We start from the raw sequence: 72,089 nt of genomic DNA, 5'->3' as shown, positions 1-72,089 counted from the left end.
ATGTGTAAAAGAAAACATCTCAGAAGAATAATGATAACAAAACATAAAGAAACCCAAAAATCCCGAAAGAAATTGAAGGGAAATCTTCAGTCTTGAAGGAGAATCCAGCTTCTGAGATGGATCAATCGGCTTTCTTCGAGTAATTCCTTGCCTCCTACTCCCTGTGTCCTCTCTAAGTACCTCCTAGGGTGTTTATATAGGCTTTAGAATGCTTTAAAACCCTCAAGCGCGGCATTTTTCGAATAGGACTAGACTTGGGCTCGACAGGGACACACCCGTGTGAGGTGGCTTAGGCCGTGTTGCAATCCATTAAATAGACACGGGAGTGTGAAGTACCCGTGTGAGGAAGTCCAGGCCATCTTGATTTCCCACGTCAACCCATTTTCTCCGTTTTTGGCCCGTTTCTCGCTCTTGTTACTCTCCTATTCTCAGCTAAGTATAAAACATGAAATTAAAGGGTTAGGAGCATCAAATTCCACAAATCTAATGATAATTAATCCAAAAATATGCTAAGCATGGGGTAAAAATATGTATAAATTACGACTTATCAAATACCCCCACACTTAAGCGTTTGCTTGTCCTCAAGCAAAATCCTCAACTCACAATCAAAATAAATTATTCTTAACTTATAATTCTCATCAATAGTATCTTAAAATAATCCATAAGTAATCATACATTGAAAATTTAACTCAAAGAACATCAAAGTTTCAAACATTCCAAGTTGAGCATTTTATCACGAAAACATAGGTGTCTTCTCTCATCTAAGTAATCACCTTTGATTCAAAATATCACATAGTTTCACATCCTCACTAAAGATTCACTCAAATCACTCGAGGTGTTTAAGGACAAGAAATTTAACAATCAACAGTCAATATGAAAAGTTATTACCATAGGCTTGCATCAAAATCAAATCTCCACCACTATATATTGAGATGATACATCAATTAAAAGGTCTTTAGAGGGTTGTAACGGGGCTTTGGTTAGAGGGTGTGGTCTCAAGCTGAAAAAGAAGGTTAGAATCGATATTGAATTGAAAAATTACCTAACTAGAAAAATACTAAAACTGACAAATTACATTCCTAATTGAGCTTTTCTTCATGGATAACATCGTTTTAATCCAAGCATTACATAATTTCATAATTTTATTTTTTTAATTTTTTTAAGAAAAAATTAAATATTTTAGAACTTTGCTAAAAATAAAACATAGCTAAGTAATTTATTCAAATCAAATCTTGACAAAAATAGGGATCAAATTAATTGAGGGGATTTCAACAATAATGGGTCATGGGTTAATATTGAGGGTAAATCAATGAACGGTTTGTTAGGCTCAAGGGGGTTCACTAAGGGTTAATTATGAAGGTAGGCTTTTATGGAGTAAGTGGGTTAAACCCTTAGTGCCTTTATCATCTCGACATATCAACTCAAATGGTGTGGTTTTGACATGCATAATCAAAGCAAATTCTAGAATAACAAATCAATATTGACGCACTCATAGCAACAATAAAAGTGATCATGAAAGAAATAATATATGCTCTAAAGGCTCAAGATCTCACAAACATTATGGCTTTTTGATGTTAAACCTGTGAATTTCAACTCAAGATAATACCTAAACTTGGGGAAACAACCTAAAAAAATTTTTAATTCTCAAAAATCAACTTATCATGCTTGATTCTCGAATTCCTTAAAGTTTAAACAATCAAGGCATAAATGTCTATGTTTTAAATCAAGATTTATCAATAAAAATCATAAAATAATCAAAATCCATTCTAAAAATGATATGATTGATTCACGTGAGAATAAGATAAAATTTAGGGATTTTTCTGATAATGATATAGATAACCCCCCACACTTAAGATGTACATTGCCCTCAATGTACAATGATGTATAATAGTAATATAAAGATAATATCAAAAGAGAGAGGGAGAGAAGTGAAACTTCCTGAATGTTAAATGGAATCCTTGAATTGGATTCATGGAGAGTTGTCGGCTAAGGCAAGTGTGAGATTGGAGGAGGATACTCTGATGGTGGTAGAGGTTCGTTAGTCCACAAGTCCTGTGCCAAAAGAATATTATATCTGGTGGTAGCTATGGTCGTGGTCGAGCAGGACATGGCAATCGTGGAGAACCTTTTCTAGTGGAGTTGCAAATTCCTAAGTAATAGTGAGCTTTGGATCTCTATATAACTACGATAGAATCATTAACTCTTTAGGAAATATAAAGTAACATGATTACTCGTAAAGAAATGGCCGAAAATATAAATTACTTGATATAAATTATAAAACCTAAAGATGAAGTAAAAATAGTTTTAAAAATAAAATAAAAAGTAATTTAAAAATGTAAATAAAGATAAAAGTAAACAAATAAAAATAAAGTAAAGTCTTTAAAAATCTTCATCGCCAAATGGTTCGCTAGGTAGGGGTGGCGATGAGATGTGAAAGTGCTGACAAATTTGATGTAGAGTTGCATCAATGTGATCAAAGTGCTAAAAATATTGTTGTTCGAATTGAGTGAGGCACTCAGAGATGTTAGAGAGTGAAGCCGCCGCATGAACTAGATGATGAATAGGTGGTGGATGAGAGGCTGGATCCTCATGAAGTGGAGGGACATCATCAGTAATGTCCTTTGGGTCCTCCTACTCGGCTGACTGGACTAGGTGGTACTGAGGAGGATCAAATCCACGTCGTCGCTCGATCATCCTTATATGCAGCATACTCAAGATGCCCTATGGGGACATCTGACCAATGAGAGTGAGGGAGAATGCTTGCCCCGTCGTGTTGTGGAGACTGAAGTATCGCGCCAGACGAGTCACATAAGGCATTTCCCTTTTTGTGCTGCTCCGTCTGATGGCGAGTGGTGAAGGTAATGAAATAGGTGAGGTGGAATACGTGCCCATGCGCCATGCCCCATAAAAAGTAGGTGTCATTGGTGTTGACGAAGTCGGTGCTCTCTCTTCGCCCTGTCAGGGTATGGGCTAGGATGGCGTGTAAATATCTCAGAGATGGGGCGAGAGCCGATGCCTTGGAGCGACTAGGGTCATAGGTGGCCGAAGTAGGGACAAGGGCCATCCAGCAGTTTGACGGAGAGTAGTGGATGTGGTGATGGAGGCTGAAAAAGTCGTCGTCGTCCATGAACTCCTCCTTGTATAGTCCTAACGTGACTCCAAACTCAGGCACACTCAACTGGCGAACTAAACCGCCGAGACGGAACTGGACCATTTCGGGATCATCAAACTCTGTCATAATGAATTGAAGATGGAAGGTTGAACAGAGTTCAAGTGTGAGCTCGAGGTATGTCGGCTTGACAATCTCGAAGAAAAGCCCCCACGGGTCAGTAGTCAGGAGGGCCCGAACAGCGTCAGCGAGTTGGATCTGCTCGAGTCCAGCCTAATCAATACAATGGCCCACACCTAGGGGTCAGGCCCGTAGTATCTGAAAGAGTTCCTCCTGAGGTCCCAGGGGAAACTGTAGGAATGGGTGTCAGATTTCAGTGGTAGGATATGAGGAGGATGCTTCTCCTTTGTGCTTCTTCAAGGCGGGGATGGCAGTTTTCTTGCCTCATGGATTTGACATGATATACCTGCAAGAAAAACTACTATTATATCTTAATGAATAGAAAAGATAACATATACTAACAAATTTGACAAGAAATTAACCATGAATTAAACTAACAAATTCAACCAAAGCCTACTAACACTAGCAAGACTCAACCAAAGGCAACCAAACTTGATGGCAGAGATGTTATGGCAAATGGCATAGTGATAGCATAACTAGATTCAACACAAAAGAGATTAAAGTAGCTAATAATGGTAAGAAAATGGTATAAAATACGTGAAATAAATCTTAAGAACGAGGATGATATGGTAAGCAATTAGTAGCAAAATATAAATAATAGGGTAAAACTCAAGATTATCATGATAGTAAGCATCAAAAGAAAGGAAAAGAGATGAGAAAACCGTTAGTGGAGGACCGGTGGCCGGAGGAGCGATAGTGTGATTATAGGGTGTGGTTGGGGTCAGCCATGGGCGTGGGTATTGAGGCCATGTGATTCTGGCAAGGGTAAGAAGAGCGGAAAGGAGAAAGAGAGAGGAGAAAATGGAAGAAGAATGGAGAGTTTAAGGGTGGCCAGTCAGTAGGAGAGGAGAGATTTCGGCAGCTAGGGTTAGGGTTTTGGGGAAGGGGATGATGAATAGTGGGGGGCTTATATAGATATTGGGCACACGGTCGTGGGGCAAGCCCGTGTGCCCTTATTTCAGCTCGTGTGTTTCGTGATTTTCAAAATTAAACGCGTCTGAAATTTGGCCCACGCCCATGTTCTTTAGGCATGTTGGTACACACGGCCGTTTTCGCTTCTCCCAAGCTTGTGTATATATGCACACGCCCATGTTATTTTGACAGTATCGACCACGGCTGGTGGACACGGGCGTATCGCACGCCAGTGTTGATTTGACAGAATTGCCCACGGCCACGTTGCACTGTCGTGGCAATGTATCGAATCCCGTGTTGAGGAAAAATTTTACTTTGTTCTCCCACGACCGTATCGCACGGTCGTGTTGCCTCCTATGGTATGCACATGGCCGAAGGCACGCCCATGTGCCTTGCCGTGTGGATTTGGAAAACCTACGTTTAAGGAATCAGTTAATGATTTAGATGTTAAAAACTAAAATGTAATGAAATCAACATTGTTAGTGCTCGGGTTGCCTCCCGAGAAGCACTTATTTAGAGTCTAAGCTCAACTTTCCTCTCTTAGTGCATAGTCATGGTGGTGTGAGGAGTTTACACTCCTCCTTCCTGCTATCAATTTCATCAAAATAAGGTTTTAGACGACTACTATTTACCTTAAAAGTGCTAAATTTGGGATGAATTACCTCGACTGTACCATATGGAAAAATGCTAAGTATCGTAAGAGGGATTGGTCCATTAGGTTCAGAAGTGGCAATAAGAGGGTCTGCTGCATCTAATAGTACTTTGTCTCCAACTTTAAGTTGATTTGGTGAAACATTGAGCCTGTCATGGTGTGGTTTTGGTTTATTGTGTGTTCTCAATTTTTGTGTCCGCCATTTATCTAGTTCCTTGATTTGTAGCCTTCAATCTTCATAGATGGGTCCTTTATTGTTACTTGAACAAGGTTCATGTGTACTCTATGAACGTGTTTCCTGCAAAGAAGGTTGCACTACATGATCAGTATTAGTAAAATTTCGAGCTTGAAGAGTGATTGTTTCATCCCCCACATGAAGTGTGAGTTCGCCTGTACCAACATCAATAATAGTTCTAGCAGTTGCTAAAAAGAGCTGTCCTAAAATCAAAGGTACGTCACTATCCTCTTCCATGTCTAGAACAATAAAATTAATTGGTAATATAAATTTATCGATTTTGACAAGTACATCTTCAATGATACCCCTAGGAAATCTAATGGTTTTATCGGCTAACTGAATGCTCATCCTAGTTTGTTTGGGTTTCCCAAGACCTAGTTGTTTAAACATTTTATAAGGCATGACATTAATACTAGCCCCTAAATTAGCCAATGCATTATTAACGTCCAAGCTACCAATTAAACAAGCAATCGTAAAACTCCCTGGATCTTTCAATTTGTTGGTTAGCTTATTCTGTAGAATGGCTGAGCAAACTGCATTCAACTCCACATGCGACGCCTCATCCAACTTCTGCTTATTTACTAAAAGCTCTTTTGAAAATTTAACTGCGTTTGGTATCTGCAAAAGAGCTTCAATAAACGGTAAGTTAATATGTAATTTCTTTAATAATTTAAGGAATTTACCAAATTGTTCGTCTGTGTGGTCTTTCCTTGTCGCATTGGGGTATGGCACACGAGGTTTATACTCTTTACTTACCGATTTCCACTCACTGTGGTCTACCTCACCTTTACCTTTACTTACTACAATTCTTTGCCTCGATTCTGGCTCAGGTTCAACTAACCCTTCCTCTTCTTGAACGGTAATCGCATTGAACTATTCCCTTGGGTTAGATTCAGTGTTACTCGGTAGGCTACCTTGTGGTCATTCAGAAATCAATTTGGCGAGCTGTCCTATCTGGGTTTCGAGTCCCTGAATTGAAGCTTGTTGATTCTTAAGTGCTGTCTCAGTATTCTAAAAATGAGTTTCTAACACCGAGATAAATTTCATTAGCATCTCCTCAAGGTTCGATTTCTTTTCCTGCTAGTAAGGTGGTTGTTGAAAGCCTGGGGGATGTTGTGGCCTTTGATTTCTTTGACCACCCCACGAGAAATTGGGATGGTTCCTCTAACCTGCATTATAAGTGTTACTATATGGGTTATTTTGAGGTCTGGAATTATTGTTACCCATATATTTAACTTGTTCCTCCTCGATACTAGGGTTGAAGGATTGATATTCTGTGTGGATTGATATTCTGTGTGTACTCCTCCTCCATTTGAATCGTACCTCATCACAGGATGTACCTCAGTAGAACCACACAAACTGTTAATCTTTTTATTTAAAAGTTCTACCTGGTTAGACAGCATAGTAACCGCATCGAGGTTAAAAACACCGACTGCTTTTGTCGGCTTTGTTCTAATGACTTGCCACTGATAGTTATTCAGTGACATCTCTTCAATAAATTCATAAGCCTCTTCAGCTGTTTTGTTATTCAAAGTTCCACCGGTGGCTGCGTTGATAAGTTGCATTGTTGAGGGGTTCACACCGTTGTAAAATGTCTGAACCTGTAGCCATAGAGGTAAACCATGGTGAGAGCACCTTCTCAATAGATCCTTGTATCTCTCCCATGCATCATAGAGTATTTCTAGATCCATCTGCACAAAAGAAGAGATATCATTCCTCAACTTAGCCGTTTTAGAAGGCGGAAAATATTTAAGTAAAACTTTTTTGGTCATTTGTTCCCAAATAGTGATTGACCCTAGTGGTAACGAGTTCAACCACTATTTAGCCTTGTTCCTCAATGAAAAGGGAAATAACCAAAGGCGAATGGCATCATCAGAAATGCCATTGATCTTAAATGTGTCGCAAAACTCCAGAAAATTTGCCAAATGAGTATTTGGATCCTCATCCTGCAAACCATCAAACAAAACAAACTGTTGTATCATTTGAATGGTGTTAGGTTTCAGTTCAAAATTATTTGCAGCAATAGCAAGTCTAACTATACTCGATTCGGCTCCTGTTAAAGTAGGTTTAGCATAATCATACATAGTACACGGAGCAGGATTCTAATTTATTGGATCAGCAACAATTGCAGGAGGTAGCGGGTTTTCCTGATTTTCAGTCATCTCCTCGGTTTTGGTGGAAATATCTTCCTCTTGCTCTTCTTCTGTGTATCTTAGGCTTCGCCTTATTTCTCTTCGGTTTCTGTGAGCTGTGCGATCGATCTCACTATCAAAAAGTAATGGTCCCGACGGGTTTCTTCTATTCATAAACTATAAAAACCTGCCAAAAGGAAAAAGAAAATTTAGTAACAAAAATCAAAATAAAATTTAGATTGCAATAAAATAAATGGCTAAAGTAATAAAAATTAAGTGTTCCTAATATCTTAGTTCCCCGGCAACGGCGCCAAAAACTTGATGTGAACAAATCGCGATAAGTTTTAAATTTATGAATGATCGTACTTGAAAACTAACTATTATCACGATGAAGGCAAGCGCACCTATCGAACAGTAGTATAGTTTATAGCAAGACCGGAATGTTGAACCCACAAGAACTAAAAGTACTAGTATTAACTCTCTTTTTATTATCTAGCCTAAAAATAAAAGTTTTTTTATCTAAATTAATTAACTAAACTAAGAATGCACAGGAGGAAAATTGGGAAAATACTTTTGGGAAAAACTGATTGATTTGGACAATACCCAAGGGAAAATCCACCTAGACTTCACTTGTTATTTGAATCTAAATCAGACGGTTTATTCACTTGACTTGATATGTAGAAATCCCTAAGTTATATTATTATCTCTCTCGAGACTAACAACGTCTAACTCTAGGTTGATTAATTGAAATCTCTTTCTATTTAAAACCCTAGTGTTGCATTAACTCGATCTATGGATTTCCTTATTAGGTTTCATCCTAATCCGGCAAAATTATGTCGCCCTATGTCTAGGAGTGCAATCAACTCTGCTCAATTATGCTAGATCTACTCTTAGACAGGGACTTTTGCTTCTTTGAATAAGCACATCAATACTTGAATCAATATCCTGGAATATTAAAGCAAGAATTAAGTACTCATAATTAAGAACAAGTAAAATATTTATCATATAATTCAGAAAATAATAACAAGATCCGTCTTAGGTTTCATTCCCTTTAGGTATTTAGGGGATTTAGTTCATATGTGTAAAAGAAAACATCTCAGAAGAACAATGATAACAAAACATAAAGAAACCCAAAATCCTTAAAGAAATAGAAGGGAAATCTTCAGTCTTAAAGAAGAATCCGGCTTCTGAGAAGGATCAATCGACTTTCTTCAAGTAATCCCTTGCCTCTTACTCCCTGTGTCCTCTCTAAATACCTCCTGGGGTGTTTATATAGGCTTTAGAATGCTTCAAAACCCTCAAGAGTAGCCTTTTCTGAATAGGACTAGACTTGGGCTCGACAGGGACACGCCTGTGTGACACACTCCTGTGAGGTGGCTTAGGCCTTGTTGCAATCTGTTAAATAGACACGGGCATGTGAACTACCCGTGTGAGGAAGTCCAGGCCATCTTGATTTCCCATGTCAACCCATTTTCTCCGTTTTTTGCCCGTTTCTCGCTCTTTTTACTCTCCTATTCTCACCTAAGTATAAAACATGAAATTAAAGGGTTAAGAGCATCGAATTCCACAAATCTGATGATAATTCATCCAAAAATATGCTAAGCATTGGATAAAAATATGTATAAATTATGACTTATCAATGGTATCCGAGTAGATCCAAGTAAGATATCTGCCATTATAGATTGGAAGCATCTGAGAAATGTTTCTGGGGTTCGCAGTTTTCTAGGACTAGTAGGATATTACAGACAGTTTGTAGAAGGCTTTTCGATGATTGCAACTCCGATGACAAGATTGCTTCAAAAAGATGTTAAGTTCGAGTGGTCAGATAAATGCTAGAAAAGTTTCGATCAATTGAAAGCTTTATTGATAGAGGCACCAGTGTTAGTTCAGCCTGAATCGGGTAAAGAGTTCGTAATTTTCAGTGATGCATCATTAAATGGCCTGGGTTGTGTTTTGATTCAGAAAGGAAAAGTTGTAGCTTATGCCTCGAGACAATTGAAGCTGCATGAAAGGAACTATCCAACGCACGATCTAGAATTAGCTGCGATTGTGTTCATGTTGAAAATTTGGCGTCACTATTTGTTTGGTGAGAAATGTTATATTTATACCGATTACAAAATCTTAAAATATCTGATGACTCAAAGAGATTTGAATTTGCAATAGCGGAGATGGTTAGTATTGTTAAAATACTATGACTTAGTAATTGACTATCATCCAGGGAAAGCGAACGTAGTTGCTGATGCTTTGAGCCTAAAGTCCTTGTTTGCTTTGCGCACTTTGAATACACATTTGGCTTTGTCTGACGATGGTTCGTTAGTTGTCGAGCTGAAAGCGAGACCTTTGTTTATACAGCATATTTGTGAGGCTCAAAAGTTTAACAATGAACTGCAAGTAAAACAGGTTCAGTGTGAGTCAATTTCTGATTAAGAGTTCCAAGTTGATTCTAATAATTGTTTGAGATTCAGAGATCAAATTTGTATTCCTAGAAATTCAGAGTTGATTCAGATGATTTTGAACGAAGCACATAGTAGTTGTTTATCAGTACACCTGGGAAGCACGAAAACGTATAATGATTTGAACCAGTTTTATTGGTGGCATGGTATCACTACATCAAAACAGGTTTTTAGCGAAGTTTTTAGCGGCGCTTGGACAAAAAATGCCACTATAGATCGAGCATTAGCGGCGTTTTTCTATAGATCGAGCATTAACGGTGCTTTCTGAAAAACGCCGCTATAGATTGAGCATTAGCGGCGCTTTTTTAAAAAAGCCGCTGTAGGTCGACCATTACCGTCGCTTTTTAAAAAACGTCACAAAAAAATTAAGCACAACGCTGTCGTTTTATGTTGAGCTTTAGTGTTATTATCGGCGCTTTTTGAAAAATTCCACTATAGATCGAGCATTAATGGCGCTTTCTGAAAAACGCCGCTATAAATCGAGCTTTAGTGGCACTTTGTCAAAAACGCCGCAAAAAACATTTTATCTGTCTATTTATTATTTAAATGGTTTATTTATATTAATTAAAATACAATTTATTTTAATTGAATATTTAAATTCTTCGAAAAAATAATGACACGTAGAAAAATTTTGAAAGTAAAAATATAGAAAAATATATCTTAAAAATGAAAAAATTAAAATACTATTTTTAAAATAATTTTAAAGTTTTTTGGGTATATAACTGATTGTTTTTCAATTTATATATTAAATAAATTCTTATATAATCGTAAAAGAGATAATATTAATTTTAAAATATTGAATTAATTATCATTATCGTTTTCTTTATGGTTTAGGTATATGGTTTAGGGTTTAAGGTTTAGGAGTTGCTATTTTAAGGTTTATGGATTATGAGTTTAGGGATTATGGTTTATGGTTTACGGTTTACGGTTTATGGTTTAAGGGTTGGGGTTTAAGGTTTAGGGGTTAGTGATTAGTAGTTAAAGGTTACGGGTTAAGAGTTTAGGGATTAAGGGGTTAAGTGTTATGTTTTATGGTTTAGGGGATAGGGGTTAAGGGTTAAGGGTTTAGGGTTTAGATTAATTAGTGTAAAAATATACGTTAAAAATTTGAAATGCTATTATTTAAAATAATTTTAAATTTTTGGGGGTATATGACTGATTGTTTTTAAGTTATTTATTAAATAATTTCATATTTTAAAGATTTCAAATTTTATCTAATTCTTTTAAATATTAGTTAAATTTTAAAATATTATTTATTTAAATGAAAAAAATTAAAATACTATTATTTAAAATAATTTTAAAATATTTTGAGTATATGACTGATTGTTTTTAATTTATATATTAAATAATTTTAAATTTTAAAGGCATTAGCGGCGTTTTTTCATAAACACCGCAAAAGGTAAGTAATAAACGCCGCAAAAAATTATTTTGTTCTAATCAAAACGGTGCCGTTTTATTGACTTTTTAGTGGCGTTTTTGGTAAAACGCGGCAATAGGTCGGGCTTTAGCGACATTAGGAAAAAGACACGGCAAAAGGTTATTTTATTTTAGACAAAACAACGTAATTTTGCTATCCTCAATTTTATCCCTAACCTATATACCCAAAAAAACCTTAATTTTTTCCCCTAAAAATTTTCCCACAAACCCTAAAATTTCGCCAAATCAAAATCCCAACCCATCTCTACATCATCGACCCGACCATCTACTACATGGCCGTCGACTCGAGCATCTACTGCGTCGCCGTCGTAGTCCTCTGCTGTAACCAATCGGTAAGCAAGACATAGTGAGATTAACCCAAAACCCTCACTCAGCTCTTTTTGCCATCTTCTTCTCGGTTCTCATTCGCCTCTTTTGGCGGAACATCTTATTGTTTCGAGGGGTTGTTGTTTAGTTTCAAGGTTTTTTTCCCGTTTTCCTAATCCTCTTTTTAAAATAAAAAAAAATATATATTTTCCTTCTCTTTAATTTACTTTGGTTGATATAATCATCTGGAAAAAGTGTTCATATACCCTCATGCTGGACCATACGCTTCCAATAATGGAAAATTGTGTTCCTAGAAATTCCTTAACTAGTGCTTTGCATTTGCAGAAATTATAGGCTCGACTTCCTGAAGCACGGGTTATTTATTACTCTGCAACTGGGGCATCTGAACCACACAATATGGGTTATATGATTAGGCTTGGTCTTTGGGGAGGAGCTGGGTTTCCCCGATTTCCAGAGTTTTTTAGGTTTAATCTTTATACCCTCTAATGACAGTTTTTTTCGTTCCATATTCCATTTTTTTATACCTTGTCATGTTCCAGTCAAATATTTTGTACAACCAATAAAATTAGTACAATTAATTAAGGTTATGGTTTGTCAGCAAGGGGAAAAAAAGAATAAAATTAAGGGTTATGGTGAGGAAGAAAGTACAGTGATAACTAGATTGTTTTTTGCTCACATTACATTTAGGTTATCTGCTGACTGGGAATTAATTTATCTCTTATTCTGTTTTCATGATATTTCATATGTAGTTTTCAAAATACTTATAACCCCCATCCCCCCCTCAAACAAAATCAGAAGTAGATATTCATAATTCTTTACATTTTAAGTGAATTTGTTGATTTTAAACCTCGAGGGCATGTCAAATATTAAACTACTGAACCTTAGCACATCAAATACTTTCGGTTGGAAACTCTACTCACCACCTACCAATGATATGATGCAATATCAAGTAGCATCATTTAGCAAGAGAAATTATGGATTTTAACTGAGCTATGCAAATGCCTGATGATTCTTGTGCTACTGTGTCTTTGGACTTGGTAAATTGATTCTTTATATTTGAATCAATTATCCCTGCGGTTTTTTATTATGTCTGAATTGATTTTAGTTTGTCTTTGGCATTATTTTCTGTGTGAGGAAGCATGATGATTCATCGACCATTTACAGGATTGTCCGGCGGTGAAAATTGTCTTATATTGGTTAGAAACTTTTAGATGTTGTATTATTGGCTCTTAGATTTTTGTATGAATGGTGGTCTTCAAATCCTTACTTTTATAGGTGGTTTTCTTATCTAAGATGTTATTTTTTTCTATTGTTGTTCTTTCATCTCGGTTTTGCATTTGTAGTCCATAGATAAAAATTGGTTATGAATGTATTTAGCAGATTCTTTCTTTGCTGCTGAAAACAAAGATGTGAAACAAGAAAAAGTACAGATGTTTTATTCCATATATACTTGTTAAGAAGGGGTTTTCTTTATTTACAGCCAGAAAACTAATTCATTAATATTTTGAAAAATTTTGCTTATTACTGCATTGAAATTTGTTTTTAGTGCAAATTAAAGTTTTTTTTTTTTAAAAGCATGTTTGTTGTTGGAAAATGTGAATTTGTGCACCATTGAATTCTTGTCTTAAGATTGACATTTCATTAATTTTATTTAGCTATAGTCTTTTTCAAATTCCCTGTTTTCTCTTTCATTCTTTCAGTACACATTAGCTTTTCTCTCTCTCTCCATAATTTTTTAAAAATCCCTTTTAAGTATCTCCTACTAAGTGCTAAATCTACAACAATATCTCTCATTTTCCCTAATTGTCTTTTTCAGGTTTTAGATTTTTTTTTTCTATAATCAGATTTGGTTTTTACTTGAATTCATTATTCTAAAATTGCTATCTAATATTTTATTTTCCCTAGGAAAGTTTGAAAAATTTAATGCAAGATCAGATTTAAATAGCTGAAGTGGATAGGTGTGACTTTGAATGGAAGATGAAAGTGTAAAATATATGGAAAAAGATATCATGAACATATTTAAACTAAATTGTTGTTTCTAAATTATTGTTTGTCATTTTCATTCTTAATATTATATGACTCTGGTTTTTTTCTTCAGTGGGTTAGTGAGAAGGGGGCATTTTAGTTAATATAAAAAAAAGTCAGGGGGGAAAGTGAACATTCAGAACCAACCAGGTGGTTAGTGTCTTTTAGGGTTATTGAGAGGGGGGGTTTCTGGTTTTCACCCTTAATTTTGTTGATCAATGTCACAGCTGTATGATATTGAAGTGCTCAAGAGTCTTTGCCACAAGTACATTATACATGATATTGAAGTCAAGAGTCCATGTAACATTGCTGAACATTGAATTTTAAGCACTAGAAATCACTTAATAAATACCATATCTAACATTGCAATTAGACAAAATAATGAAAAAAAACTTTGTTATGCTAGTTGCTTTACTACAATTCTATTAGCATGGTGCAACAATAATGATAAATTTTTCCGACTCTCTATGTATTTCACTTTTGTCCTTGTTTTTGCATATGATTAATTGGATTTCCAATCTCTGCCCTTTCTCTTTTTCTCTGTAGGGTTCGCAAGTATTATTTTGAATATGTACCATCACACATTTTTTCCCTATTTCTGAATTCCTTGTCAAATTAAAAATTTTACGTTTTTATCCTTAATGTTCAAATTCTTTTAATGATTGTATTAATGACTCTGTATATTATTTCTATTTTGCGTTCTAAAATTGAGATTATTTTAGGCACATTTTTTTTCGCAAAGTTATCAATTTATTTATGAAAGAAGAAAAAAATTGCCTTCTGCAATTTAAAGTCATTTTTGCTCCATGTAACCTTCAAAGAAGCCTATACTGTGAAAATACTAGCTTATTTACATGTAGAAATAAGTTTTTGGCATTGTTATTAATAAGCAGCAATCGAATCACAAGTCAATACTGAGATGTACTACTTAATAATTGTAAATATCTAGTATTCTCCAATCTCGTTTATGACTTTTCATGTCATATGTGCCTGCTTGAGATCTAGTATCTTTTGGTTATGCACTTCTTAAATTGTTTCCCACTAGTTAGAATTTTGGTTGAAACTTTCTGTAAAATGAATATTTTCACAGTTGCTTTAGACAAAGGAGGTGTTGGGGCATTGGAACTTGTTCCAATGGACATGAAAGCAAGGTAAAATGGTTAGAATGTCTCTGTAAAGTAGTTACTGGATAAATTCTTTGTTTCTTACACAATCTTCTTCCAAATTTCAGGGGAATGTATGTATGTCGTACCCTGAGTTATAAGGGAGCAGAGTTTGAGGTTATTGAAGCACCGTTAGAAGTTGAAATGGAGGTATGTAAGTTTATTTCATTTGCTTCCTAATGAAATTGTTTTTTGAATTATAAGTAAAACTTGAAAATAGTTTTGTCCCTCTATCATGCTAAAATTTAATATTTAATCATTATACTTTGATTTGACATAATTTAATTTAATCGTTATATGTTAGTTCAATCAGTTAGTATTGTTAAATCTATCAAAATGCTAATTTAAATTTTATTATTAGAATTTATATATTTTAAAAATATAAATTTTAGCATTTTAACCATAATAGTTAATATTGTTAATTGACTATTGAATTAATTGATTAAATTATATCAAATTAATTGAATGAGCTCTTTGTCATAATCATTATTGTTAATTTGCAGAAGGCACATAATGACTAGCTCCTACCTCTACGAATGCTTGTGGGAGGCATTGCAGCAGCGAATAAGGATGATATTGATCAACATGCAATTGACACCGTATGTGCTCTGAATCCGAGTTCAGGTGTGACTTTTAGATATTTTATGTGCAAAACAGTATTAGAATGCCTTATGTTTGTATGTTAGTTGAGCAGATTATAGATAGAACCTACAGTAGGATCAACTAATTAGTTGATCAAAAACTACACCCTGTTTTGTAATCATCTGCTTGCATATTTGCATATACTTAATAATAATCTTGTGTCAAATAATTATTCTATTTTTTATTTAATTGTTTTGTTTTCAACATTTTATTTTTATTTGAGTTGAAAGAAGAAAACACGAATTGCAATTTTGACTTAGTTAATCAATTTAAATAATCAATGTTGATATTTCACATGGGAATAGATATTCAAATATTATATTTTACATGGTTATGATTTAAGTTCTTATTTCATTTATGTAACTTCATTATAATATCTTATTTTATTGATATCTTTATATTTAATCTAATTTTTATTATTTATTTTAGTTTTGATTCTAAATTTTTATTTTTATTTTAATATTTAAGACAACATGAGTTCTAACTTTTAGATTTTAATTGTGTTATTAATTTATTTTTTAATAGAAAATTTAATTTCATTAATATTTTTATTTATCCTTAAAATATATAGTTTAAAGTTCAAGTTTCAAAATAAAACATAATATAATATTTATCATAGAAATAAATATTATTTAATTAAAATATATTTTTAAAGGTCATGTTCTTTAGCGTTTTTCCGTGTCCATTCTATAGCGGCGTTTGTGGAAAAGCGCCACTAAAGGTCATGTTCTTTAGCGGCGTTTGTGGGATAGCGCCGCTAAAGATCATGTTCTTTAGCGGCGTTTGTGGGAAAACCGCCGCTAAAGGCCATGTTCTTTAGCAGCGTTTGTGGTAAAAGCGCCGCTAATGGTCATGTTCTTTAACGACAGTTTTTTACATAAACGCCACAAAATATTAGCGGCGTTGTCTTTAGCGGCATTTTTTACGGCGCTTGTAAAAGCGCCTCAAATAGTTTTAACAGCGCTTATAAGCACCGTTATAGCCCAAAAAAAACAGCTAAAAGCCTGTTTTGCTGTAGTGTATGAAATGGGATATTTCAAAATTTGTTTTGAAATGTTTGATTTGTCAGCAAGTCAAAGCTGAGCATCAAGTGTCGTCAGGTTTATTATAGTCTATTATGATTCCTGAGTGGAAATGAGACAGGGTAACTATGGTTTTTGTTTCATGTTTTCCCCTAACTTTGAAAAAGAAAGATGCTATCTGGGTTGTCGTTGATCGACTAACGAAGTCTATTCATTTCGTACCGGTAAGTACAAATTACTCACTTGTTAGATTAGAGAATTGTACATTTTTGAGATTGTTCGGTTACACAGAATGCCACTATCTATTGTTTCGGATAGAGATCCAAGATTCACTTCACAATTTTGGAAGAAACTACAAGAGGCATTAGGTACAAAGCTACATTTCAGTACCATTTTTCAGCAATAGACGGATGGTCAATCTGAGAGAGTTATTCAGATACTTTAAGATATGTTGTGATGTTGTATTCTTGAGTTCGAAGGTACGTGAGAAAAGTAGTTTCTGTTGATTGAATTTGCCTATAATAATAGCTTCCAATCAAGTATAAAGATGGCACCATATGAAGCTCTATACGGTCATAAATGTAGAACACTATTGTACTAGACTGAGCTTAGTGAAAATAAGATTCACGAAGTTGATCTGATCAAAGAAACAGAAGAAAAAGTGAAAGTAATTTGCGATAGTTTGAAAGTAGCTTCGAACCGACAGAAATCTCACGCAGATTTGAAATAGAAAGACATTGAGTTTCAGATCGGGGATAAAGTGTTTTTAAAAGTGTCACCAAGGAAAAAGATATTACAGTTCGGTCGGAAAAGAAATTGAGTCAACGATTCATCGGACCATATGAGATTATTGAGCGAATTGGGCCAGTGGCTTATCGGTTAGCATTGCCGTCTGATTTAGAAAAAAATCATAATGTGTTTCATGTATCAATGCTACGACGACATAGATCCAACCCTTCACATGTCATTTCCCCAATCGAGGTTGAAATTCAATCAGATATGTCATATGTTAAAGAACAAATTAGAATTTTAGCTCGTGAGATCAAAGAGCTGAGAAATAAGAAAATTGCATTAGTGAAAGTATTATGGCATCGACACGGGGTTGAAGAAGCTACATGGGAACCAGAGAATTCTATGATAAAGCAATATCCAAACCTATTCACTAGTAAGATTTTCGGGGACGAAAATCCCTAAGGGGGGAGAGTTGTAATAACCTGGTTTTAGTTAAACCGAAACATTGGTTTTGGAACCACAAATCCAATGTTAGAAAATTATTTTAATATTATTTTATGTGTTTACAGCATGACAGCATGTATGTGTGAAAATTTCGTGAGCTAATTTTATCGTTTAATAGCTCAATTTGAGAAAAATGACTAAATCGCATAAAATGCAAAAGTTGCATTCTATTTGTTAAAAGTGTTTAATTGCTATGATTCATTAAACCAAAGGTCCTTATGATGATATTAGACCATTGATAATGGGAATGGTCATAAATGGGCATGTATTAGGTGATTTTATAATGGTTTCATTAAGGTTAATTTTGGTATTTGGTAAACAAAGTTATTATTAATAAAAAAAATTTAATTTTTGTCCATCTTTATTTCATCTTGGCCTAATATTAAGGTAGAAGAAAGCCATTTATGGTGTTTTAAGTTTCGACACATATTAAGCTTGATTAAGGTACGGTTTTTGATCCATTTGTGATGATTTCTGCGTTTTTGTGATCGTTGCTTTGAGTACTAGCTAGCCCGTGCCATAATTTTTAAGTTTTTTGGTGATTTTGTGAATTTCCTTTGATGAATGCTTGAGCTTTTGAATGGTTTTACGATGAAAAAGGGAAGATAAATGTTAGATTAATATGTTTTGCTAAGTGATTTTGGAAAAAAATACGTTTTCGGGATTAAATTGTGAAAAGTGTAAATTATGTGGTTGAAATGTGAAATAAATGTGAAATATGGGCTGCTAGTGGCACTATGGTAATTCGGCCAAGCATGAGTTTTGTCAAATTTGGTGTAATTTGTGTTTTTATGAAATAAGGACTAAATTGAATAAATGTAAAACTTTAGGGGTTAAAGTGTAAAAATGCCCAAATAAGTATTTTTTGATGAAATTGAATGAATAGGTGATTAAATGAGTTAAATTTGAATTCATATAGATCAAGAAAGAAAGAAATCAGATTTAGATAGGGGAAATCGAAAGTTGTAAGTAGTCATTCCGATTCGTTCATCGTATATACGAGGTAAATTCATATGCAAATAAATACCTTTAAATTGATTTATAAATGTTTAATGGTCATTGAATTACTATGAATGTTGAACAAGTAAATACGAGCAAGAATCGACGAAGTTGTGATATTCGAAAGTCCTGTACGAACCTTAGGAATAGTATAGGATACAAATGCCATGACATTAGAATTACCGAGATGTGATTACATGTAAGACCATGTCTAGGACATTGGCATTGTATTGTGATTACATGTAAGACTATGTTTGGGACATTGGCATTGTTATATGATTTCGTGTAAGACTATGGCTGGGACATTGGCACCGATATGTGATAACATGTAAGACCATATCTGGGATATGGCATAGTATGAGCTATATATGATTTCTGAGTATCCTTAACGATTCTGAAAGGTTTAATGGGAAAATTCAAGTCGAGAAAGAATGTGTAAATGAGTTAAGCGACTCAGGTATGTATGAGATTCATACAAGTATTGAAAAGTGAGATATTTGATGAATTCACTTATGAAATCGAATATGTATACATTTGGGAAGGTTTGTAAGCTTATATGTGTTTACTTATGTTGATGGAAATGATATTGATTCATGTATAATTTTAGTTGTATATGGCTTACTAAGCTTTTAAAGATTACTTTGTGTGTTCTTTCTTTATTTTATAAATTATAGAAGCTAGCTCGGACATTGGGGATCATCAGGAACCGTCATCACACTATCGACTACTTGTTGGTACTTTTAGATGCTTCGTAAATATGGTATATGGCATGTATAGGCTAGTGATGTGATGATATGTTTGAGTTATGATATTAGCCATGAGATTTGGCTTGTAAATGTTGGTGTGTATTTGGCCATATAAGTTGGCTTAATTCATAAGTTTGATAAGTAATATAAGATGCATATAATGTCTTATCTTTTGGCAAGTTTAGTATGGATTCATGTGTTTGCTATATGGTTAATTGATTTGGCTAATTATTAATGATGTGTCATGGTTGAGAAATGACATGTTGTGAATTGGTTTTAAGATGATGAATTGATATGTTTCGAGACATGAAATAGTTAATAAGATGGTGAGAAAATGCATATAGAAGTTAAGGTTATGGCATATTGTTTTGGCATGATTTTGGTTATGGATTTGAGTAGTAAAATGGATGGAATTTAAATGGTATGAAATGTGCATGAAATGGTCATTTTTGGTTGCCTATTGTATGTGAAAATAACTCCAAATGAATGCTTTTAGGTACATGAATGATAGGTAGGAATAATGGCTTAAATCAAGCCTATTTTCGTGCCATACGGTTGAGCACATGGGTGTGTGACTCGACCGTGTGATCCCTGAATCTTAGTTAAACAAGTCAGAAAGTTACACGGCTTGGACGCACGGGCATGTCTGGTAGCTGTGTGAGGCACACGGCCTGTTCACATGGGCATGTGAACCTTGTATGCATGAAAATTTTTTAAGTTTCCCAAAGTTTTCAAATGTTATCGGTTTAGTCTCGAACCTCTTCCAAGCATGTTTTAACGTCTCGTAGAGCCTTATAAGGGACAATATGATTATGTTAGATTAATTTTTATGTGGTAATGGATTCATGTATGAGAAATGTATGTTGTATGCTGTAATTGATCGGTAATGCCTCGTAGCCCTATTCCGGCGACAGATACGGGTTAGGGGTGTTACAGGGTCGTTACAAAAAGACTCAAACACAAGACCAAAGGATATATAGAAACTTAACCATTGAACCAACAGGCTCATTCTTGACACAAATTAACACATAAATAAACTTAAGTCGACAGTTCAATCATAATAGTTGAACCAAAAATAACGAAATTTCTTAAAAGCGAGACTTGAACCCCTAACCTCAATCACACAACAGAACACTTAGCCACAGATACAGACTGAATTATTAACATAAACTAACAACAATAGTTCAAAAATTCGGGGCATTACACCTACGTTCCCAACTGATGATTAAAGGTTAGATAAGTTAAGCTTGTAACCTCCAATTATTTTGAGTTAGCTGAGTTAAGCTCGCAACTCCGAAATAGCTTGTGGACCTACGTTCCCAATTGATGATTAAAGGTTAGTTGAGTTAAGCTTGCAACCTCCAGTTATTTGAGTTAACTGAGTTAAGCTCACAACTCCGAAATAGCTCGCGGACCTACGTTCCCAGTTGATGATTAAAGGTTAGCTGAGTTAAGCTCGCAACCTCCAGTTATTTAAGTTAGCCGAGTTAAGCTCACAACTTCCAAGTAGCTCACAGACCTACGTTCCCAACTGATGATTAAAGGTTGGTTGAGTTAAGCTCGTAACCTCCAGTTATTTGAGTTAACCGAGTTAAGCTCGCAACTTCGAAACAATTCACTGACCTATGTTCTGATCTAATGATTAAAGGTTAGTTGATTTACGCTCGCAACCTAAGTTCTTTTAACTTAACTGATTTAAGATCACAACTTCCAAATAGCTCGCTGATTTAAATTTTCTCTGAGTTTGTTAATTTACAAACAAATTCTTTCTTACAAGAAATATAGTACATAATATTCTGCAATACAATTTTTGACTCCTGTATCACACTATCCAACAACAAAACTTGCTCAACAAAGTTTCAAGTTAAAACTTACATGGTAAGCTTACACACACTTCTTAAATGTCAGATTGTCTGAGAAGAGTCATTTTATAATTCTTCTTCGGCCAAGTGGGTCACAAATTGTTACACAATTATAATAAGATATGTAATAACCTGACCCAAATCCGACCCGAAAACCCATGGATAAGCCATGGTTTAAATAATCCCAAGATGCTCCATTTGAGGGAATTTCAGATAGGATAGGATTATCTTTTTCCTCTCTACTTCACCAAAATACTGACCACCTCCTTCTCCACTTCTGTTGACACTATGTATCAACAATATCTTACATAGAATTTCAATGTCTTTGGTTTAAACTTATTGGACCTTTTTGGTTCTTTCATTTTAAATTTAATTATTTATTTTTAAATAGTGTAATCGAAGTTATGAGTTTTTTGTTTTCAATCTTACAATTTCAGTGTTTTTTCTGTAAGAACAATTTTTTAAAACTTTTATTCTTAGTACATGAAGATATGGGATATAGACGAGTATGTAAAAATTGATGACATAACACTTGTTTTAAGGATGAAGTTAATCCCATAATAAAACAGAAGAGACATGAAATCTACTCATTGAATAATTAAATTCTCCCAAGTTTACATCCAGCTTCAGTATATGTATATGGTTTAGTAAAGTAATGACTAGATAGTGAGCTTGTGAAGGGAAGATCGTAGAGAGGAGAAAATTGAATGCCAACCATTTTGAGAAGGATGGAGTGTGTCCCAAAAGAATGACAAATTTGGATTCTCACAAATAGTGTACAGCTTTGCCCCACTCTCATCCACACTTCCACAGTAATATTTCCCCATATCTTTTCCCTCACAGCATGGCTTCAATCCCAAACTTCCTGCTGCAATTTCATACAAACCCAATTTAATTATTCCTATCCCCATTAATCCAATGTATCATATATATATATATATATATATATATATAAAAAGATACCTGGTACATGCGTTGTAAACTTGTTTAGAGCTGAAAAAAATGCATCGTAGAGATCAAGGGTGATGAAAACAGTAGAGTTGTCCTTAGCATTCAAGTTTTGGAGAGATTGGTTCAACATTTGGTTGTGGAACTTAGATCCTAAGTTCAAGGCTTGAGTGCAATTTGAATAGGAGGAAGAGACAGCTTGTAGAGGTATGCATCCCATTGGCTCAATCAATGTTACTGCTATTCTTTTCACTCCTAAACCTCGGATTCTGTCTATGTTTATTTCCAGCTGATCCATTATCTTTTTAGTGAAGTCACCCAATTTCTGTCAAATCAAAACAAAATATATAATCTCTTTTAGCATATCACATGCTAACATGTTTGGAATTCACGTCAACCGTCTATTATCTCTTCCACTAATTATTAATTATATGTATATGAATGTTATTTTTATTGTTTAATATACAAATTAACTCCTAAAAGTTTAAAATATTTTAAATTTACTATTAGAAGATTAAAATTAGAGTAAATTACACTCAATGTCACTATATTATTAGTAAGTTTATATTTTGGAAGTTATAGAATGATGATTCAATTATTTGAAAGTTTTTATTTAAGTAATTGAATTGTTACGTTTTTTTAAAAGTTTGACTAGCAAGCTCCAAACAATGATTCAAGATTAGTGCGCTGGATCATTACTCATCGAGAAATAGAAGAGCATACCTTAAATCTAAGTCAACCTAACGATCAATGTTGGAGATTGGAGAAGAAAACTATTTGAATTTAGACTCGCAAATTCGTGATATTTGAAGCTATTTCATATAAAAAAACTGAATTGTAGAAGAGAAGGGTAATAAAAATTTTCAATTGGTGCAAATAGTGCAAATGAGAAAGCTATATAACAATAAATTTTACAGCCACTTTAGTGGCTTATATGAAAACTTTTAAATAGTTCAATTACTATTTTGTAACATTTTGAAGTTGAGTGAACAAAACATAAACTTACTAATAGTTTAGTGATATTAGGTGTAGTTTACCCTTAAAATTAATTAAAATTGATAAATAATTTTGATAAAAGTATGTTCAAATAAATTTTACTTTTATAAAATATAAAGGAAATTTTATTTATATATAATATTAATGTATTACTTATTATTTTAAAAGATATTTGATAAATATGAAACGGAACACTAAAATAAACTAGTATTGGTACGTACATTAATAGAAAAATGATACATTCAAAGATAGGATAAAGACTACCGAGAAAGGATTGTATGAAATAGGGATATTATCTTTTCTAATAGTTTAATGACACATTAGTAATTTCATCTTGAAGTTCAAGATTTTTATTTGAATTTGATTTTCTTCAGGATGAAAATGCGGATATTTTACATTATCATGTTATATTAATATTATGTAATTGATTAAAATTTTATATTATATTTTTGTATTGTTATGGTGAAAGGTGTTTCATTTGGCTAAATTATAAATCTTCAATTTTGAAGAAAAAAAGTTGGATTTAGACAATGATCCAAAATGAGATATAAATTTGGATAATATTACTTGGATTATACAAAATTTCTCCAAAAACATGAAAAATTTTAGATCAGATAATTAGGATACCAAATTAACTCACCTGGAGATCGTGTGTGTTCCTAGCAAGATAAGTAGCGTAGTCATTGCCGGCGACCGAGACGAGGGCAACGGAGTTGTCGAGATCCTGCTTACCGTACACTTTTTGTTCAACCAAACGTTGAAAAAAATCAATTTGGGTAGTCATGTTGGGTTGATTGGCCAAAGTATCCAACACTCCCGTCCCTCCATACGCGAAATTCATACCATATTCTAAATTTGATCTCTTCACCTCTTTCCTCCATTTGTATGCTATTGGAGTTCTTATCCCCAAATACGATGCTGCCACCATTTTCAAATAAATCACACAGTTCTATTTTCATGCTAGCAGTGGGATTATGAAATTGTAAAAATAAAAAATATGCATAAACAGCATTTTATGATTTAATTATAAGTAAACTTTATTTATTGCTTAAAAAAACCTTTATTTATCAATTGGTTAAATTCTACTGTTAGTGATTGTACTTTGTTAAAGATGAGAATTTAGTCCTTATACTTTTTAAATTTTGAAAATTTAGTCTTCACCTAAATAATACCGGTTAAAATTCAACCACTAGTCCTGTACTATATGTATAATTGTAGATTTGGTCCATATTCTCCAATTGAATCATTGTAAGTCCTTGTAATTTTTTAATTTTGAAATTTTAGTTTTGATGCAAATGACAGTAGTTAATCCGTTAATTAAATTTTTAGTGAGTAATATGTGGAAATAATAAGCTAGATGACATTACACATATGATAATATTTTTGGTCCATCAAATTGGGGAAATAGTAAAACTTAAAGAATTTAATCATTATCTTTGGTGAGAACATTTTAAAATTTGAAAAGTACAAGGGCTGAAAATGACCAAATTAAAGTATATGGATTAAATTCAATACATTCACAAAGTATAAGGACTAATAGCAAAATTTAACCATTATAAAATAAATTTTCAAATATTTTAGATATTTTACGATTTAATTATAACTTACCTATGATGATTTCATTATGATTTTTCTTTATAAAGATCGTTATAAAGTTTACTAATAAGGGAATTATAATTTTCTTTGATTTATTTTTATGAGAGACGAATGAATATGAATTTGTTTTTAATATTTTCACGTCTATTTTATAATTCATATTCGAGATTCTTGGTTACTTATTGAATAAATTTATTTTCAAAATTTGAACTTAGGTTCTTATTTTTAAAATATAATGCACCTTACCACTACATCCAATATTTATTGGTGAATATGAATACTTATTACTTTTGTTAAAACTGACTCCTAAATTACGACACAAAAATATGAGCTAAACGAGGACTTGACATTAAACTTTTACACAAGTATCAAAAAAAAAATCACAATTAAGCAAGGTTTAAGTCTAGTTATTCATAAAATCACTCTAAAGATGGCATCTAATAGGTGTGGGTTTGAGCTCAATATCTACAATCCATTTTCATGTAAATAAATAAAGTAACAAAAAAATTCATCGATTTTGTGTGGGTGCCAAAGTAAGGAAATATTATTATAATTTCATTATATTTTAATAAATTTATTAGATTTTCCTTCAATAAATAAATTCGTTAAATTTAGCAATATAGAAGATATGGTGAAAATTATGTGACCTATGTAATCAGTGAGGACTCGACCATCAGAAAAGCGACCAGATGGTTTGCCAGGAAAAGTGATGCCGTATGGCTCTTTCCACGAACTTCCAATGGATTTTCTCCAATTACCCGTATCAACGTATGAGTCTCCAAACACAAACAGCCTTAATTTAGATTTAGATTTCGAAGCGCCCTCATTTACTGCATCAACTTCTACAAATCATCAAACCCCAATATTCCAGATATTAGTAAAGTGAAGGATCTAATTTCCTTACAACTAAAGCACTTGAAACAGCAGATGTAAGATATAAAACAAAGGCATATCACCTGCAAATATTATAGTAATGTAGCAAAGAAGATGAAAGAAAGAAAATGGCATTGTTGAAGTTGGAGAGGAATTGACAAAGGTGGTATTGAAGGAATTCTGGAAGCTAACTGAACTTTTTTCTTGGGGTTAATGAAAGGTTGGATTTTTATAGAAATATCGATGCCAGTGTAAGTATTGAAAGTTTTAAGGACAATTCTAATTACGAGAAGTTGCTATTTAGTTCAACTCCTCAATGTTTCTTTCCTTGTTTTGGTAAAGAAAGTAGGTGAATTTGTATAGCTGTTCCAAATTGGGTGAGCTGATCTTATGACTGAAATCGCACCTATATAACAAATCGGCTCGATTTTTAAATTTTTATTTTTCCCTGTGTAAGAATAGTGTTTTTTAAGTAGAATTTTTCCAACACATTTTGCCAAAAATAGGGACAAGGTTGTGATCTTCAACCCCGAGGTCACGGCTTAAGGCCGACAATGAGTCACGTCGCCACGTCGATATTCCTGAAGTCGCAACATGACTCACTGACTTGATGATTTCGCAAGGTGAAAATCTTGAAACCGCGATGTCAGTCCGATACTATTAAAACTTTATAATTTTGTCCTAATTCATGTACAGGTTAGCAAAAGAGCTTTAACAAGCTCATGTGGGACTCGAAAATAATTGTGTAGCTTAAAATGAATGTGATTTATATTTACCGGCATGTGCGGATGATTGTATGATGTTTATGTGGCGTTAGTTCCACCAATAATGATTGTCACATTCCATAACTCGAACCTCACGATTTAGGTCTAGTATGGGGTGTTACAAACCAATACTTACTTTCATTTTACTTTGCGTGCAAAAATCATTGAAGGCAATATACATATTAATGTAACTTACGAGTAATTTTATTAAACCAATCTGATCGAAAAAATATAAGTATACAAACGAATATATTACATTTAGGCCATATTCAACAAGAAAATCCCTACTTTGATTATGGTATATTTAAGTCCCTAATTCATCATCGGATTAGCATGAGAGATTTGATAAGCTTGTTTATACCCCATATTTGATTAAATAATGTAGATAAATGAATTTGGAACTTAATAAATTGATATTTAAAATGTAAATAAAATTGTAATTGTTTTAACAACAAATGTGATATCTCATGTCTCGAATCTTACAATCTGGTCGGGAATGAGATATTATATCTTCCAAGGAGACTTGCATAATAGCATTATCTCATATGAAACATTCGAGAACATTGAAACATAATGGTTTACGGTTAAAATTAATATAAAACAACATAAAACAAGAAAAGCGAGATTGGTTAGCACAAATCGAAAGCAATGACTTTCTCCTTCCGTCTTGTTTTCGACGATTCAATCATTTCCTTGACCACAATCAATATCTGAACAATGCGTTAAATCAGTACAAACAATTGCACAGCAAAAACACCAAATTTAAGCATGATATGGGCCTAACCGAAAACCCTATTCCTTAAGGCTTTATGAATCGAAATTTGCATAACTTGAATTCTACCTAATCAAAATCGATTTCCTTAGTGGAAATACACCCTAGAGACTTTAATTCATTCAAAAGTCACTAAAAACTCTGAATCTAATGTTATTTTCTTCTTCTTCTTCGAGTTCTAGCTCGCTCAACGACAGTGAAACACGCAATTCAAGCCAAACCTCCGTTCTAACTTGATTTTCGATTAACCCAATGTATTCTAAAATTATTCTTATAAAAAATATAATCCAAAAACAATAAAAAAAAATCGAGGCTCTCATTTTCAAAAACGAAAATTACTCAAAAATAAGGGGAAATAGAGAATAAATAGAAAAACGTGTTTAATGATCAAAATTCATAGTTTGATGATAGAAATCACTTGCACTTTATGAAACCTTGTTAGAAAATCAGAGAATCGTTGAAAACCCGTAAAATAATTTTAAAGAGAATTTTTTTAGAAGGTTTTAGATAGTTTGCGTGAAAATACAAAAGAGAGGTTGTTTTCCCCCTTGTTTCACAAAATGGTTTATTTGCTAAAACGTCCGAGGTCGAATTACCACTTAAGGACTTGCTTTGATTAAATTCATACTTTTTGAAAAACCCCACATTATTCACACTAATTTTACTAACTTTACAATTTAGTCCTAACTCTAAATTGCTGATTCCATAAATCAACTCTCTATAATTTTATCTAATGACAAATACCCATAATTAATCTTTAATTCACCTGCATACCAAATCCCAAAAAAGATCAATTTAAGAATTTAGTCTGAAAATTGAATTTTTCAAGCTTACTGAAATTAAAATTGTTATATAATTTCTTCACAATCTTAGCATATTCAAATCTATGTTTTCTTGCATTAACAAAAATTTTGATGCTAATTGAATTAAGGTTAATGCAGAAAAGTATACTTTCTAATAAGTGGTATTTCAATGTTATTTTCATCCTTTAATACCAATTACCTAAAAACCGTTGGTGGAAAGCTTTCTTGAGGCAGTTTTAATAGAACCCCCTTACAATTTCATGCTCTTCTCATTTTAATACGCCCTTAACCCCAAATATCATCTTTCACTAATCAACAAAAGCTACTTTCTTTCACTATTTTACTTGCAATTCATTGCGTTCTTATGCCATCTCTTCTTCACATTTTTCGTGTTATTTCTTTCATGTCTGGTTCTCTTTCTTTATCTTAAATCTCAATCCAAACACCTCAAGCTCCCTCCGGGACTTACCATTTGGCCTATTGTTGGTAATCTTTTACAGGTTGCTCGCTCCGGCAAGCCTTTCTTTCAATACGTCGACGATCTTCGCTGTAAATATGGGTCAATTTTCACTCTTAGGATGGGGACTTGAATCATAATTATACTCAGTGACGCCATGCTTTGCCATGAAGCTTTCATCTAAAAGGGTTCTATATTCGCTAGCAGACCCTAAGAAAATCCCACTCAAAACATATTTAGTTGCAACAAGTTCACCGTAAATAGCGTCGTTTACGACCCTGAGTGGCAGTCTCTAAGACGAAACTTGGTTCAAAACATGCTAAGTTCAAGTAGGATTAAAGATTTTCACAATAGTAGATGTCAAGCTGTGGATAAACTCAAAGATCGTCTTCGTGCTGAAGCTAAGGCCAATGGTGGCATTGTTTTAGTGTTAAAAAGTGCTTGTCTCGTTGTGTTTTATATACTCTTAGGGATGTGTTTTATTGAAATGGATGAAGAAACTATTGAGAAAATGGGTCCAATAACGAAAAATGTTCTAATTACACTAGATACAAGAATCAACGATTTTCTTCCCATTTTAAGACCCTTTATTGGCGAGCAACGCAAGCGAGCACTCCAAGTTCGTAAATAGCAAGTGGAAAATATCTGTTGAAAAGTGGCCAACCATGCTGTTGTTATGTTTTTGTTTAAGTGCATGCAGGCTTGCAGCTCTTGTGCATGTTGCATCAACAAGTTTTTTTTTGTTTAGTTACACTGTAATTAAATTAGTTGAAAATCAATAAGCTAATAAAAGTTTGAAATGTTTAGATATTGAATGGCTAGTTTAGGTGACTTATTTATGTGCACAAACAATTTTTTACAAGTTACTAGGCTACTCAGTGATAGTAGGCAGTATTTAGTGATGTATTTGATTATAAATGTATTATTTTTTCTAGTTGAATAAATGAGCAAAATAAGCTATCAGCCAAAAGCTCCATTACTACACGATTGTGAGAAAGTAGAAATATTTCATGCATCTTGCTTCCTTGTTCTATGTCCTAATAACCCGAACAATATCATTTTGTTTATCCAACAGCATCGAGTAGCTCTTAGGAATCCAGAATCAAATAAATCCGTTATTCCATTTTCGTATCTCTACACCCTATTTTATCTCAAAGTTAAGGAAGAAACTCAGCACCATCCAACTTAGAATTGGTTTCACTTTGTTCCAATTTCATCAATATCGGAACTAATACCACTGTGATTGTACTTGAACAGGGCATTGCTCAACTGATTCACAATCCAGATATTCAATCTAAACTGTTTGACGAAATCAAAAGTACAGTTGGTGATCGAACAGTGGAGGAGAATGTTGTTCAAGAAATGAAGTATTTACAAGTGATAGTGAAAGAAGTAATTACGAAAGCACCTACCAATCTACTTTTTACCATTTCATGTAGCGACTGAGGAAACAAATGTGGGTGGATTCAACATCCGCATTGATCCAAATCTCGAGATTTTCTTCCCTGGGATTACTAAAGATCCCCTAGTCTAACCCAGAAAAGTTCAGCCCTAATAGATTTTATTTAGGGAAAGAAGATCCAGATATAACAGGTGTAACAATGGTGAAAATGAAACCATTTGGTGATGGGAGGAGGATTTGTCTTGGATTAACAATGGCCACTGTTCATATTCACCTAATATTGGCAAGAATGGTTTAGCAAATTGAACAGACTTCTTATCCCCCTAATTCTAACATTGGTTTTAGTGGGAAATTCGCACTACAGTAAAACAGGTTTTTAGCGGTATTTTTAATGGCATTTGGACCAAAAACGCCACAAAAGTTATACATTAGTGGCGTTAATAGGAAAACGCCGCAAAAGGTTAGAGCTATAGCGGCATTTATGACAAAAATTCCGCAAAAGGTCAAGCAGTCATAAACACCGCAAAAGGTTAAGCATTAGCAGCGTTTATGATAAAAACACCGCAAAAGGTCAAGCAGTAGCGGCATTTAAGATAACGTCGCAAAAGGTCAAGCAGTAGCGGCGTTATAAAAATACCGTAAAAAAATTTATTTTAGGGTTTAAGGTTTAGAATTTAAGGTGTTAAGTCTATGGTTTAGGGCTTTATGGTTTATGGCTTAATGTTTAGTAATTTGAGTTTAGGGTTTTCTGTTTTAAGGGTTATGGTTTATTATTTTATGGTTGGGGGTTTAGTGTTTTATAGTTAGGGTCTTAGTGTTTATGGTTTTAAGGGTTAGGGTTAGGGTTGGGGTTTAGGGTTAGAGATTTTGATAAAAATGACAAGAAATCAAGTTATTTTAGGGTTTAAGTAAGCAATAAGATTCTTTTTTAATTACTTTTGTACCTTGTAATATATATATATATATATATATATATATATATATATGGTTTAGGGTTAAGGAATATTTAGGGTGTATATGTTTATGGTTTAGGGTTTAGGGATAAAATTTGCGAAGTTAAATTTTATCAAAATCAATTTGGATAAATTCTATCAGCTGCACAAAAAATTAAACTCATGGATACAAACTCTTCGTAAGGTAGTTTGGTTTCATTTTTTAAAATTATTTTCGTAGACAATTATAAAATTTTACAAATTAAATATATTGTTTGAAACAAAACAAACTTAATTTAAAGGAATTTTAGAAATAATTAAACTATAAAAATTTATTACTATCAAAGGCATTAGTCAAAAATGCCTCAAAAAACATTTTACTTTAAATAAAACGGCGCTGTTTTAGGTTGGCATTAGCGGCGCTAGGTAAAAAACACCGCAATAGATCGTGCATTAGCGACACTATGTATAAAATGCCGCTAAAAAGATTTTACTTAAACAAAACGCTGTCGTTTTAAGTGTCGTCTTCAGTGGCGTTAGCTAAAAATGCCAAAAAAAAATTAATTGAATTTAAACGTCGTCGTTTTAGGTGTCGCTTTAGAGAAATTAGCGGCGCTAGCATATAAACGCCTCAATAGATCAGAATTAGCAGCGCTTTCTAAAAAATGCTGCAAAAAATGTTTTAATTGAATGAAAACGTCGTCGTTTTAAGTGGCTCTTTAGTGGAATTAGAGGCGCTAGCTTATAAACACCGCAATAGATCAGTATTAGTGGCACTTTTTTAAAAACACCGCAAAAAAATTTTTAATTGAATCAAAACGTCATTGTTTTAGATGACCCTTTAGTGGAATTAGCGGCGCTAGCTTATAAATGCCACAATATATCAGCACTAGCGTCACTTTTTAAAAAACACTACAACGGTCATTTTGTTTATACCAAAACTGTGTTGTTTTGCTTTCATCCATTTTATCCCAAGTACTCCCGATAGTTGCTATTTTTCCCCTTAACAAAATTTCCCCATTTCCCTCAATTCTCCCCTAATCCCTAAATTTTCCCCAAATCAAAATCCCAACCCATCTGTCGCTAAAGACGCCGACCCGACCACCTGCTGCATCGCCCTCCAATAACCCCTCTGTTGCGTTGCCGTCGCTCTCCTCTGCTGCAGCCAATCGATAAATTTCACTCCTCTGTCGTCGCTTTTTTGAGATTTAACATGGCTAGATTTAACTTTTGGGTTTTAATAAATGCTGGTTTTACAGTAACTTTTTATCATGGAAAATGTTAGGTATATGCTTGAAGCTAAAGAAGAGAACAAGGGTTAAATGAGTATCAAATGAGAAGAGAAGTTAGTGGATTGAAGCTTGGTGTTGAACCTACTATTTTGGGAAGCTTATTAAGGTTAGTGTTGTCTTGGAAATTAGTCTTGAATTAGTGATACAATTAATATTAGTTTACAATTTTTGTGCTCACTATCAATTTTGATACAGTCATTTGAATGGCTATTTTGGGTTGATTTAAATGATTATTATATCCCTTTGTTAAGGCTTTCTGTTGTTTCTTTTAATGGAAATTACGCCTTTCCAATCTATTCCCTTAAAGTTAAAGAATGATTCTTTCCTTTGAATGTAATTTAGTGTAACTTATAATTGTGAGAGTCTGTTTGTTTGCACGATCTGAGTGTTTATAATGACAGTTTTGAATGAATCAGTTGCTTTGTATTAAATTTTATTTACGAAATTGAGTTGCTACCTTATAGAGCTGATTATTAGACTTGGTAATTATATTTGTTATTAACCTAGACCAAACTTAAGTGAAAATGCTAACCATGTTGCTACCGCTGTTGCCTTGCCTTCTTTCTCCACCCCTTTCATTTTTGCTTCTTTTTTTCTTTGTCACCTCTCCTTATTTTGTGTTGAGAAACCGATTCCTGTCTAACCAAAAGATTTCCAAGGAACCCACCTTTTTCCCTTTTTGTTTTTTTGGCTTAGTAGTTTGCTAGCAATTTTTATTGTTTGATAATTGCTTCAACTAAAATTATATAAAATATTTTATGTCTTATTAAATAATTCCCTTTATGATAGGCAACAAGGTGAGGATAGCGATAGTGACTTTTTATCATGGAAAATGTTAAACAAATATTACTCAATTTATATTATTTTAAAATCTAAATCCAAATCTTGAAAAACTAATTTCCAATTTTTTTTTCTTTTAAATTCAATCAATCTACTAAACTTATGTTTTAGATTTTTCTCTTTAAATTGATAGGCTTATGGTTTTGAAGAATTATAAAATGGGCAATCAAATAGCTTTATCGAACTGTTGCCAATTTACCTTTTCTTTATTGAAACAATATTAAACAAAGCTAGAAATTTATTTTTATAAAATAATATAATATTATGAAATTTAAATGAAAAAATATGGTAATATTTATTTCTGGGATCCCATATATCTCATATCATAAATGTCATAACCTTATTAATATGGTTTATGTAGAAAAATGGTTGCTTTTACTCAACTTAAAGAAATATGCAATATTCTTTTTAAATTTTCTTTTGCGATTTAGGTAAATATTTTGATTTTAACTTGTTTTAATTTTTCATTGTTATTAAAGTACAACATTCTCATAAAATTCTCCTGTGGAAGCTATTTTATGCATATGTTTATTTTATGCAAAGCACATATTACAAGATATTCAAATGTTGATAGTCCAAATATTGTAATCTTAATTCAACTAGTATGAACTTTTAAAATCAAACGATGAATTCATTTTCATTTCTTTAAAATTACATAACTTACATAACTTAAATATATAAATTATCATAACTTACATAACTCACATAACATACATAACTTACATAACTTACATAAATATATATCATATCATAACTTACATAACTTGCATAATAAATATCATAAATGTCATTACTTACATAACTTATATAAATATATATCATATCATAACTTACATAACTTACATAACTTACATAACTTAATTATACTTATAAATAAACAACTTACCCGTGTAATTTATTGTAACTTTAGACTTCAAGAACTACGAAATGGATAAGAGTTGGATGAATTTGCCAAGGGTAAGCAACGACTATCGAAATGGAGTACAAAATTTTTTAAATTTTGCATTTCAAAATGCAAGCCAAGAGAATATGATTCTTTGCCCGTGTAAGATGTGTGGCAACATCAATTGGCATTTTCGTGAAGTTGTCTACGAACATCTAATTGTTGATGACTTTATTCGGAGGTATAAAAAATGGATTTTCCATGGAGGCTATACACCTAGTAGAACCTTTTCAACAATTAATCTGACTTATCATCATAGTGCTTACCATTAGTCTGTTAGAGAAGATGACATGGAAGGTATGTTACGGGATGAATTTAATATGCACAGTCATGGTTTGCAATCATTTCCACTTGACTTTATTGCATCTGATGATTGTAATATTGGTGGAAATGCTTTTACCGAAACGGGAAGAAGTGTACCTGATGAAGAGTCAAATAGAGAAGCGACTAACTTCTACAAGTTACTTAATGAAATGAATGAAGAGCTTTACGAGGGATCAAAATATTCAAAAATGTCTTTTTGGATTCTTCTACTTCACTTAAAATGTTTGTGAGGGTGGATCAGAAACTCTTTTACAATGCTGTTAGAGTTTTTGAGAGATATGTTTCCGTTTGCAAAAATCCCTCATTCATGCAAAGATATGAAGAAGCTGATAAAAGGTTTAGGCCTTGGTTACAACAAAATTCATAGTTGCCCAAATGACTGTATGCTGTATTGGGGTGATCGGAAAAACCAACAGTCTTGTCATGTTTGTGGTAAATATCGTTGGATGAATATGAATACAGAAGATGTGAATGAGGATGAAGGTGAGGCACAGTCAAGAAAGAAGCCAGTAAAGATTTTGCGATATTTTCCACTAATACCAAGGCTTCAAAGGCTTTTCATGTCGTCAAAGACAGCCGAGTCTATGAGGTGGCATCATGATCAACGAACCGATGATGGATTATTAAGGCATCCTACGGATTCTTTAGCTTGGAAATAATTTGATAGTAAATTTCCAAGCTTTGCAATTGATCCTAAGAATGTGAGGCTTGGGCTAGCATCGGATGGATTTAATCCTTATAAAATAATGAGTACTTCATACGGTACTTGGCCTGTAGTGCTTGTTCCTTACAATTTGCCTCTGTGGATTTGCATGAAGCAATCTTTTTTTATTTTATCTATGATTATCCCTGGAGAGAAAGGTCTCAAAAATGATATTGACATTTATATGCAGCCACTTATTGAAGAGTTGAAACAATTATGGGCGGGTGTTGAAACATATGATGTCTTGAGAAAGGAGAAATTTTATTTACGTGTAACTTTATTATGGAGTATTAATGATTTCCAAGCTTATGCCAATTTATCTGGTTGGAGTAGAAAAGGATGTTATGCTTGTTCTTGTTGTGCGGCGCAAACATGCTCGAAGTGGTTATATAGTGGGAAGAAGTTCTCTTATATGGGGCATCATCGCTGGTTAGATGGAAATCATATATTTAGATTTCAGAGGACTCTATTTGATGGTATTGAAGAGTTTAGAGAAGCTCCTGAGCAGACCATTGGATCTGAAATCTTGTTCATGTTAAAAGATATCAATTTTAGTTATGGGAAGATGAATCAACCACACAACACGCAAACAAAGAGAAGACCAAGAGAGGCGTATGTTAGCGATGTTGACGGGCAGATTGATGATGAATCTGAAGAAGAGGATGATCCTAATGAGGCGGACTTGTGAAAAAAAAGAAGTATTTTTTTTGAGTTGCCTTATTGCGAGCATCACATTTTACGACACAATCTTGATGTCATGCATACTGAAAAGAATGTTTGCGAGAACATCATCGGGACAATTCTTAATGTCGATAGAAAATCAAAGGACAATCTTCAGAGTCGACTTGATCTAGTTGACATGGGAATTCGGCATGAACTTCATCCCAAAGTAATTTCGAATGGGAAATATAGATTGCCGCCTTATATTTTTGTAATGTCAAAGAAACAAAAAGAAGTGTTCTGCACGGTGTTGAAGGACATAAAGGTTCTAGATGCGTATGCATCAAATATATCTTGATGTTTGAGTCTTAAAGATCAAATACTATATTCCCTAAAATTACATGATTATCACATCTTGATGCAAGATTTACTGCTAGTTGCTTTACAATGTTGTACGTCAAAAAAGGTAATGTCTTGTATAATTGAACTGTCCAATATAATGAAAGCTATTTGTGGCAAAGTTTTGAATGTTGAAGAACTTGAGAAAGTACAAGATCAAGCCGCTTTGACTTTATAAAATTTGGAGAAGATCTTTTCACCTTCTTTCTTCACTATTATGGTGCACTTGGTAATCCATCTTTCTCATGATACAAAACTTGGTGGATTGGTTTTCTATTGGTGGATGTATCCTATAGAGAGGTGCTAATTTATTTGTAAAGTTTTTTATGCATTCATGAATATACATTTAGTTACAACTTTTGATAATGTTGTATATCGTGTTTAGGTTCCTATTCAAATTGAAGCCTAATTGTCGTAATAGACGTTATCCAGAAGGATCAATAGCTGAAGGATACTTGGCAGAGCTTGGCAGAGGGGTGTATGACTTTCTGTTCTAGATATTTAGAAGATGTTGAAATAAGATTGAATAGACCAAGTAGAAATGATGGGCTCACTTATCATAACTTAGCTGAAACTTATTTATTTCGAAGTTATGGAGAACCAATCGGTAAAGTTGAAATTGCACACTTAGATGATAGATCTTGGGTACAAGCACATCGACATGTTCTTTTTCACCACGATTCAATTGAACCATTACGCAAGTAAGTTTTAGAATCTGATAAATATTCATATTTTTAACTTGTTTATCTTCTAACCAAGTAATCCAATTTTTAACATAGTGACTACAAACAAGTCTTGAGATCTCGTTCACGCTCCCAAAGATTACAACATCAAGAGATTTATAAGTTATTCACAGAATTTTCGTAACATCCCATTTTTTAGGTCAAATCAGAACAGTGGTTTTGGGACCATAAATTCAAAGTCAAAATATTTATTTTATTATTTTAATAAGGTTTATAGCATGATAGATGGATTATATGAAATTTTCGTTAAGAAATTTTACCGTTTAAATGCTTAATTCGGTAAAAAGGACTAAATCGCGTAACGCGTAAAAGTTGAGTTCTATTGTTTAAAGGTATTAAATGGTTATGGTTTATTAATATGGAAGTCCTTATAAAGTTATTTGACCATGATTAAGGTTAGTGGACATTTATGTCCATGAATTACATGATATATTGATGTTTTATAATAATGTTATATTAGTAATTTAGTTATTAAGTTAATAATAATAAAACAAAACCCAAAAATCATGTTATTTCATGCATCAATAGCCGAAAATTTGAGGAAGAAGAAAAAAATAAGGTTTTACATTCGGCAAGCATAAATTCTTCAATTAGGTATGTAATTTGACTCGTTTTTTTAATGATTTTTACGTTTTTGAGATCGTTGCTTCGTATATTAGCTAGCTCGTACCTTAATTTTTGAATTTTTTCATGATTTTGAAATGTGTCATTGTTGAATACTTGAGTTCAGCTTGATGATAGTTGAACAATTCTTATAAAGTGACTTTTGACAAAAAAAAAAAGAATTAGGGATTAAATTGTGAAAGATAGAAATGTTGTGGTTGAAAATGTGAATAAAATGAAAATATGGGCTGCTATGAGGTTATGTGAAATTCGTCTATACATGGGTTAAGGGTAAATTGCATAAATTTTCCATTTTATGTAAAAAGGACTAAATTACAAAGTAGTCAAAAGTCTAGGGGTAAATTTGTAATTTAACCAAAATAAATGTTTTAGGCTAAATTGAATTGAATGAAAGTTTGAATGAGTTAATTCGAAACTAGATCAAGGAAAAAGAAAGGTTGGCGAATAGACGATAGTTTTCATCTGAGCAACTCAAGGTAAGTTCGTAAAATTAGAATCGAACTTTTCTATACTTGTAATTGTTGAATTGAATGTATATAATTGAAATACTTGAAATATAAATGTCTTAATGATAGACTGTATTCATTATTGAGCCCCGTTTGAACTATGTAAATTCATTAGATACGAGTGTCGTGTTACTGAGATTACCATACTGGCTGAGCTTCTACATTTGTTGCGAACTCACCACAGCTCGTAAGAGCTTACTGTTTCAGCTCATTGGAGCTTATCGATTCAGCTCGAAAGAGCTTATTGTTTTGCTCAATAGAGCTTACTATTTATCAGCTCAAGAGGAGCTTACCGACCATGACTCGAAAGAGCATGTATGATGATGAATTGACGGATTAGACGGATTACTGACATTGTTCACTCGACTATACTTTGAAGTTCTAATAGGTTCAATGGGCTTAAATACTGTTTATACGGATAACTTACGAGTTATAAGTGTTATTAATGTTATGTATGATATGTGAAATTTGGAATAATATAGAGTATTGTACTAACAGATGGTTTATGTTTATGTTAAATGACTAACATGTGATGACTATGTGTGAATAGGTGATGGATAAATTGAATTGTTGGCATTTTCTTTCTTGTTTTATTTTGTATAAATGGTAAGTTTAATTCTAAATTATACTGGCTTACTAAGTATAAAGCTTACTCTATTTCTTTTTCTATGTTTTAAAGAGGTTCGTTAGCTCGCTCGTTCCAGACAAGTCGGCGTTGCACATCACACTATCCAATTTTCGATTGGTATTTTTGAACTTGTGAATTTATGTAAATATGGCATGTATAGGCTAGTTTGATAGAAGTAGTTATGTTTTGGTATCATGATTTGAGAATGATTTTGTATATAAGTTAAGCCATTTTGGTATCATGTTTTGATTGCATATATGTGCTTAAAGATGGTATGTTTTGGTATGGTAATGTTTGAATTGGAATATGCAAGTGAGGTATTGATATGAATTTGATAGATGAATGGATTATACATGAAAATGGATAGGTATTTGGATATGAATTTACTATATTTTGATATGTTAAATATTGTGTAATGAAATGGTTATTTTGGTTGTCAATTAGGTTGCATAAATGTGGTTAATTATGCTTGTAATTGTTTGTGTATTTAGGGTGGCAATATGGCTTTGCAAATGGCTTATTTTTGTTCACATGGATAGAGACATAGCGTGTGTCTTAGTCGTGTGTGACACACAGTTAAGCTACACAGCCGTGCGTCCCCTGGGGTACCCTAAAAATTAAGTCAGTATACCCTACAGGTTTGACACGGCTTAGACACACGGGTGTGTCTATTGGCTATGTGTGTCACACGGATTCACACACGGGCGTGTCTATTGGTCATGTGTGTCACACGGATTCACATATGAGTGTATGATTGACCGTGTCACATAAGTCAGTATACCCCCTATATGGCACACGGCCTAGTACACGGGCGTGTGAGACCATTTCGAAGGGCATACAGGCTAGATACAAGGGCGTGTGGTTGGCCGTGTGACCTTAGTCAGTATCCTCTCCAGTTTTCACACTGCTTGGCACACGGGCGTGTCCTTAGCCTTGTGACACAAGTCAGTATGTATGCCCTGTTTCCACACGGTCTAAGACACGGGCGTGTGATATTTGAAAGGTTGAAAATTCTATAAGTTTTTGAAATTCTTATATGTTAACAATTTAGTCCCGAATGCATGATTAAGGCTTTGTCTGCTTGATTTAAGTATATAATGAATGTGAATGAGTGATATTTACTAAAATGAAATTTTATTTGATAACTTATCATTCTGAACTGAGTTATAAGTCCGGTAATGCCTCTTAACCTATTCCGGCGACGGTTACGGGTTAGGGGTGTTACAATCTTTTCATGAATGGTTAGGGAAAATGGTATGCAATTGAAGCTTTCATCGACAAATAATAATGTTTTCTCATAAAATTTATAATTAATTAATTTACTTTTGATTCAATAGGTTTGGAGTGGAAAGGACGTCAATGATGAAGTTAAATAGCTTTCCTAAGGTCCGAATAAAGTAGTAAAAAGATATAGTGCCTTTGTAACATCCCGAATTAGGGCCTAATCAGATAGTGGTTTCGTGACCATAAATTTGAGATAGAAATAATTATTTTATAATTATTTTGAGGTTTATGATATGATTGCATGATTGTGTGAAAATTTCGTGATGAAATTCTATGCATAAAGTGCTTAAGTTGAGATTAGCGACTAAATCGAATAATTTGCAAAAATTACATTCTAGAAGTTTTTAGTATGAAATTGCTTTGGATTATTAATGAGAAGGTCTTAAATAGAAATTTGACCAATTTCTAAGTCTATGGACAAAAATTGGACATGGATGGAATTTTTGGAAAGTTTAGTAGTAAGGGCATTTTGGTCATTTAGTTATTAAAATGAATTAAAAACAAAATTAAAAGCCAATTTTTGTCCATCATCTTCATTAGGCCGAAATTTAAAGGGTTCTCCATAGCTAGGGTTTGTTTCAAGCTTTCAAGCTCTATAGTAAGTCATTCCAAGCCCCGTTTTTAATGTTCTTTACATTTTTGGAATCCTGATAGCTCGATTTAGCTTATGTTAGCAATAATTCGACCTAGGGTTCATATTTGGAAAAATACCCATAGGTGAAACTTGTGTATTTTGGTGTTTTATGCTAGAATATGAGGTTTTAAATTATGTTAGACAACTTGTGCTACTCGGTTTTAAGTGAAAACGAGTAAAAGGGCTTAATCGGTAAAAATACCTAATAGTCATAAGTGCATGTTAGAGTGTGAATTTGATGCTGTCATAGAAGGAAAAAATGATCAGCATGTTATAAAACATAAGAATTAGGGCTGAAATTAAATTCCCGAGCCTAGGGGCAAAATCATAATTTTGTAAAAGTTAGGGCCCAAAAATGTAATTTTTCCATAATGTGATTTTTGGATTGAAATAAATAGTATGAGTGTTAAATGAACTAAATGTGTTTTTATAGATCAAGAAAGACGTGGAATTGATCGTGATCGGGGAAAAGAAAAGCTTTCGGACTAAATTATAACATTTCTAAAGTTTGCACCGAGGTAAGTTCGTACATGAATAATTTATCGATTTTTTAATGTTATTTTATGTTGTTATCATATGAATTGGTGGCTGTCCATAGAATGATTAAATGATGGAAATTTGCAAATTTAATTAGATTGTGAATAAGTGTTAACAGTGAAAAAGGAAAGATTTTCCCGGTTGAACCTTCGGAACAGGAACAATACGAATGACCCATTGTAAGTACACGTGTGTAGTACTAAGTGCAGGCTACTACGTGTACCATACTGTTCAGTCGCATGTGTAGTACTAAATGCAGGCTACTATGCGTACTCAATGACTTCGATCACGTGTGTAGTACTAAGTGCAGCTACTACGTGTATCAGATGGTGAGGTCACCTGTGTAGTACTAAGTGCAGGCTACTACGTGTACCGAATTGTTGGTCACATGTGTAGTACTAAGTGCAGGCTACTATGCGTATCAGATAGCTTCGACTATAAGTGTGGAAGGGGGAAATATGTGTAAACAATGGTATATTTGTTATTTTTCCGTTGAGTTCAACGGGGAAAATCGATAAAGTGGTAATATATGAAAAGTTAGGAGCTATGTGCTCGATAATTGAGCGAATTCTAGTATAACAAAAAGGACTAGGTGGAATTATGCAAGAGTGAATGTTAGAAATAAAACAGTGTTGGACAGCAGCAGTTACATGATTTTAAAAATTTACCAAAAATCGTGGAAGTTGAATAAAAATAAAAATGATATATAAAAATAAATCTTAATGAGTCTATTTTCACATAAAAGAAGCAGGGGAAGCAAAAGAATTCTATATTGTGTGATATTTGAATTCTTGTGAAACAGGGTTTGAATGAATTTGAGATCCCCTATTCTGATTTTATAAATTCACCATAAATTGTAAAAATTTATTAAGAGTCATAATTTATATGCATGGATTCATTATTGAGTCTATTTTTAAGAGAAACAAATGGCATGGTCGTTGGAATTCTGTACAGGGAGAAATTTGGTTCGTAGTGCACAGGGGTCAGAGTAGTCATACCCTAAAACAGGGGAGATTTTAACTAATAAACTGTACTAATTGGCCTGACCAAAAATTCTAGAAAAAAATTAGTAAGTATACATATGAGTCTAGTTTCAGGGAAAATTTACAGAATTGAATTTCGACTCTTGTAGCTCAAGATATGATTTTTTTAAAACTGGGACTCCAGAAAACAGCCTGTCCTGAATATGTGATTATATACTAGTATGATTGTTTTACTTTGATAAATTGTATATATCAATTTCGTACTTACTTCCTAAGCTATATGCTTATCTTCTTTTCTTTTTCTTATCTTATAGAGTTACTAAGCCAGCTCGGGATTTGGAGATCGTCAGAGACCCATCCACACTATCAATACTTTTTGGTACTTTGTAAACACTATTTTGGAATTTTGGCATGTATAAAGGGCTGAATCATTTTGTTATATGTTATAATTAATTTGGTTTAAAATATTACTTTTCAAAATTTGATAATTTACTTGTATTTATGTATATCTGTTAATGTTATCTATTTTTGTTCAAGCTAGAAGAATTAATTATGTAAGGTCAGGTAAATGTGTGAATTCATGTTTTCATGATCTGTAATATTCCGTACCTTGTTCCGGCTTAGAACATGGGTATGAGGTGTTACAGCCTTCCTCATCAATGGATTCAGGTTTCATACAAAATCTCACAAAAGATTGAAGAGGACTCAAAATTCTGGAATAGTTGTTAATTCTTCAATTACAAGTTATGCTAGTGCTAAGGACAGTAATCCTATTGAGGGAAATGTGGAGTATTACAGACTTCTTACTGACATTATTAAGTTGGATTACCGTGGCAAGCAAAATGTTGTCTTATTTCAATATGATTGGGCTGATGTTAATACTACTTGCGGAATTAAAAAGGATCAATTTAGTTTTACAATGGTGAACTTCTCGCGATTAATTCACACTGGGCAACAATTGATAGACGATCCTTATGTATTTTCTTCTCAAGTGAAACGAGTTTTTTACTCGAAAGATCCAACTGATGAGGGTTGGTATATTGTACTCCGTAACAACCTTAGAGACTTGTTTGACATGGGCAAGGGAAGTAGAGATGGCATCAACGAAAGGTCAGAAACTTTGCCTTTTCCAGAACAAAACTTAAATGAAAATATCCCTAGTACTAGTACACAATTTCAATGGGTTCGCCAGGATATGGATGAAGATATTTACGAATTATGATGTAGTAAGATTTTACGATTTTTTAATTATATGTAATATTATAATTTAAATATTGATCTTGTTAAATATTTCAACTATTTTATATGTACTATTATTGTTGTAATTAGTTACTAAAATTTCAACTATTTTATGTGTAATGCAGATAAAATGCCCAGAAGAAGATTGTGAGATCTAAGTATTGTTCAAAATCCTCCAAATTTGGAAGAAACAAATAGTGAACAACAAACTGTATTGGATCTTCAAATGTTCCGAATACAACTGACAAACTAGTAGAACTTCAAATTAATGTTAAACTTTAATCTACATGCGTGTTGATTTTTATTACTGATTTCTATTTCAAATTCTTATATTATAATACACCATTTTCAGCTGAAAGCGATGGCACACGCAGAACTCGAGGACGTATGCTACTAAAATATTTATACAAGTTAAATTCTATCTAGAAATAGTCTTGGTCAACCTATTGGATCCGAAGCTCGACTTTTAGCAGGATACTTGGGCATTATAGCACGAAATGGAAATGTGTTGCCTATCAACTACGAGTCATGGCATCATATGCTTGATAGTAACAAAATCAAGATCTCGACAATATTAAGGTAATAACGTGCATGTAATTTATAATACTTTGGTTTAACTTTCATTTATATGTACTTTCTAAACTTGTGTTTTTCGTAGAAGAGATTTGTTCTAGAGGTCTCGGATAATTATGTCAAGATGGCATTAGGAAAAAAATGGAGAGACCATAAAAATGCTTTAAAGAAGGAATATTTTAAGAAAAATATAAGTCTCGAAGAGAAATTGTGAAATGTCCCGCCGGGAATGCTGAGGTACCAATGGGAAGATGCAGTTAGATTTTGGAATTCAAAGAAAGGAGAGGTATTACGTACTTCCAAACTCGTATAATTATTTTGATCTATAGTATTTACTATATACATAATAATAATTTCATAATGTAGGATCGTGAGCGCGTTGGAACTACAAGTAGGCAAAAACAAAAATTCACGCACACAGCTAGGTCGAAAAGTTTTGCTTGTGTAGCTAAGGACGAGGTATTTTGAATTTATTAATTGTGTTAAATATTAATTAATTTCTATTAAATAATATTTTTACTACTATATTGTAGGAACAATCGTCTGGTCAAAAAGTTGGATGCCTTTAGCTTTTTGACATTACACATAGAGAGAAAGATGGATCTCCTTTGACTGAAGCTTCAGAAATTATGGTATATTTACTTAATAAATTTTGAATTATTTTAAATATTTATCATGTTTAATTATAATGATTTAATTCATCGTTTGTAATGCAGATAATGTTAAGTTATGTTGCATTTGTTTTGATTATATATTTTGTTTCTAACTCTTTAATTGATTTATTAGGAGAAACTAAAGGATAAAAGGGTAAAGTATGAAGCGGTCACTTCAAGTGATAGTTCTATTAATCTTGACAACATTGATAATAGAGTTATTACTGAAGTTTTGCGTCCAGAAAAGTATGGTCGGGTTCGATTTCTAGGATCTTTTGTAAACCCAACCCAATATTTTGGATCTAGCTCGCAAGAATACATGCCTTCAAGGAGTCAGACTCAAGTTGAAGTTTAGAGGTTAAGAGACTAGTTGGCTCAGACGCGAGCACAGTTGAGGAAATTGCTCAACTTAAAGTAGAGGCAGCAGCGAAGGAAGCAGAGCAAAACAGAAAATACGACGAACTCCAGCAACAGTTTCAGAATATGATGAAGATGTTTCAGTAGTCGTAGAATCCACCATCTTAGACGTTTGTTTTTTTATTGTAAGAATTTTTTTAACATTATAATTTTTAACATTATTGTAAGAATATTTTGTTATTTCATTTATTAATTTAGATTATATATCTTTCATTGGATTTGGAGTATTATTTAGATTTTCTGTTTTTGGTTGGATTTGTATTTGTTGTTTTTGGTTGTTACAGGAAGCGTTGTATATGAATGAAAATGAGATGTTAGAAATCTGCTAAATTTGTGGCGTTTTTTTCACAAATGCCACTAAAGAACAAGACATTTAGTGACACTTTCACCAAAACGCCGCTAAAGAACATGACATTTAGCAGCGTTTTCAGCAAAAATGCCACTAAAGCTCACATTCTATAGTAGCGTTTTTAGTAAAAGCGCCGCTAAATGTCATGTTCTATAGCGGCATTTTTAGTAAAAGCGCCGCTAAAGGTCATGTTCTATAGCGACATTTGTAGGGAATCGCCACTAAAGGTCATGTTCTATAGTTGCGTTTATGGTAGAAGTGCATCTAAAGGTCATGTTCTATTTAGCATGTTGTTTATAGCTGAGTTTTTTGCGGCGCTAATAAAAACGCTGCAAATAGTTTTAGCGTGCTTATAAGTGCCGCTATAAGCCCAAAAAAAACGCCGCTAAAAATCTATTTTGCTGTAGTGTCGAATTTATTGTCGTGATGAGTAATTCCTTCAAAGCAAAGATCAAGCCAATGGATGGAATTAGGTAAAAAGGAAATCAAAATCATAAAATATTATTATGTACTTATATTTTATAAGAGATCATCAAACAAAGATGTTAAAGTGTACCATATTAGGTATTTAGTTATGGTCTAGACATGTATTTGATAGCGTTGTATATTATTGTTATTTTGAGTGGTTTGGTTACTCGTGTAATAACATAAGAGTTGACTGAGTCTTATCTCGGTTAGCATTATCATTGTTACTACTGTATGAGGTTGTGGTTTGAGCATGTTTATGCACGTTTATCCTCTATTTAAAAGTTCATGTGGGATTATGGATAGTTTTAAGCATTGTATAAAAAAACAACATAAGGAAAAAAGTTACTTATTACAATATGTATTATAATAGTTATATATAAATAAGGAATAGTTAATACAAATTTAAACTTGAAATTAGAAATATGAGTAAAAACGCTCGCAAAAAAATAAAAATCGAAAAAAATTTCTCATTTTTTCCCAAAGCAAGTCATGTGAGTGGCTAACAGTTATCGATTAAAATTATTTTATTGCTAACTCATAGCAAACATAGCATTCATGTTTATCATCACTAGATATAGCAAAATATTATTTACTTTATTATCCACTTGTTGTTTATGTGGGGCAACTATTGATGTTGAGTAGGGATGCCAAAACCTGAATCGCTCGATAGATTTTAAACCAATCCTTTCTGAATGGAATAGATTTTTTGAAAAATGGATAAAGGGTAGGGCGAGATGAATTTTTTTCTTTTGGATAGTGGGTATGGAGCGATTATGGTAATTGCTTAACCCTGTAACATCCCATACCAACCTTACTACCAGATTCGAGCTACAGGATTCCATATTTGTTACCGAAACAACTATGATTCAATTTACCCTTTTATATATGCTAGTAACAAATTTATTCAACCTCAATATGATTTTCATCATTTTCGAGTCTTATACGAGCTTATGAAAGCTCTTTTGCTAACTCGAAGTCAAATTAAGACTAAATTATAAAGTTTGCAAAATATCAGGTTGACGTAGTGACTTCAGGAGTTCCTTGTCATGACACAACTCACTAACTTGGTCTCATCGCAATGTTCAAGAGCCGATGTCGTGACATGACTACTTGTTTTCAAAAAGATCTAATTTGGTACCTATTCAAATTTATGCAAACATACAAACCAATCCTTCTATTCATTCAAATAAGAAAAAATACCAATCATATGCTCATTTCTAAGCATTTTACACCACTTATACTTGTACAGTACATCAGACACCACTTTTATTTATTACTAATGACATATTCCACATACCAACTATTAGCTATATAATACCAATTCAATTAATCCACCTAAAATCATTTATGCATATCAACTTCATTTAAATATCAAGAATCTCAAAACTTAACATGAACAATACCATTATGCCATATTTAGCTGACCATTATTAGCTAAAATTCAACATGATTGCATTATGCAAAAATTGATTCAACCTAGGTACATGTCATATATTTAACAAAATGAGATATACAAATATTGCTGAGTCGAGGATTACTATCTAGATGATGGAATCACTTCTCGTAACCTTGAAATATACCTGTATCTGCGCACAAAATAAACAAACCATGCGTTGAGCGATAATGCTCAATGGTACTTTCATGATTCAAGATAACATGACGTTAACATAAGCAATTTATCATAATAAGTACAAACACAATATCTACCCAATTTATATCCCTATCATGCCAAGTAATGCCATGATCAATTACATATAGGAGTATACATAAGGCAATTAGCAAATGAATCCATTCATCATTGCAATAGAATTTACAAATTCATTATAGTTGTCAAATGCCAAACTTTATATCATTTAAACATTTCATACCATTTATGAACCATCATATATACCTTTAACATAAGTCATCTAATTCTATGATCAATAAACTATTGGGAAATGTGCCCATATTGTAGTAAACATGTAATTATTTTCTATGTATTTGAACGATGAATAAATAAATTTCACATTTCACTGTTATATCTTTTGTATTTCTGTCTTTCATATTTTGCATGCATAGTGAAATTGTGACTAGTAAAAATTAGCTCATTGATTGTCTAAGTTCAAACTGATGATAAGTGGCATTGTAAGAATATTTACATTGTGAGAAAAACAACTTATTTCAATAGATAATCTAAACGAGTCCGTAATCCCATAAAAGAATCAAAGTGAGCATTTGATTCAAATACTGAGAAGTATTATTATGTTCTCTACAATTCCAATTGAGGAGATGACTAGTCTTGCCTATCAAATTAGTTGACTCCACGGGTAAAGACATAGATGTGTTCATAGGCATAATGATACATTAGACTAGACCCAAAATGAATTAATTCTGAGTTCGTTTGTGAATTAATTTACTTGTGACATTTATGGTGTGATTTACCTAAATCCTAAGTTAGTCACTGACCATGCGCATGTAGCTCATGTGCTTTGAAATAAATGGAGGCTTATGCTCTAAAGATGATCGAGTCGATAGTCGGTATGTTGGGTACATGACTTGTGTATGACATGGCTTTACTAGAAATAATGGAATTCAAAACTCAATTAAAGAGTTAATGATATTTTCTTATTGGCATTGTGTCGATTGAGAAATATGGAATGTGGCCACAAGTTTCTTGTTCTTGAATGAGAAATTTACCATAGTCATTTGTTGACAGTGGTCATATTAATCATTAAGAAGACACAATGGTGACAATGAGATAAAATAGGATTGTACTGAGTAAACAGATTTAACTCAAAGGAATCACTAGAGCCTAATTAACAATGAGACACAGTGGCCACGGGTTTCTGGACATAATTGCAATAACTAGAGCCTGATTGTATATGTTTTGTAACGCCCCCACGCCCGAGACCGTCGCCGGAGTCGAGTATGAGGTGTTACTAAGCTTAGTTTAACATTTTTAGAACTTTGGATTATTTGTTTCTACATTCACAGCTTTTAAGCTACTTGCATCACAGTCACAAGAAAAATCATATCTCGAGTTACGAAACTCAAAATTAAGATCCGTAAATTTTCCCTGAATCTAGACTCATATACCTATCTACTAATTTTTTTATAGAATTTTTGGTTGGGCCAATTAGTACAGTTTATTAGTTAAAGTTACCCCTGTTTCAGGACTTGACTGCTCTGACCTCTGTTTACTACGAACCATATTTCTCTCTGTAAAAAATCCATATAACTATGAGGTTTATTTCTCCTGAAACTAGACTCAATAAGGATTCTGAGAATATAAAATACACTACCTAATTATATCTTTACAATTTATGGTGAATTTATAAAGTTGGAACAGGGGATTCAGAAACTGCTATGACCCTGTTTCACTAAAATTCAAATATCTTGTAACATATAATTCCCTTACCTGCTTCATTTATTTCATGTGAAACTAGACATAATAAGCTTCAATTTGATATGTAGTCCATCACCAAGTTCAATTCCTATGAATTTTAGTAAATTTTTAAACTCGCGTCAGTGTTGCTGCAGTATTCTGTTTATGGCAAATTTCATCCCTTTTATGAGTTTTTATGCACTAAATATCTTAATAGTTTTCCTTAACATCAAGCATAATCTACACTAACCATTTTCATAATTTATCATTATCAAGCATTTCCTCAACCATTCCACAACCATACCATAAGATCATTTATACAAAATAGGTATATTGCTACACATGCCATACTTAAATTTACAAGCCATTTACCAAAAGTCTTCCGGATAGTGTGGTGAGCCTTGACCTATCCCGACTCTGAGCTGGCTTGTCCAAAACTACAATGAATAAGAAGGAGGAGTAAGCATAAATGATTAGTAAGTTCATATGCAAATAATAAGAAACTTAACAAACAGTCATACCAATCAACATTAGCATGTATCACTAAAACACATATCACATTTTTAATCATTTTTCATCATCTTATTACCTTATCGTGGTTGTATCAATACTCAACCCGAGGGTTAAATACATACCTGTCCAAAATATCCATTTCACATCACTTACCAATACATCTCTTTACATCTCGAATATTCCTCCATTTGAGTAGAACTTTACCCGTTGAACACATCGGAATATAATTCAGATACACGGATAAATTGCACATAAGTGCCACATATTCAATCAAGCAATCATGTAACCCGCCCATAAGCGAACTCGGACTCAACTCAACGAGCTCGGGCGTTTGCATCCATAAGTGAACTCGGACTCAACTCAACGAGTTCGGATGCCTAGTTACATCTCACGAACTCGGACTCAACTCAACGAGTTCGGACATTCGCATCCATAAGTGAACTCGGACTCAACTCAACGAGTTCGGATGCTCAACCATCCTAGTGACATGTCACTTGTATCCTAATCTATTCCTAAGGTTCAAACGGGCTTTTTCCTCGAACACTTATCCTTGCCGTCTTCCGTAGAATGCCGAAATCAATACTCGGTAACAATTATATTTAACAAGTAATTCACATAATTTACATATTATTTGAAATTAACCACAAAGCATACATTTCATAATAAAGTTCAGCATAACATATAATTAACATCAATAACTTAAAAATAACCATTATGCTACATTATTTACACATGAAATTACCTTGGTACCAAAATACAAAGATTTTGCAATTTAGTCCACAATCTTTTCTTTTCCTCGATTGAGGTCGATTCCACGTCTTTCTTGATTATGGAGCTTGGAAGCTTGAAACAAACCCTAGCTATGGAGAACCCTTGAAATTTCGGCCTAATGAAGAAGATGGACAAAAATTGGCTTTTAATTTTGTTTTTAATTCATTTTAATAACTAAATGACCAAAATACCCTTACTACTAAACTTTCCAAAAATTCCTTCCATGTCCTAATTTTGTCCATGAACTTAAAATTGGTCAAATTGCTATTTAAGACCTCCTCATTAATATTCCAAAACAATTTCATACTAAAAAACTTCTAGAATGCAAGTTTTGCAACTTATTCGATTTAGTCCCTACTTTCAATTTAAGCACTTTAGGCATAGAATTTCATCACGAAATTTTCACACAATCATGCAATCATATCATAAACCTCAAAATAATTATAAAATAATTATTTCTATCTCGAATTTATGGTCACGAAACCACTATTCCGATTAGGCCCTAATTCGGGATATTACATGTTTGATTCGTCCCTTCGCTAGCTCAACAAAAGCTCGATTGGACTGCATTCGAATTAGAAGAAAATTCTATGTCTTTGAAAACAATTTAATTGAGTGGATTTATTCGATGTGGAATTAAAATTTTCAACTAGAGAATTTGATTAAATAATGTTCTTGAAAATTTAATTTGAAAAATCTAAATGATTTTGGAAAAATTAATTTTGATCAAGTAAAATTAATTAATCAAATTAATTAAAATTAATATGATATTTTTGGAAATTAATTTTAAGTTAGACAATTAGCCCAATGGGTAATTAAACTTGAAAATTGGACCGAGATTGTAAATTGGGCCGGGAGCCCAAAACTGAGACCAAGAACCAAAAACTAGTCCAACCGGTGGCTGGACTGGACCAATCGAGCAGTCGCTAGCCCAAACTAAAGCGATAGAAACCAAACCAGCTCAGAGTGTCGATGGTTGCGATGACGACATTCCAGTGGTTGGAAAATAGTCGATGGCGGTGGGTCTTCAGTGGTTGAGTAGTGAAAGAATTACACTCATACTGAGACTCTACTAGAGAATTTGATTTTAGATTAACTATTCAAAAATAATATTATTATAATAGATTTAATGTTAAATTTAATTTAATACTTACCTTAATAGTAATTTATTAATTTAATATTAAAGTGATTATTTATATTAAATTTAATTTAATGCTTCTCTTGTAGATAAATATTTTATTAATTTAATAAGATTTTGTATTAAATTTAATCTAATATTTATCTTGATAAATATTATATTAATTTAATAATAAAGTGATTAAGTTTTATAATAGTTGAACTTTCTAAACTCTCCTATATAAAAATAGTCTTGGGTCATTATTTATACAAATTTGAATTCAAGAGAAAGTTGTAAAGAGAAAATTCTGTGAAGAAATTATTTCAAGAAATTTCTAGAGATATTTTTCTTATTTACAACTTAGCCCAAAAGTTTAGAGAAATTGTTAAATTACCCCGCTGGTATTTTGTGAAAAATTTTCTGATTCGAAGCGAGCCCACACTCGATAGACGTGAGCTTGAGGATAGAAGAGAAGACTACTCGGTCGAAGCACTATCCTAGAAGAATCGAAAAGGTACAATTTTGATTAAGTGTTTATTACTTTAGATACCACAACCGAGTTCTTGTTTTGGAAAAAAAATTAAAACTCTAGTTTTTCCCTAAATTTATTTTTCGTTGCATTTTCCAAACTCGATTTTCCAACATAGACATCATTTAACCATTTAGCTTTCATATTGAAACCTGAATTAAACATCTATACACACCTTCTATTGACATTAAGTCATCCAAATCTCATGATTAATATCTTACCTTTTAACTTACCATTCAATCCCTTTCTAGAGTCTACTGACATATTCATACTCATTTCGGTCCCCAGGGCTCATTTCCAACCATTTTTATAATTTCTTTTGTTTACTCTCTTTAACATGAATCACATAACATCAAAAATATAGTTCCATATGCATTTATCAATTCATAAACTCATAACAATTTCACATAATTCATTTCATTACCATATTCTATCATCAATCTATTTTGGTTACATTTTCAAGTTTCCAATTCCATTAATAACATTTCACCTGATAGAACCCTAGTCCAATACGCGGGTAAACTACACTTCACCAAGTTTCTCGTCTAAGCTTAAATTACATTAGGTTATTTGCCCGGGCTAAACTTATACCACATCATATCAGGTTACTCATTCGTGCTAAACCTATAACAATGTCCGGTGATCCGCAACAAAATTTGGATTTTGCTATAACTGTTAGAGCATCCCCAAAGACGAATCATGAGATGATTGTAATCACATACTCATTTTACCTTATTTCTTAATATAAGGCATTTCCATTATTATTTCAGTTTCTTTTTCTATGTGTATAAATAAACTGGTTAATAATAAAGTCCTAAGAATAATATGATTATTCTGGAAAAGGTCCTTAGTCGAGTATTATTGTGGCCATGGGCAATGATAATGCATTGAGACTAATGTGTAGTTGATTGATGACAAAGTGTTGTTATTGACATAGGGATGTCAAAATCAATACATGAGCATGTGTTAGAGAACAACATACTGGACTGACCTGCCATGAGTATGTTTCTTGGATTATTATGTAATAGTCACAATATTACTCATAGTGATAACTATGTATATGATCCTCAAACTTGAGATCATCATTGTCCCAATATCATGAGTCATATATTTCGATATAGTCAAACGTCTACCATAACAGGTTGTACTATAAAAACTGATGTTGGATATACCACAATCCATGTAGTGGGATATGGTTGATCAAGATAGGATTTATCCCTCCTACATAATGGGAGCAATATCTTAGGCCTCTTGATGGAGTGAGACTAGAAATGTATGGCCATGCTCGAATAAGTTGATATGAGATATCACACTTATTTATTTATTTTAGTCTACTTAGAAAATCAAGAAATATAAGATTGGACTATACAAGTGTGACTATTTCATGACTTGTGTCCAATCTAGATATTAAGGATAAAATGATATAATACATGAAAAGATTATCACAGAAATGTTATGTTGGATTACGACTTCTTGTAAGTTCGGTAGCAATGATGCATTGCTATGCATTGCTATATGCCACTCATTACTTGTATTATTAGAAATGTGCTAGTATTACTACTAACGTTACAAGACCTATAGGGTCATACCCTATGGTTAAAATGAACAAAATTGAAACACATTTGCACTACAACAAATTAAGCTTTTAGTGGCGTTCTTCATGGGATTTGGATTGAAAATGCCGCAAAGGTTGAACTTTTAACGGTATTTGTATTGAAAAATGCCACAAATATATACCATTAGTGGCGCTGACCGGAAAATGCTGCAATAAGTAATATATAGTGTTGTTTGTGGATATATCGCCACAAATAGTACATATTTAGCGATATTTTATGCTACGTGCCACAAAGGTACACTGAATGAGAGAAGCTTTAATGGTGTTTTTCCCATAAAAGCGGCGAAAAGTAAAGAAATAGCGGTGTTTTTCCCATAAATACCGTGGATATTTTTTTTATTTTTATTGAATCGGCATCATTTTGATAGCTCACCCCCAACCCTTATTCTTTCAAATCGTTTTCCCCAAATCCCTAACTTAGTTTTTCCCCCAAATCCCTAACTTATTTTTTTTCTTTCCCATCCGTTTGCTGGTCATCTGTCCGATCATTCGTCTATTACATTGCCGTCAACAATGCATTTGCCATCGATCTCCATCTCCTTCATCAATGCTGCTCTGTCCATCACTGCTCGACAATCCTCTGCTTGTCTGAGTCTTGTTTCAAAGCTTGACAATCCTCTACTCCGTCCATCGCTGCTCAATCCGTTCAGGTTTCAACAAATCAGGTCAGTATATATTATATAAAGCAAAAGAGTGAATTACAAGTGACGCTAATTGTATTACTTAATAGAAGAATAGTTAAGGGAAGCTTTTGACCTTTTGGCTTTGGGAGGTTGGTAAGAGATTTAGCAGCCTTTCTTTTATTCTTATTTTTCCTTTTATTCATTTAATGAATTTTTTTAATCTGCTTTGGAGATGGAACCAAATTGTAGTTAATAGTAGAAAAAGGCATACTTTCCAATAAACATATTAACCTAAACTATTATTACTCCGTAAATTCTTGCACAAACTATTATTTTATCATAACAACACTATTTCAACTTCCATCAACAAATATATTGATAATAATTTCTTTTCAAGTTAGAAACTTGTTGTCTGTTTTATATAGTTTTAAATTTTTAAAAAATCAATTAAATATTGCAACTATTTCATATGTTTATGGCTTTAAAAATTGGCCTAAACTTTTTCTTCATTTTCATTATTGCCACTAATTAGTGTAGGCTAGTTCATGCATTATCATATTCCTCTCTATTGTTATGTTTATCATTTTATGCATCCCCCATATGTCTTACAGAATTTACATTTGCATGTCAAATACATGATATTAATAAATAAAACTCAAATTCAACTTTGAAAAAAATGCATGCAATTAATGTTAATATAACTTAATAGGGTAGTGATAATAACAAGATATGGTTAACTTAGAATCCCATTAGTCAAAGTTGTTAATTAAGATGGTCCAGAAAATTCCAACTAGTCATTTTCTAAGCTTTAATAGATCAAGTTTATCGTGGAAGGAATTGCCCTTATCATTTTACTCTAAAAGATCACGAAATTACAAAGTTAATCTTTGTGTGGACCAGTCGTGATTGAAGCCTGCTCTACCGTGGATTATTATGGATTGCCCAGTTTCTTCTTTTAATGGCATTTTTCATAGATGCATACATTTAGGAACATGCCTACAAACCAAAACTAAAATATCAGACTTCTATATATGGTTGTAAAATTTTAGGTATTATTTTACAAATAATTGAGTTCCCTTGTTTCTCATTGCTTGTTTTTTTTCTGATTGGGAGAAAGCAAAAGATGGTGGTCATCCTGATTTGAGGAAGTTGTACCATCATTATACCTTAGTCGTCGCTGTTTTTTAAATCAAAATTTCTGTTAATGATTCGTTTTATTATTAAATTGAGATTTATAGTTTTAGAGTAGAGTGGTTAAGAATAAATTGATTAGGAAACCTATAGTGAATTTGTTAATTTTGGGATTCAATCCATATATATTAATTTCATATAAGTTGGTTCTTATCATTATTTAGTTCTAGTAACACCCTTAACCCGTATCCGTAGCCAGAATGGGTTACGAGGTATTACCAAACGAGACACAACTTTCTGACAATTACAATTATACTCAAGCATAAAACTCAATACCAAGCAATTGTAACATAAATAATCAATTTAACATCTTTATAAATTATATCATAACCATTTAATTAAGATATGTCCAATATAAGGTTATAAGTAAATAATGTTAAACATATAAATATAAATATATAATCACAACTTATCCAAATTTTTCTTAAATAATATAATAGCATCGAAATAAGATATGGCATGCCACTAAAATTTAAACTATATAACACCATAATTTTAGCATTTATCCACATATAAGCTTGCTATGTAAAAAGTAACCATTTTAACTAACACTTTAATTTACCAAACCAATTCAATAACCATATAATCGGCTAAGTGCAAATTTAAGCATATATCCCAATTTCACTTACACACCAAATCAAAATTACAAACACAATAAAAATAATTTAAAAGTCATATCCGAATGTCCTTAATATTTCATTACCAATCCGAATACACAAACCTCATATACTAAATATACAACTTCATTTTATGACAATTTTTACATGGATAAATTAACCAAAAATAAATAGCTAATATAACAAATATTCATGTGCTGAATTAACACAACTCATCACACTTGCAAATCAATATATATATATGAAGCTTACTAAATGAGCTATTTATAAATCATTCACTTTGCAATCAACCACTTCAAACCATATTCACCGACAAATATGCTTCCTAGCCGAATATGTCAACCACAACCAATATATATATATCAACCACATCATTTACTCAACCATATAAACATACTTGACAAAATAAACAAGCCATTTTCGCATGGCTTTTTAACATATATACATATCAAAATCAAATATGTCCAAGGATAATATAGCCTATACATGCCATAAGTTTGAATTTAAGACTTTCAAAAGTACTGAGAATAAACGATAGTGCGATTGACTTTACTAACGATCCCTGAGCATATAACAATCTCCAAAATCTATAAAACAAAGACAAATATATACACACAAAGTACGCTAACTTAGCTTGGTAAGTTAACCTAGCTTAGTAAATTATAAGCAATTTACTCAAATTAATGATCTTGATAGATCAATAAAATAAAGTGAATCAGACTATCAATTTCATATATATATATATATATATATATATAGACATTTCAATCTAAAATAAATAAACCATATAAAACATATATTTATACTCAAAATATACCATGGCCAAATGTTCACATATATCAATTATCAATATAGTCTCCAATTTCAAAGTCATAATTTCATATATAATTGATTATACATACGCATTCATATATACATACTCATAAATTGAGCTTTTGAATTACATATACTTATCATAAGACCGAATACACTACCATAATTATATACATTTTCAATAGCATCATATAACATTTTTATCACATATCTTTCAGTCAATTTATCTTCATTTCAAATAAGTAAATCACATTCACATACCTGATCACTTAAGCTCATTTAACTCATTTGATTACTTTTTCCGTTGCTCACATAAAATTTACTAGGCATAAAGCCTAGTATAATACACCGGCACAGAGCCTGCTATGCAATAGGCCTGAAATAATACACCGGCGTAAAGCCTGCTAGGCAATAAGCTTGAAATAATACATCGGCAATAAGCCTGCGAGGCAATAAGCCTGATATAATTCATCGACATAAAGCCTGAATATCACTGATACAAAGTCGATCTTACACATAATTCATATTTTGAAAACCCTAATTTTTCCTTAAGGTTCATACGAAGCTTTTAAAGCATCATATCTCAATTGAATCGAACTTGTTCCCAAATCTCATAAACATTTATACATTCAGCCATAACTAATAGAAATTCACAGAATTAAATTCAGCATATAAAGATCATATACATTCAAATTTAACGACGTTTATTGCTTATAGACTTACCTTAGATATCGACGAACAATGTAAATCGACTATTCGACTATTTTTTGTTTTTCTCCGATCCAAGTCCGATTTCTTTTGTTCTTGATCTATACAATTTCAAATTAATCTCATTTAAACACAATTTCATTCAATTTAATCCAACAACACATAAATGGGAAAATTACCATTTTACCCCTAATATTTCATACTTTTACAAATTAGTCCTAGTTGCATAAAACACAAAATACACAAAATCACCATGCAAAATGCTTAGGCCGAATGTTCCTCTAGTACATACAAATACACACATTTCATTTATTTTGCATTTTAGTCCTTCAATTTATTATTTTTGCAATTTAGCCCTAATTACTCAAATTCATCAAAAATTCCAATACAAAACATATTAATCCAAAACTTATATTTCATAATTCATCACCAAACATCATAAAACACAAATATTCATCAATGGCATAATTCAGAATATTCATCAAAATCAGAAATCCTAGCATGGGTCGGATAGTATTCGAAGCAACGATCTCAAAAACATAAAAATCATTAAAAATTGAAACCAAACTAACCTTCAATTTGAATCAACAATGGCCGAATGTCATTTGCTTTCTCTTTTTCTTTTCTTTACTAGTTTCGGTCAAATAAAGATGAACACATGCATGGTTTCTTTAATGTTTTATTATATTATAACTTATATTATTTTGTTAAATTATCAAAATAACCTTTATATAATAATTTGGATTCATTATAAAACAAGGTTAATGCCGTCCATTATTATTAGCCATGGTATATTTGCCACATAAATACCCCATATTAAAAAGCCACTAACAATTCAGCCCTTATGCTTTAAACTATCAAGTTTTCAATTTACGCGATTAAGTTCTTTTATTAAATTAAGCACACAAACAATCAAATTTTCATACGAAACTTTCACACATGCAAATTCATATATAATAAACACAAAAAATAATATTTAAATATTTTTCTAACTTAGATTCGTGGTCTCGAAACTACCGTTCCGACTAGAGTTTTAAATTAGGCTGTTACAATTTTAATAATTTTAGCTCGTGTATTGACCTCATATGGAGGTTTAGAAATTGAAACCTGGTTATTAGATCTCCTCTTCTATCTAATTAGTACTAGTACTAGTACACAATTTCAATAGGTTTGCCAGGATGTGGATGAAGATATTTACGAATCATGATGTAGTAAGATTTTACGTTTTTTAATTATATGTAATATTATAATTTAAATCTTGCTTTTGTTAAATAAATCCATTACTATTATTGTTGTAATTAGTTACTAATATTTCAACTATTTTATGTGTATTGCAGATAATATGCCTGGAAAAAGATTGTGAAATCTAAATATTATTCAAATTCTTCCAAATTCGGCAGAAACAAATAGTGATCAACAGACTGTTATTGGATCTTCGAATGTTCTGAATACAGTTGACGAACCTATAGAAATTCAAAGTAATGTTAACTTTAACTTATATGCATGTTTACTTTTATTATTGATTTTTGTTTCAAATTCTTATATTATCATATTCAATTCTTTTAGCTGAAAATGGTGCGAGACACAAAACTAAAGGACATACACTATTAAAGGATTTATACAATCTAAATTCTATGGAGTATGTCAAAGTATCTAGAAACAATCATGGTCAGCCTATTGGATCAGAAGCTCGAGTTTTAGTAGGATACTCAGGCATTATACCACGAAATACCTATCTGTTGCCAATCAACTATGAGTCATTGCATCATATGTCTGATAGTAACAAAAATCATGCTCTGGATAATATTAAGGTAATAACGTGAATGTAATTTGTTAGAATTAAGTGACTCGAATCCTTATTTAAATAACATACAGTGATAAAATAAAATAAAAGATGAATCCATATAGAATTACACTTCTTTTATTTTATTTTAGAATAAGGTTTTTTAAACCTTATTAAATTCCATCTATTTGAAATTGATTAGAATAAGGTGTTTCAGTCTTACTAGAATATGGCTTTACAAGCCTATAAATAGACATAGTCTATTCCTCTTGTAATTATTCGAATTTGACATAGTGAATTTTCTTCTCCTCTGCCTGTGGTTTTTTCCTGAAAGGGTTTCCACATAAAATCTGTGTATTTTTTATTTTATTTTATTTTATTTCTTCACATATTAGTATCCGAGCTTCCGGGTTGTTCATCTCGATCACTGTAATAGCGTATTTGAAGTATGAAATTCCACTGTTGGATCGTAACACTAGATTTATGTTGTGGTAGATTAAGATGCAAGCAGTTCTTGCGTAGATGGATCTAGAGGAAGCCCTTCTAGGGATAGATAAGATGCATTCGTCATTAACAGATGAAGAGAAGAAACATAAGGATCGAAAGGCGTTAACACATTACATCTGCATTTGTCTAACAAAGTTTTACAGGATGTGATGAAGGAGAAGACCGCCACTTGATTATGGAAGAGGTTGGAACAAATATGTATGTCAAAAACTCTAACAAGAAAGTTGCATATGAAGCAGCATCTTTATGCTCATCCTTTGGAGGAAGGTGCGTCTATACACGAACACTTAGCAGTGTTTAAAGAAATTCTCTCAAACTTGGAGGCCAAGGAGGTTCAGTATGATAAGGAAGATCTAGGGTTGATTCTACTTTGTTCGTTGCCCCCGTTTTATTCAACCTTTAGAGACACTATTTTATATAGCCGTGAATTTCTAACAGTTGATGAGGTTTATGATTCTTTGACCTCGTATGATAAGATGAAGCATCTTGTGGTTAAACCTGACTCTCAGAGAGAGAGTCTCATTGTTCATGGGAGACAAGATCGGAATGCTGATGATGATCGTGGAAGGACACAGGAATGAAATCCTCGCAGTAAATCTAAGGGTAGATCGAAGTCTTCAAGCAGAGGTAAAACTTGTAACTTCTGTAAGAAGAAAGGGCATATTAAATCTGAGTGCTATAAGCTACAGAATAGGACATATTAAATCTGAGTGCTATAAGCTACAGAACAAGATTAAAAGGGAGGTTGCGAATCAAAAGGGAAAACAACTAGAAAATTCCAGTGAGGCTGATGTTGTAGAAGACTATAGCGATGGTGAACTTCTAGTCGCTTCTGTCAACAATTCTAAAGTGAGCGAGGAGTGGATACTTGATTCAGGCTACACCTTCCACATGAGTCCCAATCAGGATTGGTTTACAACTTACGAAACAATGTCTGAAGGTGTTGTTTTGATGGTAAATAATGCTTCGTGTAAAATCACAGGTATTGGAACAATTAAAGTTAAGATGTTTGATGGAGTTGTCAGAACACTTAGTGACATACGACATGTTTCAGAATTAAAGAGAAATTTAATTTCATTGAGTACTCTTGATTCAAAAGGGTATAGATACACAACTGAAAGTGGGGTTTTAAAGATTTCCAAAGGTTCCTTTGTTGTGATGAAAGGGTAGAGAAAGACTGCCAAGTTATATGTTTTGCAGGGTTCTACTATTACTGGTGATGCAGTTGTCGCTTTCTCTTTCTTGTCAGATGATGACATTACTAAACTTTGGCATATGCGCCTAGGGCATATAAGTGAGAATGACATGAAATAATTGAGCAAAATAGGTCTTCTTAATGGGCAATGAATTTGAAAACTGAATTTCTATGAGCACTGTGTTTTTGGGAAGCAAAAGAGAGTTCGAGTCACTAGAGGAATCTATAACACGAAGGGAACATTGGAGTATTTTCATTCTGATCTGTGGGGGCCATCCAGAGTGCCTTCGAGAGGTGGAGTTAATTATATGCTAACATTTATTGATGATTTTTCCAGAAAAATTTGGAGCATGTGTTTTTCACATTTAAGTCTTGGAAAATTATGATTGAAAAATAGACAGGAAAAAAATAAAATACCTCCGTACAGACAATGGCTTAGAGTTCTTTTCTGATGAGTTTAATAGATTGTGCAAGTCAGAAGGGATTGTGAGACACTTGACAGTTCTCCATACTCCACAGCAAAATGGCATTGCAGAACGAATGAACAAAATGATCATGGAGAAAGTTCGATGTATGTTGTCAAATACTAATTTACCAAAGTCGTTTTAGGCCGAAGCAGCTTTTACTATATTTTTTTGATCAACCGATCCCCATCTATTGCCATTGAGAAAAAGACTCCACAAGAGGTATGGTCTGGTAATCCTACTAATTATTCTGATTTAAAGATCTTTGGGTATCCTGCGTATGCTCATGTTGATAATGGAAAATTGGAACCGAGATCCATTAAATATGTTTTTCTTGGTTATAAAGCTGGTGTAAAAGGGTATAAGTTATGGTGTTCTGAAAATAGAAAAGTTGTGATTAGCAGGGATGTTGTTTTTGATGAAACTGCTATGCTACCTAACTTATCTGTTAAAGACTCTTCCAATAAAGAAAATCAAAAGCAGGTGGAGCGTCACATTAATACAGAGTCGACTCTTCAAGCTAGTACAAAAATTGAGAATAGAGTTGCTTCTTCACCGCAATACTCTATCGCCAAAAATAGAACTAGAAGAGAAATTAAACCTCCAAAAAAGTATGTCGACACTGATCTAGTTGCTTATGCTTTAAATGTGGTTGAAGATATAGATGCAAATCAAGAGCCATCTAATTATTCTAAGACGATTAGCTGTGAAGACTCAGAAAAGTGGATTTTGCTATGCAAGAGGAGATGGAATCACTCCACAAAAATAGAACATGGGATCTTATGAAACTTCCTAAAGGTAAAAAGGCTGTTCATTGTAAATGGGTGTTTAAAAAGAAAGAAGGAACTCCAGAAGTTGAAAAACCCATATATAAAGCAAGGCTTGTTGCAAAGGGTTACAGTCAAATTCCAGGAGTGGACTTTACAGATGTGTTCACCCCAGTTGTGAAGCACAATTCGATTCGAGCTTTGTCTGGTACTGTGGCCATGCATGATTTGGAGCTTGAACAGTTAGATGTAAAAACTGCATTTTTGCATGGGAACTTGAGAGGATATTTACATGCAACAACCAGAGGGTTTTACAATCTTAGAAAAAGAGGACTATGTTTGCTTGCTGAAAAAGTCTCTTTACGGTTTGAAACAGTCACCAAGGTAGTGATACAAGAGGTTTGATTCCTTTATGACTTCTCATGATTTCAAAAGAATTAGTTTTGACAGTTGTGTTTACTTTAAGAAAAACAGTGATGATTCTTTTTTGTATCTACTTCTTTATGTTGATGACATATTGATAGCAGCAAAAGATAAAGGAGAGATAAGAAAGGTCAAAGCCCAACTAAATAAAGAATTTGAGATGAAAGATTTGGGACCAGCAAAGAAGATACTTGGTATGGAGGTTCTCAGAAATAGAAAAGCAAGTAAATTGTACCTAAGTCAGAAGGGGTACATTGAGACAGTTCTTCTGTGTTCAATATGCAGAGTGCTAAGCTCGTTAGTACTCCTTTAGCAAATTTCATTTCAGACTTTCATCGGCTTTGTATCCACAATCAGATGATGAGATTGAGTACATGTCACATGTTCCATACTCTAGTGCAGCGGGATCTCTCAGGTATGCTATGGTTTGTTCACGTCCAGATTTATCATATGCAGTTAGTGCAGTTAGCAAATATATGGCGAATCCTGGTAAAGAACATTGGAAAGTAGTTCAGTGGATTTTAAGATACTTACGAGGTACTACTGATGTTTTCTTACAGTTTGGAAGAATGGAGTTATTGGGTATGTTGATGCAGATTTTGCTGGAGACCTTGATAGAAGAAGATCTCTCATAGGTTATGTCTTTATAATCGGAGGTTGTGCAATCAGTTGGAAAGCCACTTTGTAAACTACAGTCGCTTTATCTACCACTGAAGCTGAGTACATGGCGATTACTGAGGCTTGTAAAGAAGCTATTTGGTTGAAGGGACTCTTTAGTGAACTCAATGAAGACCTTCATATCAGCACAGTATTTTGTGACAGTCAGAGTGCCGTCTTTCTTACTAAAGATCAAATGTTTCATGAGAGAACAAAATACATTAATGTTCGGTATCATTTTGTTCGTGATATTATTGCTCGTGGTGATATTGTTGTGAGCAAAATTAGTACTCATGAAAATCCTGCAGATATGATGACTAAGTCACTTCTTATAACCAAGTTTGAGCATTGCTTAGACTTGGTTGGTGTTCATTGTTGAAGTTAAACCCTTAAGGGGTTTTATGGAAGAGGTGGAGAACTTGTTCGTTGAGAGTTTGCAATCAAGAACTTGTTCATTGAGAATTCGTGTCAAGGTAGAGATTGTTAGAATTAAGTGACCTGGATCCTTATTTAAATAAAATACAGTGGTAAAATAAAATAAAAGAAGAATCCATATAGAATTGCACTTCTTTTATTTTATTTGAGAATAAGGTTTTTTAAACCTTATTGAATTCCATCTATTTGATATTGATTAGAATAAGGTGTTTCAGTCTTACTAGAATATGGCTTTACAAGCCTATAAATAGACATAGTCTATTCCTCTTGTAATTATTCGAATTCGACATAGTGAATTTTCTTCTCCTCTGCCCGTGGTTTTTTCCCTAAAGGGTTTCCACGTAAAATCTGTGTGTTCTTTATTTTATTTTATTTTATTTTTTTCACACATATTTTCTTCTCCTTTGCCCGTGGTTTTTTCCCGAAAGGGTTTTCATTTAAAATCTGTGTGTTCTTTATTTTATTTTTCACATAATTTATAATACTTTGGTTTGATTTTTCATTTATATTTACTTTCTAAACTTGTGTTATTTGCAAGAGAGATTTGCTTTAGAGGTCTCAGATAATTATGTGAAGAAACCATTAGCAAAGAAATAGAGAGACCATAAATGTACTTTAAAAAAATAATATTTTAAGAAAAATATAAACCTCGAAGAGAAATTGTGAAATGTCCCACCGAGAATGCTGAAGTATCAATGGGAAGATGCAGTTAGATTTTGGAATTTAAAGAAATAAAAGGTATTACGTACTTCCAAACTCTTATAATTATTTTGATTTATAGTATTTACTATATACATAATAATAATTTCATAATGTAGGATCGTAAGCAAGTTGGAACTACAAGTAGGTAAAAACAAAAATTCACGCACACAGCTGGGTCGAAAAGTTTATCTTGTGTACTTGATGACGAGGTATTTTAAATTTATTAATTGTGTCAAATATTAATTACTTTCTACTAAATAATATTTTTCCTCCTATATTGTAGGAACTGTCGTCTGGTCAAAAAGTTGGACGCCTTCAACTTTTTGACATTACACATAGAAAGAAAGATGGATCTCTTATGACTACTAAAGCTGCAAATATTATGGTCTATTTACTTAATAAATTTTGAATTATTTTAAATATTTATCATGTTTAATTATAATGTTTTAATTCTTCATTTGTAATGCAAATAATACCAAGTTATATTGCATTTTCTTGATTATATATTTCATTTCTAACTCCTTAATTTATTCATTAGGAGAAGCTATAGGATAAAAGGGCAGAGTATGAAGCGATGCTTCGAGTAATAGTTCTGTTAATCTTGATGACATTGATAACTGAGTTATTATTGAAGTTTTGGGTCCAGAAAGGTATCATTGGGTTCAATTTCAAGGATCTTTCGTTAGCCAAACCCAATATTTTGGATCCAGCTCGCAGCAGTACATGCCTTCAGTGAATCAGGCTCAAGCTGATGTTCAGAGGTTAAGGGACCAGATGGCTCAGGCGCAAGTGAGCACAGTTGAGCACATTGCTCAACTTAAAGAGAAGGCAACATCAAGAGAAGTAGAGGCTAAAAGAAAATATGATGAACTCCAACTACAACCTCAAAATATGATGAAGATGTTTCAACAGAATCAATCGCAGAATCCGCCATCTTAGACTTTTGTTTTCTTATTGTGAGAATATCTTAACAATATAAATTTTGAATATATTTTGTTATTTCAGTTATTAATTTAGATCATATACATATTTCTTTCGTGATAGTATCATTTAGATTTGAAGTTTGTTGTTGGATTTGAAGTTACAGGAAAATATGTTGAAAATTTAGGTTCTATATGAAATAAAATGGATTGGTAAAATTTGTTAATGTTAGTGGAGTTTTTCCACAAACGCCGCTATAGAACATGACTTTAGCGACGCTTCTACTACAAATGCCACTGAAGAACATGATCTTTTGTGGTGCTTCTAGCTACAAACACCACAACATCTCGACTCTCTTGCGGCGTTTTACCACATAAACGCCGTAAATTTTAGGGGCTCTATCTAAAGCGGTATTTTTTACGATGCTTATCTAAGGCCGCAAACTATTTTATCAACGCTTATAAGTGCTGCTATAGGGCCAAAAAAACACCGCTAAAAACCTATTTTGCTGTAAGGTTGGTATTGTATTTAGCTATCACATGAATTAAATTAATTGTTGAATTAATTTAATTTGATAGTTTAATATTAAACACATTATATGTACAAACTTGTTGCATATAAATAGAGAACATACATAAAATTAATATATGAATTTTATTCATACAAAATATTAATTATAATATTTTACTGAAATTATTAATATAAATAGTTATAATAATTTCGGTCAAAATATAAAAGGACATGGAATGTGATATTCTTTTGGAAAGGATATAATATTTTTCCTGACTTTTCATTTGTTTCTCTAATAATAAGGGAATAATCTCATTTTTATTTTCTGAGATATGATATCAAAGAAAATAAAAAGGAAATGAATCCCTTAGTGTGTTAGGGTTACCAGGAAAGCACAAGAAAAGGGTCTAGCTGTTGTTCTTGAAAATTCTCTCTGAAAAGTTTAAGAGAATTTTGATGTTCATTCTTTGACTGGGTGGATCACATAGAGGCCGGGACGTTTTCGTTGTGGCTTAGAATCAACATCGAATCACTAGCATCTTTTATCGTTTTTCAGTTAAGAAGGTATATCTTCAACCTGTTTCATTTCTCGTACATGGATTGGCTGAAGAAGAAAAGAAGGTATTCGCTTGTGAATAGTATTTTTGGAACAATTGTTCTGGGAAAATCATTATAAGATAATTGAATAGAAAAGAAGAGGTAGAATCGTCTAGTCTGATTTGAAGGAAGCCAATGAGTTAAGAAATGGTTGATTTGATAAGTATTGTAAGTGATAGATTTGCATATCTATAAGCTTGCCCTACAATATAATAGTATTGGTCAAAGGTAGATTTGAGAAAATCTAGATAGTCCGGATAAAGAGTTCAACATATAATTGATTAAGGGTAAAGTATATTTCAAGCTCACTAAGTTAGAGTAACTTATAAATGTTATGTTTATGTTTCAGGTTATATTGATTGTTGAGTTCACCAGGAAGTGTAACACCCCGAACCCGAGACCATCGCCGGTGTCGGACACGAGGGGTTAACAAGCCAAATCCACATATTTCGCCCACCAATTGACATTTCCAGTCAGGCTGGAAAACTGCGTCACTATCGCCTTAAAAATCATATCTCGAGTTTCAAAACTTGGAAACTGGTTTCGTAAATTTTCCCTAAATTTAGACTCATATATCCATCCATGGATTTATTTCTAGAATTTTTGGTTGGGCCAATTGGTACAGTTTATTAGTTAAAGTCACCCATGTTACAGGGATCGACTGCTCTGACCTCCGCGCGTTACAACTTGAATATCTCTCTATACAGGGCTTTAATACTGGTGCCGTTTGTTTCTAATGAAACTAGACTCAAAATGGAATCTGTACATATAAGCCATGACTCCTAATTCTTTCTGGATAATTTATAGTAAATTTTTAAATTTGCGACAGGGGACCCAGAAACCGTTCTGGCCCTGTCTCACAATAGCTTTAATATCTCTTAACATGTGACTCCTATGACCGTTTCGTTTCTTTCATATGAAATTAGACTCATCAAGGTTCATTTACATAGCTTATTCACTATTTAATACCACTCCTACGAATTTTGGTGATTTTTCACATTCACGTCACTGCAGCTGGCAGCATCTGTTTTTAAGGTACGTCTTACCTATTTTGTAGTCTCCATGAACCAACTAGTCTTGCCATACATAGGTTCACATATGATCATTTTAACCATACCAATGGCTGATCATGTGACCAACACTCCTATTTCCAATCCATAATCACATCATGACACCATATATATATATATACAAACCGCAAATAGTCTAAGTTCGTACTTCACTTTTACGAGCCATTTTCGCATGGCCGTACACATATACATCACAACATATTTGAACCAACAAGGGTAGTCCTATACATGCCATTTCAAAGTTCAACCAAAATTTATACCAAAATGGAGGCTTTGATAGTGTAGATGACTTGACTTTAATGATCCCGAATCCGATTGCTATCGAGCAAAATCTATAAAACAGAGCCAAAGCAACGGGTAAGCATTTTATGCTTAGTAAGTCTCAAGGAATAAAATCAGCTTTAATTAAAGCAATACATTCACATAGCCAAATGCATCATTTCATTAATACACATTCACATAATCATTCTTACTTCACACTTCATCATTATATACTTTCACAAGGTATCAACCAATTCAATAGCTGAAATTCGTTAGTCGATTGAGCGAATGTTGCTCAAGCATGTCGACTTTTCCAATGCACATATAATCATACCTTATTCTTTGGGCTTTTCGAGCATACTAATGGAATTTATTACAGCAGCCAACACTCACCTCCAGCCCAAGCTTCTTCGGAATACAACCGGTTATAACCACGCACGAATGCCTTTGGGTCTTAGCCCGGATAGAACGACTCAGCACGAATGCCTTGGTCTTAGCCGGATGTAGCCACTAGCACAATTGCCTTGGTCTTAACCGGATATAATTTCCAGCATAAATGTCGCCGGGACTTAGCCCGGATATCATTCAAATACTCATACACACATAAATCAATAATCATTACACATCCATATTTCATTTCACATAATTCAAGTAGGGTCACTTCTTGAGGACTTACCTCGGATGTTGTCGAACGACTTTTACGGCTATTCGATCACTTTTTCCTTCCCCTTGTCCAATTGTGGCCCTCTAAGCTCTTGAGCTAATTCAAACAAATTCAATTTATTAAAACCTCATTATGCTAGCTTATGGCGAATATGACAAGGAGTTTAAATGGTCATATGGCCACCCTTTAGCTTGAATACACAATGGTCATGCACATTTTATACTACATCAAGCAATTCAATACAATTCATTCAAGCATCAAGGAAAAGCTAAGGCCATCAATAGGCTACCTAAGGTCGAATATACTTGTCCAATTTGAGGCCAATTATACACTTAATACCACACAAAAACAGCATGCATTTTACTAGTTAATGTTTTACATATTGTGGCTTAATACTTATAATATAGCATCAAGCACTCATATGGCCGATTATACTTAGTCATACTTGCACCAAATCAACAATAAATTCCAAGATTTCCACATCATATGTGTACTAGGCCGAATGTACTTGCAATTTCACAAACATTCTTCAACATTTTCTTCTTTAAACAAACATATTCATCACTTACTTCATAACCAAAACATCATGTGCAAACATATATATACATATATGTGCATGGTCAATTTCAAGGTGTCCCTAGCCATCCAAAACACAAATTTTAACTAACATGCAAGAAGCATGAACCATGCTCATGAATGCATCATGGCGAATACATCACAATCATGCCCCTTTTCAACTTCAATCATGGTTAAACAAAAGAAAACTCAATGTCTTACTCAAGATGGCTACAAAGAAATTTCAAGAGTAGACAACCCATCATTGCATGCATCATCATCAAGCTTCACACTTAGCATGCAATGGCTTTATCACAATATCAACTTTGACCAAATACCACTTCCATGGCATAACAAGGATTTGAACCATGGCTAACATGAACATCAAGTTGGCAACTAAAACATGCATGAATCTCATGACACAACCTCATACATACCTTAATCTTGGTGCAAGTTTAGCCAAATCTCCTTCTAGATCTCTTCTAAACAAATAAAATGAAGCAAAAATCTCTTCTTCCCCTTAGTATTTTCGGCCAAAAAGGAGAGAACAAGGATGAACAAAAATTTTTTGTTTTCCTTCTTAGTTGCACGGCAATGGGGGGGGGGAATGCTACACTCTCACACACATTTTTTTTTTTGTTTCTCTTCCCACATCTAATTATTAGTTATTTCTTTCATGCTCCATTAACAAAACATGTTTCAACATGTTTTCTTTGCCCATAACCCATGTCATGGCCGGCCACCACCTATAAAAGGGGGAATTTGACATGCAAGTCCGTTATTTTGCATGCATGCTTTAATTAGTCATCACACATTTCCCTATCGTACTTTTAAAGTTCACTACTAAGTCCTCTCCAGTGGAATTCACCTTTATAACACTAAATCAATCATCAAAAAATGTCATACATGAGCATACACATATTATAGGCATCAAAATAAATTTTGAATTATTTTTATGCCTCGGTTTTGTGGTCCCGAAACCACATTCCGACTAGGGTCAATTTTGGGCTGTCACAACTCTCCCCCACTTAAGAAATTTTCGTCCCCGAAAATCTTACCGATAAATAGGGTTGGGTATCGCTCTTTCATAGAGTTCTCGGTTTCCCAAGTAGCTTCTTCTATCCCGTGCTTGAGCCATAACACCTTCACTAGCGGATCCCGCTTGTTTCGCAACTCTTTCACTTCCCGTGATAGGATACGAATCGGTTCTTCCTCATAACTCATATTGGCTTGAATTTCAACTTCTGATGGACTAATAACGTGCGATGGATCAGATCTATAGCATCGAAGCATCGAAACATGAAAGACATCGTGAACCTTTTCGAGTTCAGGGGGCAAAATCAAATGATATGCCACTGGACCGACTCGCTCGGATATCTCATATGGCCCAATGAACCTCGGGCTCAACTTGCCCTTACGGCCAAATCTGAGTATCTTTTTCTGTGACAACCCGAATTAGGGCCTAATCGGAATAGTGGTTTCGTGACCACAAATCCGAGATAGAAATAATTGTTTTATAAATATTTTGGGGTTTATGATATGATTGCATGATTGTGTGAAAATTTCGTGATGAAATTCTATGCCTAAAGTGTTTAAATTGAAAGTAGGGACTAAATCGAATAAGTTGCAAAATTTGCATACTAGAAATTTTTAGTATGAAATTGTTTTGAAATATTTATTAGGAGGTCTTAAATAGCAATTCTACCAATTTTAAGTTCATGGACAAATTTAGGACATGGAAGGAATTTTTGGAAAGTTTAGTAGTAAGGGTATTTTAGTCATTTTGATATTAAATGAAATAAAATGGGAAAAATAACACAAAATAGTCATCTTCCCATTTAGTTGCTGCCAAACTTCACTCTCTCCATAGCTAGGGATTCTTCAACTTTCAAGCTCCATAGTAAGTGATTCTAAGCCCGCTTTTAATGTTCTTTACGTTTTTGGAATCCGGAAGTTCGATTAAGTTTATGCTAGTAATAATTTAACCTAGGGTTCATATTTGGAAAAATACCCATAGGTGAAATTTGTGTATTTTGATGTTTTATGATAGAATATGAGGTTTTAAATTGTGTTAAATAATTTGTGCTACTCGGTTTTAAGTGAAAACGAGTAAAAGCAGATAATCGGTAAAAATACCCAATGTTCATAACTATATGATAGAGTGGGAATTTGATGTTGTTGTAGAAGAGAAAATGTTCAGCATATCATAAAACATAAGAATAAGGGCTGAAATTAAATTCCGAGCCTAGGGGCAAAATTGTAATTTTGTAAAAGTTAGGGGCCAAAAATGTAATTTTTCTACAATGTGATTTTTGGATTGAAATAAATAGTATGAGTATTAAATGAGCTAAATGTGTTATTATAGATCAAGAAAGGCGCGGAACTGACCTCGAACGGGGGAAAGAAAAAGTTTTGGACTAAATTGCAAAATTTCCATATTTTGCACCAAGGTAAGTTGTATGTAAATATTACAATAATTTCATGTACATTCTTATATTTCAGCCTATTATATAAATATACTAGCTGATGTTAAAACATAAATTGACTATGGGAAGAATGGAAATAAATACAGAGAGAGAGATCCCGGTTGAACATTCGGAGAGATCGAATGAAATAGAGGGAGCGTAGCTAGGTCACATGTATGATGCTGAGTGCACATCATGTGTACAAGAAAGCTACGAGACACCCTGTAGTAGCTAGGTCACATGCGTGATACGAGATGTATCCCATGTAGACAAGAGAGCTACGTGAAAGATAAATGTAGCTAGGTCGCATGCGTGATTCCAAGTGAAGGACACCATGTAGACAAGAGAGCTACGAGACAAATCGGCTAGGTCGCATGAGTGGTACTAAGTGTTCCCCATGTGTACAAGAGAGCCGAACTAAATGAAGTATGATGGGGGGTCAGTCTTGAAACCGTTAAATATCGAGGATTGATCCGAATTGTTCAACGGGATGGTTTTGTGGTGACATTGTGGTTTGGACCTACACTTATAGTGAATGAAATGTGGTGAAAATGAATTGTGGCATATACATATATACGATAAAATGAGGTTAGCATAAAGAATGTGTGAAAGAGTGAAATTAGTATTAAAACTGTTTTTAGATAGCAGCAGTGACGTGATTTTGAAAAATCACCAAAAATAGGAGGAATATAATTAGAGGTTGAATGAGATGTGAAATTAAAGCTTAATGAGTCTACTTTCATATAAAAGAAGCAGGGCAAACAAAGGAATTCTATAT

At 33.1% G+C, this 72,089-nt stretch overlaps 1 protein-coding gene, 1 long non-coding RNA gene, 1 other non-coding gene and 1 pseudogene across 4 annotated transcripts; 3 read left to right on the top strand and 1 right to left on the bottom strand.

Annotated features, from left to right (window-relative positions):
• The first annotated feature begins 6,705 nt into the window (after positions 1-6,705).
• LOC128285924 (small nucleolar RNA R71) lies at positions 6,706-6,812 on the top strand. The gene has a single exon (XR_008276471.1). It is a non-coding gene; the product is annotated as a small nucleolar RNA R71 (small nucleolar RNA).
• A 4,439-nt stretch (positions 6,813-11,251) lies between these two features.
• LOC108452599 (uncharacterized) lies at positions 11,252-15,436 on the top strand. Its single transcript, XR_001866415.2, has 5 exons — positions 11,252-11,442; positions 11,762-11,901; positions 14,553-14,613; positions 14,694-14,775; positions 15,129-15,436. It is a non-coding gene; the product is annotated as an uncharacterized LOC108452599 (long non-coding RNA).
• Positions 15,437-21,664: 6,228 nt separating this feature from the next.
• On the bottom strand, positions 21,665-25,814 carry LOC108451402 (GDSL esterase/lipase At5g03610-like). Of its 2 annotated transcripts, none has more exons than XM_053023571.1 (5): positions 25,629-25,814; positions 25,320-25,514; positions 23,717-23,994; positions 22,096-22,405; positions 21,665-22,000 (listed from the first exon to the last, which is right to left on the bottom strand). In XM_053023571.1, the coding sequence occupies exons 1-5, from the start codon at positions 25,678-25,680 to the stop codon at positions 21,792-21,794; spliced, it is 1,044 nt and encodes a 347-aa protein (XP_052879531.1). In that variant the 5' UTR covers positions 25,681-25,814; the 3' UTR covers positions 21,665-21,791. The 2 variants fall into 2 exon arrangements, with proteins under 2 accessions (XP_052879531.1, XP_052879532.1); XM_053023572.1 differs by having other exon boundaries at positions 25,344-25,514.
• Positions 25,815-28,016: 2,202 nt separating this feature from the next.
• Positions 28,017-30,041, top strand: LOC108451403 (cytochrome P450 77A3-like; annotated as a pseudogene).
• The last annotated feature ends 42,048 nt before the right edge of the window (positions 30,042-72,089 follow it).

The sequence above is a fragment of the Gossypium arboreum genome, chromosome 12 (assembly GCF_025698485.1).
Source record: "Gossypium arboreum isolate Shixiya-1 chromosome 12, ASM2569848v2, whole genome shotgun sequence".
NCBI lineage: Eukaryota > Viridiplantae > Streptophyta > Magnoliopsida > Malvales > Malvaceae > Gossypium > Gossypium arboreum.
The sequence above is the reverse complement of the archived record's forward strand: the minus strand, read 5'-3'. Positions and strand labels throughout refer to the sequence as shown.

Excerpts from the sequence above, each read along its gene's own strand:
- LOC108451402 (XM_053023571.1), bottom strand. The coding sequence starts at position 25,680 with ATGCCATTTTCTTTCTTTCATCTTCTTTGCTACATTACTATAATATTT. Across the intron at positions 23,995-25,319 it reads AGTCCTCACTGATTACATAG|CATCGTATTTGGGGATAAGA; the intron begins GTCACATAATTT and ends AAATGGTGGCAG. Across the intron at positions 22,406-23,716 it reads GGAACACACACGATCTCCAG|AAATTGGGTGACTTCACTAA; the intron begins GTGAGTTAATTT and ends TTGATTTGACAG.